At 37.6% G+C, this 72,089-nt stretch overlaps 4 protein-coding genes, 1 long non-coding RNA gene, 1 other non-coding gene and 1 pseudogene across 12 annotated transcripts in view; 4 read left to right on the forward strand and 3 right to left on the reverse strand.

The window, feature by feature from the left end:
* LOC121244344 (calmodulin-binding transcription activator 3-like) overlaps positions 1-12,944 on the forward strand; it is a 20,828-nt gene extending 7,884 nt beyond the window's left edge. For 4 of the 5 annotated variants that reach the window (XM_041142386.1, XM_041142378.1, XM_041142409.1 and 1 more), the window contains 8 exons: positions 243-525; positions 938-1,227; positions 8,743-9,156; positions 9,289-9,989; positions 10,733-11,309; positions 11,803-12,111; positions 12,216-12,333; positions 12,447-12,944. In XM_041142386.1, coding sequence (XP_040998320.1) covers positions 243-525; positions 938-1,227; positions 8,743-9,156; positions 9,289-9,989; positions 10,733-11,309; positions 11,803-12,111; positions 12,216-12,333; positions 12,447-12,454 — 2,700 coding nt within the window. In that variant the 3' untranslated portion in view covers positions 12,455-12,944. The remainder of the gene's footprint in view (positions 1-242; positions 526-937; positions 1,228-8,742; positions 9,157-9,288; positions 9,990-10,732; positions 11,310-11,802; positions 12,112-12,215; positions 12,334-12,446) is intronic. The other variant, XM_041142394.1, reaches the window with a different exon arrangement.
* Positions 12,945-23,577: 10,633 nt separating this feature from the next.
* LOC121247361 (uncharacterized mitochondrial protein AtMg00240-like) lies at positions 23,578-24,081 on the forward strand. Its single transcript, XM_041145724.1, has one exon. It carries the CDS (start codon positions 23,578-23,580, stop codon positions 24,079-24,081), a length of 504 nt encoding a protein of 167 aa, XP_041001658.1.
* Positions 24,082-26,444: 2,363 nt separating this feature from the next.
* Positions 26,445-27,683, reverse strand: LOC121244375. The gene is made up of 2 exons (XR_005936409.1): positions 27,356-27,683; positions 26,445-27,016 (listed from the first exon to the last, which is right to left on the reverse strand). It is a non-coding gene; the product is annotated as an uncharacterized LOC121244375 (long non-coding RNA).
* Positions 27,684-29,232: 1,549 nt separating this feature from the next.
* On the reverse strand, positions 29,233-31,871 carry LOC121244368. The gene is made up of 2 exons (XM_041142421.1): positions 30,928-31,871; positions 29,233-29,495 (listed from the first exon to the last, which is right to left on the reverse strand). Exons 1-2 carry the CDS (start codon positions 31,712-31,714, stop codon positions 29,395-29,397), a joined length of 888 nt encoding a protein of 295 aa, XP_040998355.1. The 5' UTR covers positions 31,715-31,871; the 3' UTR covers positions 29,233-29,394.
* Positions 31,872-49,806: 17,935 nt separating this feature from the next.
* Positions 49,807-49,879, forward strand: TRNAA-UGC. The gene has a single exon. It is a non-coding gene; the product is annotated as a tRNA-Ala (tRNA).
* A 4,370-nt stretch (positions 49,880-54,249) lies between these two features.
* LOC121247097 (dnaJ homolog subfamily C member 17-like) lies at positions 54,250-56,862 on the forward strand. Of its 3 annotated transcripts, none has more exons than XM_041145432.1 (4): positions 54,250-54,524; positions 54,655-55,367; positions 55,469-55,651; positions 56,340-56,862. In XM_041145432.1, the coding sequence occupies exons 2-4, from the start codon at positions 54,684-54,686 to the stop codon at positions 56,358-56,360; spliced, it is 888 nt and encodes a 295-aa protein (XP_041001366.1). In that variant the 5' UTR covers positions 54,250-54,524; positions 54,655-54,683; the 3' UTR covers positions 56,361-56,862. The 3 variants fall into 3 exon arrangements, with proteins under 3 accessions (XP_041001366.1, XP_041001365.1, XP_041001367.1); XM_041145431.1 differs by having other exon boundaries at positions 54,251-54,427; XM_041145433.1 differs by having other exon boundaries at positions 54,426-54,554.
* A 13,775-nt stretch (positions 56,863-70,637) lies between these two features.
* LOC121246967 overlaps positions 70,638-72,089 on the reverse strand; it is a 2,557-nt pseudogene continuing 1,105 nt past the window's right edge.

Raw genomic sequence — 72,089 nt, forward strand, 5'->3', positions numbered from 1 at the left:
AAATTTTGGCTCACACCCAATGGGTTTTAAAATTGACAAGATCACTCTTCACCTCCTTCTGTATGGAAAGGAGGTGGTATTTAAGTTAGCCTTTTGTAAATGAATGTTGGTCATGTCAAGACTTGTAGCTATCTATGATCCTATCCATGATCTAAATTGAATGTACATTAGTTGACTTTATTTAAGGTATTTTATTTTACTCCTTTATGTGGCTTAGGTATTGTGTTATGCCTGTTATGTAGGGGTACAAGTCAGGCATCTCTCGCTTAATAGCAGATCCAGGATCACAAGCTGGAAGCCCTCAAAGTAGTCCTGTACCATGGTCTGCACAGGCAAATTCACCTGCTCCTACAGTTCAGACGTCCTATGCATCAAGTGCAAACAGAGTCGATAGAAATGGACTAACATTGTCATCAGAATTTGAGGATGTGGATTCTGGGAGTGATCCACGAGCATCTTCTCTAACTCAACCTCTTTTTGGTTCTTTCTTGCATAAAACCTCTTTGCTTGAACATAAAATTGCAGGTAAAATTATTAATTTGGTTGAAGTTGCTTATAAAAAATGTGGCTGGATTGTTATTACAACGTAATGCAAGGATTTATTTTTTTGAAGTTTTCTTCTGTATGGACTTTTGAACTTAGTAGGAGAATCTTTTAATTGGAGATCTCAATTATAAGATTATGTTATTGTGCTCTGTTATCTGGCGCTTTGAATTATCAATTTATTTTTTGTATTAATGATGGGCCAACCTATTCTGCTGTGTGTAGTCATTGAACAGGAGTCTCTGCCTTTTGAATATTTCTCTTTGGCCCTCTAGATATTTTTTAGGGTGTCTATATCTTTAACTGCATATTCATTTTAATAATTGATTTAATCTTTTGGATAATATGTTTTGGGAGTTCTCAAGATGTGACCAGGTGGCTGTGCTGCCTTCAGGATTTCCGGAATTGTTGAGGAATCCCCCTGCTTCATGGGTGGCTGGAACTAAATATCATCAAGGTTCTGGATTATCTAACTGGGCTGAAACCAACAGCTCGAGCAACTCGAATGGCGTGCATGACCAGAAGCTTTTCACTGAACATCCTAGGGGAGCTGACTTTCTAACACATAAGTTAACAGATGCTAGATTGGATACTAATAGCTCTGTCCAGGATGTAACTAAGGGAGATAGATTGATCGCTGAAGGCAACCAGACATATATGGGAGCTTCTCTCAAGATAGTTCAGGTTTGTGGTCTTTCCCATTTGCTCTTGATTGACTTCATTTTTGTTAGAGGACATGTTTGTAATTACTATAAGTGTGTGAGGGTATAAGTGTCAATTGTATGTAGTGTATATATACATTTGTACATCAATGAAAGTAAGGGAAATCTTTCCAACATGTCTCTACATGGTATCAGAGCGTAGTGTACGTTGCATTGATCGTGTACGGTGGTTCACGCCCAAATCGATACGGTGGTTCCATTTGAAGTGGTTTCCGGCCACTCTCTGGTGTCTTCTCCGGTATTGAGCACTAGAGGTGGACTCGCCGGCCTTGTCTGTGGTTACCGGCATCGTCTTCGCCGCCGGAATCGATACGGTGGTTCCCTTTGTCATCGGGACCGAAAGTGTTTGAAGTGGTTTTCAGCCACTCTCCGGTGTCTTCTCCGGTATTGGGCACCAGGAGTGTACTCGCCGGCCTTGTCTGTGGGTACCGGCATCGTCGTCGCCGCCGGAAAGGGCCTCCGTCGCCGGCAAAAGGTTGAAGTCCGGAGTGTTTGGTTGCCCCGATAAGCTATCAAATCCTTGAGTTTGAATAGCCAAAGCCTGGAGTAAGAGTATATTTCTATCCGGAATGACACCTGTTTGGTAACACCTATACGGTATTCTTATCCTCGTTTAGGATAGCTTATCTTGTTTCAGCTCAATTTTAAACCGGTACCGGTTTAGATCCGAAATACAGCCGATACATCCCGAAATAACCCGGTTCAGACACGAAACATACCGGTTCAAGCCGATATAGACTCGAAACATACCGGTTCAGAACCGAAACAGTCCGGTTCAGACCAGTTCAGGCCAATACAGGACCGAAATTGTGGTATTTGAGTTGTTTTTCGGGTACTTGGGCTAAGTATCTACATTTCCAAATTGCGTTTCTCGGATTTTTTAAGTTGAATTGTGATTTTTCTCATATATTGTGTGGAGTTTCAATCTCCAAGTTCAGTTGTGATATTGTGTGGAGTTTCTCAAATATGACAATTAAATTTGAGTCACAGTTATATGATGTGATTACCTCTTATGTTGCTCCTAGTGGGCATGGAGGCCAAGGTGGTAGAAGTGCATGTGGGGGACGTGATGCCAAAAGTAATTGCACTCGAGGTCGAGAGCCTCGTAAGTGCACCCATTGTGGTCGCACTAACCATTCGGTGGACTATTGTTGGGATCTACATAGTAGACCATCTGGGTCTGCTAATCAGGCCATTTGTCAAGATACTACATCACAGTTAACTAGCTCCAAATCAGGTATGATTAGTATATCGAAGGATGAGTATGAGCGGTTTTTGGGTCACACACGAGCTTCATCCACCACAGCTACTCTTACCCACTCAGGTATAGCATCCGCATGTCTTGCCTCATCCATTCAAGATCCGTGGATCATTGATTCAGGAGCTAATGAGCATCTGACTGGTCTGTCATCTGTCTTATCTAAGTTAGACACTGTGACATCTCCAGAAAGTGTTACTCTCGCTAATGGTTCTCTTGTTAAAGTTACAGGCATTGGATCTACTAAGCTCACTAACTCTATATCCTTGTCATTTGTTCTATATGCTCCTAGTTGTCCCTTTAGTTTATTGTCCATCAGTAAAATTACTCAAAGTCTTCAATGTTCAGTAACATTTTATCCCTCTTCATGTGTCTTTCAGGATCTCAAGATGGGAAACAAGATTGGTACGGGGCATGAAGCTGGTGGCTTGTATTATCTTGATGTTAAACGGTCACCCACTGGAGCCCTTACATCCACATCATCTGCTTATGAATGACATTGTCTTCTTGGTCATCCCTCTCTTTCCCTTTTAAAGCGTCAGGTCAGGAATCTAGGAAATGTGTCTCCCTTTCCTTGTGAAGCATGTCAAATTAGTAAACATCATCGTGTGTCGTTTATACCTCGAGTTAATAAACGAGCCTCGAGTCCTTTTGAATTGGTTCACTCTGATATATGGGGACAAATCAACATTGAATCAAACACATTTCAGTATTTTGTTACATTTATTGATGACTACTCTCGTGTGACATGGGTGTTTCTGATGAAGGCAAGATCTGAACTCCTTTCCATATTCAAAGTGTTTTGGAAAGAAATTAAAACTCAATTTAACAAAAAGGTTCAGATTTTGCGTTCTGATAATGCTAGAGAATATCTATCTAGTGCCTTTGCTACTTAAGTAGCAAAGGAATTGTTCATCAAACTTCGTGTTTGTATACACCCCAACAGAATGGGGTGGCTGAACGCAAAAATCGTCATTTGTTAGATGTAACTCGAGCACTTTTACTGCACATGCATGTTTCTAAACGTTTTTGGAGTGATGGTGTTCTTACTGCTTCTCACCTTATTAACCATATGCCTTCATCAGTTCTCGATAGTTCCTCTCTTTTCTCCATCTTGTTTCCTTCATCTCCACCATTTACCCTTCCTCCAAAAATTTTTGGGTGTGTTTGCTATGTTCATAACCTTGGCCCAGGTTTTGATAAGTTTGATCCACGTTCTACCAAGTGTTTTTTTGTTGGTTATTCCCGAACTCAAAAAGGATATTGTTGTTATAGTTCTGTTCTTAGACGCTACTTCACGAGTGCTGATGTTACCTTTTTTGAGTTCATACCCTATTTCTCTGACACAGCTTCGAGTGTTGAGTGTGATCCTCTACCATTACCTACTCTTACACTTTCTCCTCCTGTCGTCGATCCTCCACCTCCACCCCTTCCCCCAGTTCGTTTACAGGTTTACTCGCGTCGCTCACGGCCACCAGCTTCCATGCCTTCACCAACCGTGTCTCCATCTTCGGATCCTGAGTTACCTAGTATTTCAGACTCTTCACCTATTGCTCTCCGTAAAGGTACTCGATCTTGTGTTACTCAACATCCGATTGGTCAATTTGTCTCATATCATGCCTTATCTCCTTCATTCTCATGTTTTACCTCTCAACTTTCAAAACTTTTTATTCCTAAGGCAGTTCAGGATGCTTTATCTGATTCGGGATGGAGGATAGCTATGAAAGATGAAATGGATGCCCTTCACCATAATGAGACATGAGATCTTGTTCCACTACCACTTGGTAAGAAACCTGTTGGCTGTAAATGGGTATATACAATCAAATTTTATCCTGATGGTTCTGTGGAACGTCTAAAAGCCCGCTTGGTTACTAAGGGTTACACTCAAACATATGGCATTGATTATGAGGAGACTTTCTCCCCTGTTGCCAAAATCTCATCTGTTCGAGTGTTGATCTCTCTTGCTGCTAATTTAGACTGGCCCTTATTTCAGCTGGATGTTAAGAATGCATTTCTGCATGGCGACTTGCATGAAGAAGTTTATATGGAGTAACCACCTGGGTTTGTTGCTCAGGGGGAGTATCGAGGTACTGTATGCAAGTTAAAAAAGACATTATATGGTTTGAAACAATCTCCTCGAGCATGGTTTGGGAAATTTTCTGATGTTGTATTGGCATTTGGTCTCCATAGATGCCAAACAGATCATTCGGTATTTCACCTACATAGTGATGCAGGTCACATTTTGTTGGTTGTATATGTGGACGACATTGTAATTACTGGGAGTGACTATTGGAATTGCTAGGCTAAAACAATGTTTACATGATCAGTTTTAGACAAAAGACTTGGGCAAGCTGAGATATTTCCTTGGAATTGAAGTTAGTAGATCTAAAAGAGGGTATCAACCTATCTCAGAGGAAATATATACTTGATCTTCTGGAAGAAACCGGCATGCTGGGTGCATGACCTATTAACACTCCTATGGATCCAAATCGTAAATTCTTGAAAGAGGAAGGTGAGTTGTTTGGTGATCCAGGTAGGTACCAAAGACTTGTTGGGAAATTGAATTATCTCACTATCACTAGACCAGACATCTCTTATGAAGTCAGTGTACTGAGTCAATTTTTACAAACGCCTAGGGTCTCACATTGGGATGTTGTAATTCATATGCTTCGTTATCTTAAGCGAGCACCTGGCCTTGGATTACTGTATTGACCAAATGGACATCTTAGGGTTGAAGTCTTTTTAGATGCTGATTGGGCAGGATCTCCTTCAGATAGAAGATCTACTACTGGATATTGTACTTTTGTAGGAGGTAACTTGGTTACATGGAAGAGTAAGAAACAAACAGTAGTAGCTCGGTCTAGTGCAATGGCTCACACTACTAGTGAGTTGGCATGGTTGCAACACTTCCTTCAAGAGATTGGGTTTCCAGCTCCTACCGCTCTTCAGTTATTTTGTGATAATCAAGCTGCAGTGCATATTGCCTCTAATCCTGTGTTCTATGAGAGGACTAAACATATAGAGATTGATTGTCACTTCATTCGAGATAAGATACTAAGTGGGGACATTGCTACACCTTTTGTGAAGTCTGCAGATCAATTCAGATGTGTTTACTAAGTCTTTGTGTTGGAGTTGGTTAAAACTAATTTGTTTCAAGCTAGGTTTATATGATATATATGGCCCAGCTTGAGGGGGAGTGTTAGAGGACATGTTTGTAATTAGTATAAGTGTGTGAGGGTATAAGTGTCAATTGTATGTAGTGTATATATACATTTGTACATTAATGAAAGTAAGGGAAATCTTTCCAACATGTCTCTACAATTTTTATACCAAATATCTTAAATAAGAGGTCAAAAACTATGTGCATATAATTTTCTTGATATTGATTTGCAGCACTAGAATTATGTGGGACTTCATTAACCCCTAGTGGTTGGCTCAAGTGGTTAGGGCCTTGGTCTCGGCATTATGCTCCCTCTAGTTCTTACGTTCAAAACCCTTGGGTGCAAATAATTTTTAGAGGCCATCGGGCTAGGGTCCCTCGAATTACTCAAGGAGCACTTGCGGGAAACTGCTTGTCGTGAGGCTGTGCACTCTTAGGATTAGTCGAGACTTTGTTCTCGGACACCCAGTGCTAATAAAAATAACATTTTGTGACTTAGTGACGGACCTTATTATTTTAATAATTAGACCCAATGGGGTGGGGTCATTGGTTGAATAATCCTGCTGGGGTGAATGAGTTGTATTTATCTACTGAAAAAGAAAGGAAAATTTCAGAAATTGATGTACATATATAATGATGAAAACTTAAAAAACAAAGTCATACAAACATATATAGAATAAAAAAATTAAAAATATAAAAACTCAAGGTGTATTGGAGGAAAAGGAATTATCGTAAAATTGAGGATTGTGAATGGATGTTGGAGGAGCTCAAAATCTTCTTTTTCAATGCTCCCTTTGGATTGCTTCTATAGACTTTAGGGTGTCTCTTATATACATTATGTGTAGTTGGGTTGTGTCTTTTGCATTTTTTAATGAAGTTTTATTACTTCAAAAAAATTGACAAGCAAAAAAAGGGCAAAAACTTAAAAATTAAACAAACCAAAATAAAACATATAAATAAAAAACGAAGGTGTTGTCCCCCCCTCCCATCCCATTGCCCTCTCCAACCTCATTGAGCAGGTGAAGTGGTAGGGATCACCTCCTCCTGTAACGCCCCAATAGAAGGCCCAAACTACATGGTCTATACTCTAAAAGGACTAGTCAATGATGCAATTGGAGCCCCATTGGAACCTTATAAAGAGCAAGAACTTCTCATTCCCAAGCAATGTGGGATCCCATACTAGGGGTGCTATCAGCATGGTGCGAGGCGGGGTGGACCCACCCCCGCACCCCGCCTCCTCTGCTCAACCCAATGATCCATTGGGTTTATAAATTATTTTTGGGTCTAAAATTTTTTTTAGACCCAAATTATAATAATTTAAATTATAAATTAAAATTTATATATTCAAAAAGAATATAAACTCATTAGAGTTGTATTTTGGATTGCCTTGTATTAACTTAAATTCAACTTCAAGTTTTTAACAAATTGTATATATTTGTATACAATATATTTATATAAATATTAAAAATATAATTTTTTATATTAAATAGGGGAGGGGTGCGGAGCGGGGCCCTGTTGGGGTCAGGCTGCCCCCACTAAGGGTCTTCCATGCTTGGCGGGGCAGATGGGGGGCGGGCCACCGCTGCCCACCCCTATCTCATACACCACCTACCCTTATCTTTATCATACGGGGTATCACAATCTACTCCGGTTAAATCCCGACTTCCTTGTTAAGCTAGTCAATTGTAGGTGGCATGGGTCAAGTCCCACATTTCTGGTGGGATAGGCTCTGATACCATTTGTATTGCTCTAATGGAAGGCCCAAATCACATGACCTATACTCCAAAATGACTAATCAATGATACAATTGAAGTCTCATTGGAACATTATAATGAGCAAGAACTTCTCATTCCAAAGCAACGTGAGATCCCATACACTTCCTACCCTTATCCTTATCATATGGGGTATCAAAATACATTTGTAATGCCTCAATGGAAGGCCCAAACCACATGGCTTATACTCCAAAAGGACTAGTCATGATACAATTGAAGCCCTATTGGAACATTATAAAGAGTAAGAACTTCTCCTTCCCACGCAATGTGGGATCTTATACACCACCTACCCTTAACTGGGTATCACACTTCTGGATCCCAACGTGGTAGGGAGGGTCCCACCCACAACCTCTTTTTTTCTACTCAAGCTGAACCAGAGCCGAATATCCGGCTCATTGATTCAAACGCAAATCTGCTCTCTCTTTCTCTCTTATCCATACCCACTGTGAGTTCTGCCCTCCCTAAACCCAACAAAGATTATTTGTTTCTTTTGAGTTTGAAACCCTCCTAACTTGGTCTGACTCTTGTCGTTGTTTTCCTGATTTTGATAAATTTGATTTGAACAAGGGAAGGCACAATGTCTTGAGTGCCCCCCTGCCGGTGGGGGGGATCCTCACCCACTTCATTTTTTATTTATGCTTTTCGTTATATATTTATAATTTTTATGTTCTTTATATATATAATTTATCTTTTCCTTATTTTATGTCTTTTCTTTTATTGATTTTTTAAAGTTTTTTTTATACTTTTATGTTTTATATTTATATTTTGCATTTTTGTATATGTTTGGACTCTAACTTTTGATTCTTTCTTTTTCTTTTTTTGGTCTTTTATGTTATTTTTCACCTCTAGTAGTTTTGTACCTGGCATGCCAAGCGTGATGCTGACAACTTCTTGGTTTTGGACAGAAACCTGATGAGTCAAAACATAGGAATCAATTAGTTTTTTCGTCCTTATAAACACAGTGATCGCTTTTAAGAAGACCAAAACTGTGGCTATTTTTATTTTTCCCAGAAGAAAAGGAGAGAGGCAGAGAGAACCACCACGGCAGTGTTGAGGCTTAAAGACGAACATGTTTGTTACAAAGTTCTGTGCTTGTATGCATTGAATTGATGCATAAGCATCTGTTTTTTTATGTTATGGAGTTTATTTTTACTATTGTGCTGTCTTTCTAGTGTCTCAATTCAAACCTAATATTGTGTCAGTTGTCTGTTTTGGATTTTGTTTTATTGACTTTAGATGGATGTTTACCATTATAGTTCCCCAAGTGAGATTTACCTCTTGTTGCAGGTGCAACGTGAGCCTGGTTTCGTTTCAGATCATCCTCAATTTCAAAGTTGTTCAGATCCACATATAGAAGTCAAGTCTACCTTTCATGCTGAAAAGAAATCCAAAGATGGTGTAAATAACGATGAAGCTGGTGAGCTGAAGAAACTTGACAGCTTTGGGAGATGGATGGATAAAGAAATTGGTGGAGATTGTGATGATTCCTTGATGGCTTCGGACTCTGGGAACTACTGGAATACACTTGATGCTGATAATGATGACAAGGAAGTATCCAGCTTATCACATCATATGCATTTAGATACTGATATGCTGGGCCCTTCCCTTTCCCAAGAACAGCTATTTACTATCCTTGATTTTTCACCAGATTGGACTTATTCTGGGGATACAACAGAGGATACTACAAAGGATTCATCAAAGGTGTGCATACTTTGGTTTGGGATGTTATTATTCCTGCATATTCTAAAAGTCACGTAGGCATGCTTGCTGCCTTTAGTCAATGCTAGAGAATTGGAAATATAAATCATGCTTTTTTATTCTTCTTTTGTTCAGGTTTTAATCGTTGGTACATTTTTGGTAAGCAAGGAGATATCTAGCAAGATTAAGTGGGGATGTATGTTTGGTGAGATTGAGGTTTCTGCTGAAGTTCTGACTGATACTGTCATCAGATGTCATACACCTCAACATGCTCCTGGGCGTGTTCCATTCTATATCACCCGCAGTGATAGGTTAGCCTGCAGTGAGGTGAGGGAGTTTGAGTATCGTGAAAAGCCATCTGGAATTGGGTTTCATATGGCAGTGAAAAGTGCTTCAGAAGATGAAGTACGTTTTCAGATGCGCCTGGTGAAACTTTTAAATCTAGGCAGGGTGAGGAATAGATTTGAATGCTCAAATCAGGATTGTGATAAATGTAAGCTTAAGAATACAATATATTCGATGAAAAGTGAAAGTGGAAATGATTTGGGAAGGGTTGAAGAGACTTCTATGACCTTCAATAGCAATTACATGATCCCTAGAGATAGATTGATACAATGTCTGTTGAAGGATAGTCTTTGTGAGTGGCTAATTTGGAAAGTACATGAAGGAGGTAAAGGACCACATGTCTTGGACTATGAAGGCCAAGGAGTTATACATTTGGCAGCTGCGCTTGGTTATGAATGGGCCATGGGGCCCATAGTTTCTGTTGGTGTCAGTCCCAATTTCAGAGATGCGCATGGAAGAACTGGGCTTCACTGGGCTTCGTATTTTGGGAGGTCAGATTGCTTTCTTAGATTCTCTTCTGAGTATTTAATATACTGTCAACTCCCGATGAATAGAGTTTTGATTTCAAATGCTGGCATATGGTTTATTTCCTTTCTTCATCCAGCTATCTATTATATCAAATGAATAATTGATCTAATTATCAATATCGAATTTGAAGTTTAAATTTATCAATGAAGTCATCCATTGTTGTCTAATGCCTCAGATTTTGTTATTAAAGCCTTCAAAAATCAGTACTTAAAGTGGATCTTCAAATGCTGCATATGGTTTATTTCCTTTCTTCATCCAGCTGTCTATTATATCAAATGAATAATTGATCTAATTGATAACATCGAATTTAAAGTTGAAATTTATCAATATTGAATTTGATGTTTTTAAAGCCTTTGAAAATCAGTACTGAAAGTGGGTTGCCGAGCCATTTTATTTTTGGGTTATTGGCTCGATCCCCTTCTGGATCCAATCTTTCATACATACAATATGTATTCTCATCACCGATAAAAAAAAAAAAAAAAAAAGGATATTGTTTTCAAAACTGAATTGAATTGAGAAAATCGTGAATAAAATGTATATAAGCGAGGGAAACTCCCTTATATTTTTACCCTTCCAATATATGAAGCTTGGTTTTGAGGTTTTTTAGCATGACTGTAGGATTGTTTATGTTTAAGTTGAATCTTTTATTTAATACTTGTCTATTTATTAGTAGCGATTAAGTTACTGTTCTTTCTCCTCTCTACAGAGAGGAAGCAGTCATTGCACTTCTTAGATTGGGTGCTGCACCAGGCGCTGTTGAGGACCCAACACCAGAATCTCCTGGAGGAAAAACAGCTGCTGATCTGGCATCTAGCAGAGGACATAAAGGGATTGCTGGATACCTGGCAGAAGCAGATCTAACCAGTCACCTTTCTTCACTGACTGTCAATGAAAACGTAATGGGCACTGTTGCTGCAAGTATTGCAGCTGAAAAGGCTATTGAAAATGCCGCACAAGTTGTCCCATTGGATGTGGCAGTAAAGGAGAACCTCTCTCTGAGAGAATCTCTTGCTGCTGTTAGGAAGTCAGCTCATGCAGCCGCTCTAATACAAGCTGCATTCCGTGCTCGTTCATTCAATCATAGACAATCATCTAAGAACTTCAATGATATTTCTGAAGCCACACTTGACCTAGTTGCACTTGGCTCTTTGAACAAGGTCCGGAAATTGGGCCACTTTGAGGAATATTTGCATTCTGCAGCTGTCAAGATCCAGCAAAGATATCGTGGTTGGAAGGGAAGAAAAGAGTTCTTGAAGATACGCACCCGCATAGTGAAAATTCAGGTACTCCTGTATACATGTTTTCTTATGTTTTTTGCATCAAATTATCTTTGTTTCTAACCAGAGTCCTTGAAGGAGATTTATTTTTTTAATTTATTTAGGTGTGTCTATTTTATACAGTCTACTTGAGATTGAATAAAATTATTTTACTATTTTATACTCCCTGTCTATTTTATAAAATTATTTTACTTATTTTACTAAGAAGAGAGAGCTTGCCAGCTGCTAGGGTTTTGTCACATATCCTATTTCATTCCTATTTGTGTTCACTGGTTAGAATGTTTTTGCCTGATCCATGTGATTTGGGCACATTTCACATGCGGGTAAAAGACATGTTGCATTTGCACTGTCTCTGTAATTCCTTTTCATAAAAGAAAAGAGTGTTCATTGGTTGCAATATGTGCTTTCTATAAACTTTCACAACATCATCCCCCCCCCCCCCCCCCCCCCCCCCCCCCCCAAAAAAAAAAATTTCATTTATTCTGCTTAATGGTCATAGGCTCATGTGAGGGGACATCAGGTTCGAAAGCAGTATAAAAGGGTTGTTTGGTCTGTTAGTATCGTTGAAAAGGCAATACTGCGTTGGAGGCGGAAAGGATCTGGTTTGCGTGGATTTCGAGTGGATAAAGTGATGGGAGATGTGGCATCAGAAACTGAGAAAACTGACGAGTATGAATTCTTGCGAATTGGCCGGAAACAAAAATTTGCTGGAGTTGAAAAGGCTCTAGCAAGAGTCAGGTCCATGGTTCGTTATCCAGAAGCACGTGATCAGTATATGAGGCTAGTTACCAAGTTTGGTAATCTAAAGGTATTTTTGCATTCTCTTAATTGCTTCTTCAATATTAGCTGTCATAAAATGACTCTGCTTGCTAGTTATCATCAATCTCTTAAGGTTCTGGTTGCTGCAACCAGATTCAGATTCAATTTCTTAAAAAGGAAAAAGAAAAGGTTATGATGGTTGCAGCAACAACTACTAGGTGTGACATGTTTTTCTTCTCACAGGAAGGTTCTTGGATATATTTCCTCTCATGTATGACATATTTCTTAAGTTAGTTTCTTCATTAATTAATCAGATTTTAACGTAATGGATTATTTTATAAATTTGTTATGGGTGTTGAATTCTACGTCTTTGTAACTGAACAGATGGGTGATGAAGGGAGCAGTGTAATGCTTCAAGCTGAAACTTCACAAAAGAGCAGAACAGAGGAAGATTTGCCTGCATTCTCAAAGGAGCCTGCACGTACATCAGATCAGTGATCTACTTCTCTGTGCCCAATAGCGGGTAGAATTAAACTGTCTGAGCAGGTACTGGTCATACTATTTTTTACCTGTGAGTAGTGTCTTAACATATTTTACTCAGTACTCTGGTGGAGAAAGAGGAGTGCAAGGTGGAAGGTTGTAAATATATTTTTCCCCTTTATCTCTCTTTTCCTTTTTTCTCTCCCTTGCAACTGGCGGTAAAATTTTACCTGGAATAGGGTTTAGGAAGCGGACGACTCTGGGAATAGTTGAAATTGATGCATATGTTATGCAAGGTCGAAAATGGTATTGTTGCTGATTTGTACTCCTACTTTTGCCGGTATATATGTAGTTGAACCACTATTATGTGATCAAATTTGATTTAATTCTTTGATAGTGCCATCTTTGCTTTGGTGATGAATATTAGCTTGAGTTTTTTTAGCTTATGACTAATTCTTGCTGGCATTCTTGCACATGCCTTCATATCATCAATGTTCTTCATCTTTAGATTTTACTGTAGTCATACTTATTGATGTGATATTTTTTAAGTGGTTATATATTGAAGTGATAAACATACAATGCCCAATCAGAATGTCGTATCAAGTGTGGCTGGAGATGACAAAGTCTATGATGAAAAGCATTGCTAAATATCTATATATATATATATATAAGGAAAATGCTAGTTAGTCCCCTCAAGTGTACCGCTCAAAGTTACCGCTAGTGTATTTTGTTTTTTTAATGTTTAAATAAGTTACTATTAGTGCATTTGTGTATTTTTTTTAATATTTAAAAAACACAAAAATAAAAAATAAAACAAAAACCAAAATGGACTAGGGGTACACTTGAGGGGTCTAAGTGAGGAGGTTCACCACCACCACCACCACCACCCTATATATAAAGCAAAAAGAAACTATGGCAATATATTTTTCTATTTTATCTTATTTATTTTACTATTTTTGGTTTTTTTAATATATTATGTTGACGTAGCATGTTTAAAAGTGCTAAGCCATAATTTGGACGAGAATTATGGGTTGAGAAAGGGAAACAAAAAGTCTATTGGGGGGTCAAATCTGTGTTTGAAACCGGGTCATCTTTCAGGAAATTCCTCGACGTCGATGACTCTTTGAGAGGGGGGATGCACAAAACTCGTCGCTAGAGCACGCTGAGCAGGTGGGTGGCACCCCAGCAGACTCTATGTCAGTGATAACGATGGTGGTAAACGTAATGGCCATAAAAAGCACACCCGATGCAAGAAATTCATCGGAGCCAACAATATACTGGACAAGGAAATCTTGGCACCAAAGGTGGCCAGTATATTAGCCAATGAGGGGACAACTCTGATGCCAGAGCTAAGAAGAATAGATGTTGGACTGGTTTCTGATACAGAATTTATCACCCGAACTGCCCAAACCTATGGGAACACTTATGCGTCGACCCAGAATGCGCCTTTTGTGGAAATGGAAGGCGTTTTGAGCTTGGGAGAGGTTCAAACTGAGAGGTAGGGCTCTGTTAAGGACGTATCACAAGGGAAACCGAGTTTACAAATAATACGCTAGTTGTGTTTGAACTGGTTTGGGTAGAGGAAGAGCATTGGCCAGTGTTGGGTCCTGTCTTAGACAACTTGGAGACAACTTGGATGCAGTACGGACAAACCGCTTTGTCAGTGAAGAGGGTCATTGGGATGAACCAACTCTCTTCCGTACATCCAAGTTATAACAGTAGTATCCAAGTCTCCGGTTGGGTAATCTACAAGGTAAAGGAGATTCAAAATTGTGTGGGGATCTTGTGTGACGGCTTCGATGACCAATTCATAGCTCTCCTTGCAGCTAATGAGGCTGGACAGACTCATTCTAGCTCACCTAGGGAGCTCACTTCAACTAAGAAGAGAGCTATAGATTTAAAATTGCTTGATTGGACAGTAAATGATGGAGCAAGAGAGAGGAGCTCGAACAGTGGTAGATCGAAGGGAAGCACAATGGGCTTGTTTTATTAAGCTGAAAATTATTTCATGGAATGTAAAAGGGTTAAATGAGAAAGAAAAATGTCTCAAAGTTAGAAATCAGCTTCGTAAATGGAGAGTAGATATAGTATGTTTGCAAGAAATGAAGCTGGAATATATCCCCTTTCTCATTATTAGGAGCCTGTGGGGTTCTAGTCAAGTAGGGGTGGCATTACTTGCCATCAAATGGAGCATCAGGTGGTATCCTAGTGATGTGGGACAAAAGAGTGGTGGATAAAATGGAGGATTGTTTGGCGGACTTTATGGTTGCTTGCTCATTTAAGAATGTTGTAGATGGATACTAGTGGGCTTTCGTAGAAGTTTATGGACTTAATCCAGATCGTACATGAAGTTTATTATGGGAGGCTGGAATAAGCAGCATATGGGACTTACCTAGGTGTATTGGCGGCGATTTCAACGTCACTTGATTCTCGAGTGAACGATTGGGTGGTTCCAGCTTTACCCCAACAATGGTTGCCTTCTCTAACTTCATATTTGAACAAAATTTATTGGGCATCACTCTTGCAGGTGGTTCCTTCATTTGGTCAAGCAACCGATAACACCCCTTTTGATCAATGATCAATAGATTTCTAATATCGCTAGAATGGGAAGCACACTATCAAAAGAGATTCCCCAGGTTGTCTTCTGATCACTTTTCTATCCTTCTTGATTGTGGAGGTCTTCATGGAGGCCTAAGATACTTCAAGTTTGAAAACATGTAGTTGAAGTCAAAAGGATTTCTCAATATAGTCTGACAATGGTGGTCTTTTTACCAATTTCATGGAAACTCAAGCTATATCCTGGCTATCAAATTGAAACGCCTGAAGAAAGATTTGAAGATGTGGAATAAACAAGTGTTTGGTGATGTGGAGGGCCTAAAAAAAAAAACTTTCTTCGAGGAACTCAAGGTATTGGAGGGCATAGAAGAGAGGAGGGAACTATCTAAAGTAGAGAGGGCTCGTAAAATCCAAGTGGCTGTGGACATTGAAAGGGTTTCTTTATTGGAAGAAATATATTAAAGACAAAAATGGCGAGCATTATGGTTGAAAGAAAGGAATAGATGCACCAAGTTCTTCCACTGGATGGGTAACTCACATAGGAGAAACAATGCTATAGAGATGTTGGTGATTGATGGGGTGGCTTCCTCCCACCAAGGTGAAATCACAAATCACATTGTTAGTTACTATGAGAATGTATTCTCGAAACAATTTTCTTGGAGACTGAGATTAGATGTGTTTGCTTTTGACATTCTTGGTGCACAGGAAATGGAACAACTCAAAAGGTCGTTTGAGGAGTTAGAGGTCAGGCAAGTACTAAAACGCATGGCAGGTGACAAAGCTCCAGGTCTGGATGGTTTCTTTATGGTTTTTTTTCTAAGCATGTTGGGAAGTGCTTAAAGACGACATCATTGGGGGTTTTCATGAATTTCATGAAAATGGAAGGTTTGAAAAAAGCTTAAATGAAACCTTTATAGTGCTCATACTGAAAAAGCCTAGTGTTGTAGTGGTAAAAGATTATCATCCTATTAGCTTGGTGAGCTGGATGTACAAAATTCTCTCCAAAGTATTGGCAAATTGATTGAGCAAGGTGTTGGAGAGGTTAATATCGAAGCCTCGGAATTTCATTGTCAAAGTCAAAGGTAGGCAAGTCCATGATCATGTCAACAAGAGATTCTTACTTTACATACTTGAGAGTGTGGCTTGTTTTTCTATATTGGTGAATGGCACACCAACGGCCAAAAGGGTTCTTTAAAAGTTCACGGGGATTGAGACAAACGTGATCCCTCTTGCTTCTCTACTCTCTGTTTTTGTAATGGAAGCTTTTAATATGATGATTTTAGGTGTCGTGGAGGGTGGGTTCATAAATGGATTCTTAGTGGGGGAGGCTAGTAATTACTAGACTGCTTAACATATCTCATCTATTATTCATCGATGATACCTTAATCTTTTGTGGGGCTAGCCATGAATAAATTCGAGCTTTGAGGGCTCTCCTATTATGCTTTAAAGTTGTATCAGGGTTGAAAGTGAACTTAGCCAAATCTTAAGTAGTGTGTGTTGGGGGGGGGGGGGATGTTTCTAATGTGGAGAGTATAGCTTCTATTTTGGGATGCAAGATATCGCAACTGCCCATGAAATATCTTGGCCTCTCGGGTGCTAGATTCAAGTCAAAATTTATTTGGGATGTTGTTCTGAAAAAAAATGGAGATGAAATTAGCTAGTTGGAAGAAGATATATTTATCAAAAGTGGTAGGGTCACCCTAATCAAAAGCACTCTCTCTAATTTGCCAACTTACTTTCTCTTATTATTTCTGCTCCTTGTCAAGGTGGTTCATCGCATAGAGAAACTCCAATGTGACTTCTTATGGGGCGGAATAAATGATGAGTTTAAATTTCACTTGGTGAAATGGGCCACAGTATGCTCTCCCATTAAGGAAGGAAGATTGGGTATTTGGAACTTGACATCTTTCAACAAAGCCTTGCTTGGCAAATGGTTATGGAGATATCACTATGAATTTTTGGGGGAGGGGGGGTCTTTTGGAGAACTGTCATTGAATTGAAACATAAGAGAACCATGAGAGGATGGTGTTGTAATGAGATGAGTGTGCCTTATGGAGTGGGGCTGTGGACGTATATAAGAGAGGATGAAATGCATATGCAAGAAATATCTTCTTTCCTGTGGTTAATGGATCCAAGGTTAAGTTTTGGCATGATATATAGTGCGGCGATATGGCACTCAAGGAAACTTATCCACAAGTTTGTGTTCTAGCATGGATGAAAAAAGCCTCGATTACGGACCTACAAATCATCTTCAATGGGATTCCCCAATGGAATGTTACATTCCTTAAATAAGCACAAGATTGGAAAATTGGGTTTTTTATTTTTATTTTATTTTTTATGTTCTTTGACATTGTGTATTCCACCCGTTTGTTAGGAGAGTGGAAGACAAGATTTTTTGGTGCCCCTCTAAGAAAGGGATATTCATAATTCGCTCTTTCTACCAAGCAATGTCCACACACAACTTAAATCCATTTCCATGGAAGAGCATTTGAAAGACAAAAACACCACCTCTAAAGATAACATTTTTGGTATGGACGACTTTTTTGGGGTAGATCCTCACTCTAGATAACTTGAGGAAACTTCAATCATAGTCATGTATTTGTGTTGTATGTGCAAGAAGAGCGGAGAACAGTGTTTTGGATTTCGTACCGTACCGGCTGGTACGGTTGATATTTTTCGTACCGGCCAAAATACTGGCCGTACCAGCCTCAATTTCGGCCTGTACCGGCCTATATTTTTTTCATTTTTTTAAACTACAAGCTTATTTTTTAACCCCCAATTCAAACTAGAGACTATTTTATAATTTATATATATGTATTTATATATAATTTATTTATATATAGACTATTATTTTGGAATATAATTTTTATATATTTTTATATATATAATTTATTTATATATTGACTATCCCAAAACGCTATCTTGAAATGGTACCGGTATGGAAATATTTCATTCCAGTGTCTTGACCGGTACGGCGTTCGATATGGTATTCAAAACATTGGCGGAGAGTCCGTTGACCATCTACAACTTCATTATGAGATTGCCATGACTTTGTGGAATGAAGTCTTCACTCGGTTCAGACTAACTTGAGTGATGCCGAGAAGGGTAAGCGGTCTCCTCGCTTCTTGAAGAGGCATTCGGGGCAACTCTCAAATTGCATCCATATGGAATATGATCCCAATATGCCTATGGTGGTGCATTTGGGGGGAAAATGAATGAAAGAAGCTTTGAAAATCAAGAGCAAACAATGAATGAGCTTAGAAACTTATTTTTTAAGAGAAATGATATTTGCAGTCATGAGTGTGCAATTACCGCGCAATCCTTTTGAAAAAAATGAATAAATACTGGACCCACATGAAAAAAAAATTAATAGTGGACTTGACTATTTTTCAAAAGGATTGCGTGGTGCTTGTGCACTCCACGACTGTATCTAGCATTACTTATTTTTTAATACGTTACTCCATTGGTTGATTGTGATTGATTTTCATGGCATGATTTTTCATAAATTTCTTGTATCACTAAACCAATACGCTGAGGCGTTACTCTTGTATATGTCCATATACTTGGGCTCTTGTGTACTCTTTTGATCAATAAAACTTTGTTTACTAATACAAAATTTAAGTTTTTCAATCATTTATTGCCACATTAGAAGATGGTGTAAGGATGATGATAAAAGGAATGGTATATAGCCCTTTCTCTTGTTACTCTAGGGAGACCTTAGACACCATAGGAATTTTCTGAGCCCATAAGCTTTGCTATTTGGATGATTGATCGACTGCCGCTAAATCAGCGATACATAGCAATCTCATCATGCATTCGAGAGAGAAACTTTTCAGACAGAATGTATCAGCCTTTGAGTAAAGTCAGCATCACTCACTCCCATTTTCCATGAGTTGTTGCATGCATTGCTAGTTCAAACAAGTTGTCTTAATTATTAGCAAAATCTACAGATTCAAGTTTACAAGGAAAAATAACAAAACAACTCGTAAAGTATCCAAACAGCAACTTCTGATTCAGTGCAGAGAGCAATTCATGGACCGCCCCCTCGAATTTGCTCTGCAGTCATCTGGGCAGCAATTATATATGCTTCCTTCCTTCCTATTTGTTTTTGATATGCATGCATGCATGCAAGTATGCAACTGCAACAGCAACAACAAGACATAGACAGACATCGAAACCTAAAAAGCAAAAGGTGCGAGACCATGATGTCACAAAGACAATTAATTTACTGAGCAAAACTACGTCAGCTTTGGTGGCTAATAGATAGTATTAATTGAAGAAATCAATTGCGGCTTTGTTTCATAGAAACCACATACCACTCAAAAGTACCCCCAAGGCCAGTGCGAAGCATGTCCAGTGATGCATAACTATTTTTTGGTTTTGGATGGATAAAACAACAGGTGTCAGCATGAAACGTACCAACTCTCTTGCACTTTTTCTCATGTCTTTACAGGAGATGCAGCATGGAAACATCTTACTTTTACACAAAGACGAAGATAATTTGGTTGCCAATATATATTGAAGTTAGAAGAGGAATATTGTCAAACACATTCAAGACCACCAGATTGATGAGTCATGAAGAAATTATATTCATTTGATGAGCTGTAAATACACATTGTTTATTTTATATTTCATTTACCAATTCTATGTAACTATAAATAGCCATTGTATATGACAGTTCAATACACAGATTCATTCTTTCAATCACTCTGCATGTCTCTGTTATGTGCCTATGCATTCTGTTATTTGCATTCCGTCTGTATGTGTACGAGTCAGTTGCATCATCTCCTTCCTTGCTTCTGCATCATTCTTAATATGGTACCAGAGCAATGACTGAAGATTCTGACGCCAACATGACATCCCAAGCTCAAAATAACCCTCAAAATCCCGCTAGCCCATTTTTTATTCAACCATGCGAAGGTGCTTCTTCTTCCTTAGTCCCTAATCTGTTGACTACCGAAAGCAATGTCACATGGGCGAGAACAATGCGCCGAGCTCTCAACATAAAAAAAAAGCTTGGATTCATCCATCACTAAGCAACCAAACACTTCTGCTCCTCTCTATGCTCCATGGGAGCACTGCAATGACATGATTATAGCATGGATACAACATTCGGTTAGCTCAGACCTTAGATCGAGCATTGTGCATGCCGATACAGCTGAAAGTGTTTGGAATGATCTTAAGGAATGTTTCTCCATACAAAATGCCCCTCAGATCTTTCAACTCGCCAAATCTATTTCCTCCTCCACGCAAGACTCTGATTCCATCAGCCAATACCACAACAAACTCAAGACCTTTTGGGATGAGCTTGAAATTTATGAGCCCATGCCCACCTGCACTTGTGGTGCGGTCAAAACCTTGCTGGATTATACCCACACTTATAAGGTGATGCAATTTCTTATTGGTTTAGATGATTCTTACGACTTTGTTCGAGCACAAATTTTACTTCAGGATCCTCTTCCACCTCTCAATCAGGTTCTATCACTTGTCCAACAAGAGGAGAGGCGACGACAGCTGCACTCTGTCCCAACTCCACTTGCCATGGCCATGAAGACCTCAAAAATGCGAAACTCACGCTGTAAATGACTTTTCTGCTCCCACTGCAATATTCCTGGACATTCGTTGGAGTGTTGTTTCAAGGCGAATCCAAATTTACCAGTCTGCTCCCATTGTCACATACCTGGACGCACGCGGAAAAAATGCTACTTGTTGAATGGGTTTCCTCTAGGGCATAAAAACAGTTCAAAATACAAATCCAATGCTAATCAATCCTCTCTTGTGCAGGAAGAAATTAACCATGGTCCATCTCTCACTCCAGAGCAGTACTCGCAGCTCATTGCCTTGCTAAATCCTACTCGCAGCAATGCCAACACTCCTACTGCAAACTACGTCAATACCAACTCAACTCCCGTGTCTGGTATTTCTTCCTCTCTTTATACACACACACTAGCTTGCACCACAACCACTCAAACACCTTGGATCATAGACACCGGTGCTACAGATCACATGATATGTAGCCCCAAATTCTTCACACACAATATCACTCCAACATCTCGTATCATCAAGCTGCCAAACGGATCCACTACAACTGCTTCTCATGTTGGTGATGTCCATTTAACGCCTCATTTAATCCTTTGTCATGTTTTCTGTGTTCCTACTTTCACCTTTGATTTGATTTTTGTCAAATCCTTAACCCAACATTCTAATTGTTATCTAATTGTTTTCTCCAATTTTTGTTATATTCAGGGCCTTTCATCTTGAATGACGATTTGAGTGGGGACGGTGTGTAACGACTTGTACCACCTGATACTGTCTAAACCAGAGCCTTCCCTCTTGCAATCACTTTTTCACAGCTTATTTCCTTCAATATCTATCAATCAAACCTCTACTTCAAAATTTACTCAGTTTATGTTATGGCATTATAGGCTTGGACATAGTTCCATGACTAAGCATATCTTACATGATGTTAATTTTAATTTCAAATGCTCAGATCATTCTCAACTTCCTTGTGCTGTTTGTCCACTAGCAAAACAACACAAAATTTCTTTTCCCGAATCAGAATCCAAAGCCACCAGACCTTTTGATATTGTTTTGGTAGACATTTGGGGGCCCAACTCAACACAAGCTTACAATGGCGCAAAATATTTCACCCTTGTTGATAAATTCACAAGATGCACTTGGATTTACCTTCTTAAAAACAAAGTTGAAGCTCAAACCTCCATAATCAATTTTTTTGCACTCATTGAGACCCAATTTAGCAGCCATATTAAAATTCTTCGATCTAATAATGGCGCCAAATTTTATATGCCACATTTCTACAATTCCAAAGGCGTCATCCACCAATTAACATGCATCGCCACACCTCAACAAAACACCCTTGCCGAACGTAAGCACCAACACATCCTCAATGTGGCACGTGCACTCAAATTTCAATCCGGTTTACCCCTACAATATTGGTATGATTTTATCATAACTACAGTCTACCTAATCAATAGAACACCAACACCAATCCTTCAAAATAAAACCCCATTTGAAGTCCTCTATCAAACCAAGCCTTCTTACTCACACCTTAAAGTATTTGGGTGCTTGTGCTTTGCATCTACCCTATCACATTCCCGAACTAAATTTGACCCTCGCGCTAAAAAATGCCTCTTCCTTGGATACCCATACGGTGTCAAAGGATATAAATTGCTTGACCTCACAACCGAAAAACTTTTTATCTCTCGAGACGTCATCTTCGATGAAGAAATTTTTTCACTAAAAAATCAAACACTTTTTCCCACCGAAACCACTTCACCAACACACACCAACGCTCCCTCCACTGACACCTCTTTTATTCCTCTCAATTTTCTCAATTCACCCACTCATACCAACGAACATGTGGCCTCCTCTCCCACTATCCAGAATAACGGAAACGTGGCCTCATTTCCCACCACCCAGAATAACGAAAACATAGCCTCATTTCCCAGTACCCAAATTGACGAATCCAACCCCACCAACAATTCACTCTCGTTACCTCCTACCCCAGCCATGTCTAACCACCAAATTGATGAGCCAACCTCAACACTCCTTCAATCTCGCTGAACAACATGTACTCGCAAAGCCCCTGCTTACCTCCGTAATTATCATTGCCAACAAACTTCCACACCTGATGTCCACCATTCGGCATCCATGATGACGCGTCCTGAATTACATGCTCTCTCGGGTAATGTTCTTTTTCCCATCTCGTCTATTTTGTCTTATGCCTCCCTCTCACCTTCATTTTGTGCCTTTACCACCTCTATTTCCATTCATTCCGAACCCACCTCATACAGCCAAGCCATCCAACAACCCATTTGGCATGAGGCAATGAACCAAGAGTTCATTGCACTTGAGCTCAATGTGACCTGGACCATCGTTGATCTCCCTCCAGGCAAGACACCGATTGACTGCAAGTGGATTTACAAGTACAAATTTCAGGCCGACGGCAAAGGGATTCACCCACCGTGAAGGGATTCACCCAACGTGAAGGTATTGACTTTCACAATACATTCTCCCCTGTTGCCAAACTAGTTTCAATTCGTTGCTACTAGCAGTTGCTGCCATCAAAGGTTGGGATCTTCAACAACTCGATGTCAACAACGTCTTCCTCTATGGCGATTTCGATGAAGAAATTCACATGTGACCACCTCCTGGTCACTATGCAGCTAAATCCAAACAAGTTTGCCGTTTATAGAAAAGCTTGTATGGCCTTCGCCAAGCTTCTCACCAATGGAATACAAAGCTGACCTCAACATTAGCTGAATTCGGCTTCACCCAATCAAAGGCGGATTAGAGCTTATTTACCAAATGCATAGATGATTCATTTCTTGCCCTCTTCGTGTACGTTGATGATATTATTCTCATGAGTTCAAATTCCAGCTCAAGCCTTGCTGCCATACACTTCTTGTAAACTAAATTTTGCATCAAACAGTTGGGTCCATTACGTTACTTTCTCGGAATGGAGATTGGACGTTCCAAAGCAGGGATTCAAATCTGCCAGCGCAAATATGCACTGGATGTGCTCTCAAAGACAGGCCTCCTTGCAGCAAAACCCTCCCCATTGCCAATGGAACCGAACAGCAAACTTAGGAAAGATAAAGGTAATCTTTTCCATGATCCTACACTCTATCCGAAATTAGTTGGCAAATTGCTTTATTTAACCAACACACGACCGGATTTGAGTTATAGTGTCAACTTGTTAAGTCAATTTATGGAAAATCCACGTGTTAAGCATTATGATGCTATGATCAAAATTCTTAAATACATTAAAGGAACCCCTAGCCAGGGTATTTTTCTTCCTGCTAGTTTGAATATGGAACTTGTAGCATATGCCGATGCCAATTGGGCAAATTGCCCAGACATGCAACGGTCCACCACCGAATTTTGTGTATTCATTGGGACCTCCAGGTCTTCCGCTGAATCAGAATATAAAGCAATGGCTGCCGGCTGCCGTCGTATGTGAACTCACTTGGATTCGCTACTTACTCATTGATCTGCGCCTCACCATTGGCACTCCATCTACACTCTATTGCGACAATAAAGTTGCTCTGCATATTGCCGCAAACCCCGTCTTTCATTAACGCACGAAGCACATCGAACTTGACTGCCATGTAGTTCGTGATAAGATCTCCGAAGGTCAAGTAAAAATTGCTCATGTTTTCTCCTCCTACCAGTTAGTAGATTTGCTTACCAAGTCATTACACTCTCCTACATTCAATCGATTATTGCTCAAGATAGAAGTCATCAATATTTACTCTCCATCTTGCGGGGGCTATTGAAGTTACAAGAGAAATATTGTCAAACACATACAAGACCACCAGATTGATGAGTCATGAAGAAATTATATTCATTTAATGAGCTGTAAATACACATTGTTTATTTTATATTTCATTTACCAATTCTATGTAACTATAAATAACCATTGTATATGACAGTTCAATACACGGATTCATTCTTTCAATCACTCTCCACGTCTTTGTTGTGTGCCTATGCATCTTGTTATTTGCATTCTGTCTGCATGTGTACGAGTCAGTTGCATCATCTCCTTCCTTACTTCTACATCTTCCTCTTACTTTTGCATCATTCTTAATAATATGGGGATGTCTCTGTTTCTTAAAGTTGAACAAACAACAAAAGTTCTACCATGCAAAAGAGAATGCAAACAAATAAGATCAGGCTATTGATACTTGACACTTCAAAATGCTAGTAATCTAACATGACTTGCTGTTGTATTAATCGTCATATCCAATCTCACTCCAAGTAAATCTCGGATGACCTCATATGTCATGCTTTCTGTTGCAGCCTTAGCTAGAGCCTTGTATTCAGCACGCATGCCTTGAATTCAGCCTTCTATCCAATCTCACTCTAGCATGGCATAGACAGAGTTTTTCTATATATCAGTTCTTCTAGGTACAGGCAAAATGGCCCACGAATCGTGTACCTAGTGCTGAGGTGGATTGTTTTACCAGATGCCCTTTTGAAAAAGAGAAAAAAAAGAGAGAGAGAGAGAGAGAAGAAAACACGATCGAAAGAGAGGAAGAACCATCGGCTTCACTGCTTCATCTCCCCTTCTCGTCTGGCTCTTCTCCCCTCTACGTGTGAATCCACTCTTACAAAAAAAATGTAATGGAGCACTAAGTGACCCACCCACTGTAGTCTGTCTCTTCTCCCCTCTACGAGCCAATATTTGGAAAAAAAAAAAAAACAATTACGCGACCCACCTCTGCCTGCGCGCGACCCACCTCCACCACTCAAGGGATCTCCTCTCCGCGCGACCCACCTCAGCTGCAGATTGGCCAGTGGGATTTGTTGGATCGATGATTGCCCAGAAGTCCTAAATCTCTGTCAAGGTCAGTCCTCTGCTTACAAACTCATCGTAGCTTAAACTTCCATCATTTAGCAGACATACATTTAGGATATTTTTCTATGCATTTAGCAATACATACATTGAAGCTGTAGAAGTCGTGGTCGAGGTGCGTCCACTGATTGCTTGAGACCAAAGTTTCTCAACCCAGAATATACAATCTAGTAAAATTTCTTATTGTACTGAATAATGAATAGTTACATCAAATCTACAAGCTACACCTCATCAGTTGAGAATGTACTTCAAATGACAAAAGAAAATAAGCTTTTTGCTATCAAGAACCTCTGAGTGACATATTATCAAACATCAGTTTTGCAGTTCTCTGAGAAGCACCCAGATTTAATCAAATCTTACAAATATCTATATCCAGAGTTCTTTAAATTAATCTAGTTTTTTTTTATCTATTGTTAGCCGCTCCAAAACACTACCCAAGTGTTGGACTTTAGTGGAACCCAGTTTGGCTTTGAGACCCAAGAAAGTGTAATTGATCTTGTTTACCTTGGTCACTCTATCTAAAGTGTTAGATTTTGTTACATGTGGATGAGTTTTTAACTGTTATATCATGTTCGCAGATGCAACTTAGGTGGATGGAAGCCAGTCGGATAGCTTGTCTGGGACACAACCGTGGCTATAAGTCAATATACTTGGGAAAATCTGATTGATGACTGAAACTACTAGCTGCAGTATAAATTTGATGTGGAAGCTTGTAAAATATTTGGACTAATTTGCATGTATTGGCATATATTGGCAACATGTATGGCAGGTGAACTACTTTGTATTGAGTGCATGAACAAAGAGTAGTGTTATTTTCATCAGTGTATTGAGTGGGTGACTCAATTATCTTGTACACGAAATTACCTACTGAACTCGTGGACGAAATTACCAACTGAATGATATATGAAATGATGCTACAGGTCGTATTTTGCTGCTATGTGTCTCAAGATTGTGCTCATGGCCCGTTATTCATGCACTCTGCTTGGTTCTTTTTGTAAATAAATAATTAGGATGTACAACTCAAGTGTAACCTCAATACCTTCTTTCATCAACTGGATTAAATTACAATTTCCACAAACACATTTAATAGTTCACAACACATCGCTAATATGTGAACTTCTACATACACACAGAGTTTCCAGCTACATCCATAATTCTATTACAACATCAAATGACTAACAAAATTAGAGAGACAAAACCTCACAGGGTTACAGCATACTAATGGCACTATGGTGACTACATACACACGGATCTAGTCTAGACATTCTTGGAGCTTTTGTCCAACTACATCAACCATATATCAAGCTACCTTGATCAGTGGGCATTCACTGTGATCGTATCAAGTACAATAAAATTAAAATATAAATCACCCAATAGATACGAAGAAGTGTGCGTACACGCCGGATGCCTGCTTGTTGCTTTTGAATATCAAGTTGGTCGTTGTGGACTCCCAACTCCCTCTTTACAATCTCTGTTCTGCTCAACACAATGACAAACATCTCTGTTCTGTTTGAGTACATGACCACCAATTACACATGATCTGAACACAATTAAAACACAACATTACAAATTTAAATAAATGAGCTTGACAATATGCACAGAAAACACAAAGAAGTAGCCTGGAGTTTTGTAACATCTAAAACCACTAAGACAAACCAATTGGTGAAAAAGAAAATCTATCAAAACATGCAAGTTTGGAAGTAGGGAGCTTTTCTCCTATTCAACCACATAATTCAATTTCCTATCCTGTTAGTACATATAGTACTTTTTCTTTTAAAAAAAAATTCTTTACATGCAAATTGCACAGGTCTACAAGTAGTTAGAATTAATGATGTACCAATATTAGTGTTTAGCACAAGTAATACAATTGCAAAGTTACCTTCGAAAAAGAAAGCCATCACCTGTTCTTAAGGACATAAGCTTGCTGGTATAAATATCTATGCAGACTATGAGCTAAAATTGAAGTTAATAGACCAACTCAATAGATAACTACAAGTATCGTGAGCAAAATAGGGCCAATGTGTTGGGTTTATATCGTATATGAGCCAACCTTTACCAAACCCATTTATTTAAATGAATCAGATCCCTCAACCTTAATCTCCTGGTTTATCTTCTTGAGTTGGTGTTGAGTTCAGAAATTGTAATACCTCTATCTAATTTTGTGCAGCACAAAGTAGATAAACCTTAATTACAACAAAATCAAAAAATAAATAGTGATGATCTGTATGAAATTAGTAATTTCATGACATGAAAAGTATCCTCTATTGAAACGGCTTTATATTCTATATATATAATTGTACAAGAAGTACGCGTATATATATATATATATATATATATTTATATATATGATCTTTGAGATGCTTAAAAGTCCAAAATCTATAAGTACTCGGTCCAGCTTCTTAACGTAATTAGTTGCATTATTCTGATCAATCTTCAAAAAGACAAAGGAGAGATTTGATTGTAGTGTGACTACCCAGCAAGAATCGCAACAATTAGAATAGTTTTTCATATAGTGCGCATACAAATTACAGTGCATACTTATCTGGTTCAGGGCATGGAGGATAGTAGTTCATCCTCATAGACTGAACTCCATCACTAAACAGCTCCCACATTTCCTCAGATCAAGCAAAAAATACAAAAAGCAAATAGAGAGAAGCAGAGAGAGAGAGATACCTGTACGTTGAATTGCGTTGACGGAGAAGAGGGATTTGTAGGGATTAGGGCTCAGAACCAAAAATGGAATTTGATTAGGGTTAGGATTTGGAACCAAAAAGGGCAGAGGACATCTGCTTAGGGTTAGGGTTCATAACAATCTCAAAGAAAAAAATGGAATTTGACGAAGGAGAGACTGAGAATCGACAATGCTGAAGTGAAGAGAAATAGAGAATGGAAAGAGAGAAAAGAGAGAGCCTTACTGTTTCGGTGAGAATGGATGAGCCTTTAGGTTTCTGTGATGGGCGAGACAGCACGGAGAAGGTGGGATGCGAGAATGGCGGAGAAGGTGGGATGAAGGAGAAGGTGAGATGGGCGAAACGGTGCATTGCGTTTTTTCTCTTCATATTCCAATTCGATCCAAATTTCTTTCCCGCCCCAGACGACTAAAATGAAACACACCGTCTCATTAAATTCATCCATGTCAGCACTTCCGTGCACATCAGTGCGCATGACTGCCTGCCTTAAGACTTTTCCTATATATATATATAGGTATGGTGGTTGAGTGCACTGTATATGGCTAATGGAAGGAGGGTGAGAACGTGCGCGTGCGCGTGCGCGTGCGCACGAAAGATGGGAAACTGCTTAAATGAAAAGTCACTTAAATATTGATATATCAATTAGATATATGTATTCTCTTTGACAGGTGACCTTTTACAGGTACAAATAAAAGAATTAGAAATTCTGACGATCCATTTAGAAGAGAGATAATAAAGATAAACAATTTTCATATAGTAGTACTACAGATCAATGCTTTCGTGAATCCCTAATTTTATGTCATACAGTTGGTCAATTTGGGTCCCCTAGTGTAATGTCTTAATGAAAGGTGCAAATCACATGTCTTATATTTTAAAATAACTAGTCAATGATGCAATTGAAGCTACATTCCTATTGAAACTTTATAAAGAATAAGAACTTTTCGTTCTTAAGCAATGTGGGATCTTATACACCATCTACCTTTATGCTTATCATATGAATATCACATCTAGTCTGTCATTCTAATAAATTAAGTAGGAATTGTAGGCAGAATTAGTCACAGTGAGCAATGCAAAACCCAAGCAAAGTCATAGATTCTCAATAGTTAAAGTCTACAGATTAAGCTTAGAAAAAGAACAAAAGAAAAAGAAAAAGAAAAAGACTAAAGTTTTAAGATTTCACACATTTTTTGCTCCCAACCAAAAAGATTAACACATGATAATATGATTATCATAAACTCATGCAAAGAAATGTGCCCAGAATCAGCACAAATGCTTGGAATAGAATCATCGGAGCATGGCTCTGTCCTTCAGCTGTGATACTGCCTCCAGCTGTAACACAAACAATAACGGGGAGAGATTAGCTCATCACATGGCCGGCTCAAGGCGTAGGCAACCAAGGCCACCGCCTAGCCCCCTAACCTTGACGCCCCCACAATAAAAAGAAAAAGAAAATATATTATGACCCTCAAAAAAGAAATTAAAGGAAAAAAATAAATTTAAAAGTTTTGCCTACAAATAAAATCAAACTCAAATGGTAAATTTTAGTAAAAAAAAACAAGTAAATATAAAAGTTTTACTAAAAATTATCTTACTCAAAATGTACGTACAAAATTATCAAATAAGGGTAAAACTGGAATAGAATTGGCAAAAATAATGATATATTACTCTTGAATATTTTCTAAAATATGATGTGTATTTTGATATTAATGGCCTTGATTTGTTTTCAAAATTAAGCATTAAAAGAAATATTATGGATTAGGGATAATACTCCATTTACAGAAAAATCAGATCATTTTTCAAATTGTTATATTGCTTATAGATATTATTAAGCAAAACAATAATATGTAGCTGTTTTGCATCTAAAAAATTCTCATTATTTTATATTTCAATATTATTATTACTTTTAAATTAAAACCTCATTTACTTAAATGACGCCTAAGGCCACAAAACATACTGAGCCGCCCTGCTCATATTAAAAAAATATTATCTATTATATGAAAAATATTAATTACAGTCGTGAGCGTATATACGTTGTACAACCATTTTGAAAATCGAATAGCATTGACATTTTTATCATACAGTTTTGACATGTTATAATTGTAGCGATCAAACCCTTTAAGAAATTGTTTCAAGAACAAAAGCCGAATTTAGTAATTAATGAATAATGTCACATCAATGTACTATGATTAAGAGTATAATAAATGTACATATGGTTTATAGCATAATAAACCAGCTGATAGATATGTATAAAACCTGCATAAAGATTGTAGAACGAGAAAACTTAAAAAAAAAAAAATTAAAAAAAAAAAAAAAAAAAAAAAAAGAAGAAGAAGAAGTACTTAAACTTGGGATATGCAAAAAGTTGAAGGGATGCTTTACGACATGGATAATGCTACAGCTTCCTCTGGGACTACTGCTGAAACTCTGTAGTGTATTTTTATCTATTTTTTTTAAAAGTTATTTTTTATATAAATTTTTTAATATTTTTTTAATATTTTTAAAAAATAAAATAAATTAAAAATATTATTAAACACACTTCTTTAATTAGAAAGTAAAAAAAAAATTAAAAAATACTTCCTTAATCATAAAATTTTATTTCAGGATAAGAAAATATTTTTCAATAATATTATGATTTTTTTTATTTTTTTAAAATATTTAAAATTATTAAAAATTCTATATAAAAAAAGAGTTAAAAAAAAAACACATAAAAACGCTAAAGCTCCAGCGGTAGCTCCCGGCTCCGCTCTTGCATTATTCTTACCACATTCTCTGGTAGAATTCCCAGAAGTTGAGCAAAGGCAGACCAAACCCTCAGTCTCGGTATCAAAACCACAAGTGCCACCGGACTGGGAGCAGCGTCCACATCCAGTGTCTGCAACAGTGAAGGAAAGCTTGATCCCGTACACCCAATCCAAAGGCCCTATTCCCTTCAAATTATCAGTGTTGATCACCGTTGTATAATGCGTGCAGTCCAATATATTCATGCTCATGTACTTCACTGTATCGTACCCAGTAAAACAACATGGCGGAGAGCTGTTCGTTAGCAGATGGAACACCCGGAAAGCATTGCAGGCGCCGTAGAGTTCGTCGCAGGAGTGGCCGGAGAAGTTGAAGCAGAGATTCTTGTAATGGTTAAGCACGGGAGAGTCGATGGAGCAATTGAGGAGGGCAAAGATGGTGTCCTGCGCCGGAGGTATTATGACGGACTGAATATCGGTCATAACAAAGTCGTGGTGGGGCTGCAGAATGGAGCAAGTAGACATTGCTGGGTCGTAGATCACCATTGTGTTCTTGTCGTAGTCAATGGACTGGACTTTGTAGATGCCGGAAGGCGTGGAGAAGAACAAGTCGTTGGTGCAGTTGAACATGCGCCTGAACTGCGGAGCTCCGCACCCATCGTCGAGGCCGAAGGGATATTTTATTGGGATGTTACCGCAGGAGGTGCGGCAGAGGGAGAGACTAGTGAGAGTAGGAAGGGCTTGCAGTAGGAATATTGTTAAGATTATGAGCTTGAAAATGGTGGGTAGAGCTGCTGTAGAGTACTGCATTTTTCTGTTATTTACCTAATCCTCATAATATATTGGGTCTTTTTCATTTCAAACAAGAGGCAGCAAAACGCTTTAACTCTCGAGTATTGAAAAAGAAGATGGAAAAATGGGTGTTTGGGTCCTGAGTTTCTACAGAAAAGCTGGTTATACACATTGATCGACAAACAGCACTCCGAAATTCACTCCATAATTGAAGACACTTTTTTGACCGTTGGGTACAGGCTGGCGTTGGGATCCACAACTTTGAAAATTTGAGAAAAAGCGATGTTCTGAAGTACTATTGATTTGATCTCATCGCGGCTTGGGGTTCCTGCTTCTGCATGGGTATACTCATATATATTCTTTTATCTCCCGCTCTTTAATTAATTTGTTCCCATAATTACAAGCACTTTTACCCCTTTTTAAGACCACTTTCAATAGATTCTTTCTTTAAAATACATTATTAAATTTTTTTTTATTTTATATAATAACTTTACAATATATCATATATCAATTTATCTTTTTTTTCATATCATTTAAATATTATATTTTTTAACTTTTTTTATTCATTTCAAATATTTTCTCTAAACTATTAATCATATCCTCATATATTTTAATATTTGTAATATCTCCCCATATATAATGACATATATATAATTATGTTCTTTGTTAAATTAATCTAAATTTATAAACTAAACTAAAATATAAATTAATTCAAAAAATAAAAAGAAAAAATTATATAATGAAATTAATCCAAATTAGAGGGTCCTTTCTTTCCGAGCAAATGAGAGTATATATATTTGATATTTTTGTATAATCTGTTATATATATATATATATATATATATTTGATATTAAAATTAATGTTGCATATGAGAGTATAGGAGGCACGCAAGAAAACACGCAAAATGGAGGAGTAGAGTGCATGGGAAACGTTGGGTGGAAGACGAGCAGATAAGAGAGAAATGATTAAAAAATTATTTACAACTGTGAATAGTTAGTTACCGCTAAATGTAGTGGTAACAGTATTGTAGCCAATTGGAAATTACAGAATAAAGCTACTTTTAGATTATTTTCTTCAAATTATACAGATGGCCCTGTCCCCACTTGGGCTTCTAGAAGCCCCACCTTACTGAAGTACTTCTGCTTAAAAACCCTGTCTGTCAAAGAATTTGGATTTTATAAAATTCTCCATCCTTGCTTGGAAAGTAATGCTAAATTAAAACTCCTCAAATCTCGAAAGCCTAGGCCTCCCATGTCTTTGCTATAGCTGAGTTGTTTCCAGTTGACCCATTGGATTTGGGAAGTATCTTCATTGAATCCCCATCAGAATTTCCTGAGTAGTTGATTTAGGTTGCTAGTTATGGAAGCTAGTAGCATAAACATACCTATAGCATAGGTAGGTATGGCTTGGAGGACAGCTTTGAGGAGGACTTCTTTCCCTGCTGCAGAGAGAAATTTATTTTTCTAGTTTGTAACTTGACTCCATGTCCTATCAATAAGAGAATGAAATGATGCCACCTTTGCTCTGCCCACCAATGCAGGTAGTCCCAAGTACCTTTCAAAAGTGCCAGAAGATTTAACACCTGCAAGCTCCAAAATTTGTTGTTGTACTCCCTAGCCAGTGTTTTTACTAAAGAAAATAGAAGACTTGTCTTTGTTCAAGACCTGTCCCGAGGCCTTCTCATATATGTCAAGTATGTTGAGCACATAACTGAGTTCCTCAGCTTTAGCTTGGTAGAAAAGCAGTCTATCATCTGCGAAGAAAAGATGATTCACTGATACTAGACCTCTTCCAATAGGGACTAGAGTCAACCCACCACAGGCTTCAGCTTGGTTTAGAAGGGCAGTGAGAGCTTCTGCACATAAAATGAAAAGGTAAGGGGACAAAGGGTCCCCTTGCCTAAATCCCCTTGAAGGCAAGAAGGACTTTTGAGGCTCCCCATTCACAAGTATTGAGTAAGATACAGAATTGAGACAGGTCTGGATTAAGTTAATCCAATGTAGAGGGAAACCCATCTTGGTCATGATAGCTTCAACAAACTTCCATTCCACCCTATCGTATGCCTTACTCATATCTAATTTAATAGCCATAAAGCCTCTTTTGCCTTTCATTCTTGAATTCATGAAATGTAGGATCTCGTAGGCTACCAGTGTGTTATCAGAAATAAGTCTTCCAGGTATAAAGGCACTTTGGTTAAGGGAAATAAGCTTGGGCAGTATGACCTTTAGCCTGTTGGCAAGGGTTTTGGAGACTATTTTGTAAACAACATTACACAAGCTAATATGTCTATAGTCAGTTACTCTCTTGGGGTTTTTTACTTTGGGTATGAGGGTAATGAATGTCCCATTAACCTCATTGAGAGAACCCCCTTGGTTTAGGACTTTGAGTGCAAAGTTACACACTTGCTCACCCACCACCTCCCAATGCTTTTGGTAAAACTGAGCTGGGAATCCATCAGGGCCAGGGGACCCTAATGGATTCATCTGAAAGATGCCATATGTTATATGTTCTTTATTGAAAGGGTTCATTAACCAAGCTTGCATCTCCATATCTAGTTTTTTTCCCAGAGCATGCATACAGTTTTCAATATTAGAAGGATGCGTGGAAGCAAATAGTGAAGAGAAGTAACCTGTGAAGACACCTCCAATCTCTGCCTGCTCAGATACAATCCTTCCTTGTGAGGCCTCGACACTTTTGATAGTATTGGTCTTCCTTCTTTGACTTGCCTGCATATGAAAATAGTGGATGTTCCTATCTCCATGCTTGAGCCAATGTTGTTTTGCCCTTTGGCGCCACTTTAAGTCATTTTCTGTCATGGAAGACACCGCATCCTCCTGAACCCCTTTCATGGTAGCTAAATGATTGGCTGAGCCAGTTTCTTGGAGGTGACCAATTCTTTGTAGCCCCTGTGTGATGGCTATTTGCTGCTGCTTTTTTGTTTTTTGCTTCCAAGCCAACAACTCCTGTTGGCAGGCATCAAGTTGTTTCCTCAATACACTAGCCTCACAGCCTATTCCATTGTCCTTCTTCCTGCCTCACTTATAGCCTTGTGGCATTCTTCCTTTAGCTCCCATGCCATCTCATATCTGAAGCACATTCTTCTTCTTCTTCTCTTATAACTCGTTCTGCATGTTTCAATGAGAAGAGGGGAATGGTCGGATTTTATAGCAGGGAGGGCAGTACACGTGCCATGATTGAAGAGATCATTCCATTCCTTATTGCCGAGTGCTCTATCTATTTTTTCCTTTGTGAATTCCCATCCAAACCTATTATTTGACCATGTAAAGCTTAGCCCCTGAGAGTGAATGTCATTTAGGCCACAGAAGTCTACTGCTTGCCTAAACTCCTCAATTTGTTTATAGGGTCTGCTTGCTCCTCCTATTTTCTCCTTTTGGTGAAAGATGTCATTGAAATCTCCAGAGCACAGTCAGGCAATGGGGCTGGAAGGTTTTAGGGTCTGCTTCTACAAGTATAGTTGAACATATATATATATATATGATTACCATATAAATTAATTGTATAGAGGTAGTATATACTTTATAACATATGGTTAATGATGTTAGAGTCGGAGTTAGTCAGAAAATTCATCTGCCTCTAACTTCGACTATGATCGAATTTAACATTAAAAATTCAACTTTGACTCTGTTTTGTCAAAGCTTTGACTCTGATGGTATGGAGTCGAACCCTCAGTCAGTGGATCAGATTTTTGCACAACCTTACTCTGCATTCCCAATGACTTATCTAAATTTTAATCTAAAATAACTAGCCAAAACCTATTTTTTCTATTTTGATTAAACAAATTTTATAATATATCATACATCAGATTATATATTACTTTTTCATAGTATTTAAGTATTATTTCATTCTTTCTTTATTCTTTATTAATTTTAAAATATCTTATTTAACTAATGTTAAATTTATAATATTCTTAAAATTTTCAATACTTCTCATATATTAATGTGATTAGGGGTGCTACCCTCCCCCAAGCCCACGCATGGCGAGGGTTGGGATTTTTCCCCCAGGCTCCGCTCCCCATCCACGCGGGGGCTGGGTACCCCGTTCGTTAACAAGGGTGTAGGGGTGGACCTCCAACCGTCCGCCCCCGCCCCTCCAATCTCCACAACAATTCACAGCACAATCAAGCAATTCACAAAACTACATGCACAATCAAATCCTCTACAGCACACAATTCACAATCTCATCATTCTTTAATCCCATCCTCAAATCTCCATCCACAAATAATAAAAATAAATAAATAATTGGGGGCGATTTATGAAGAGATTTGGGAGTGAGCCCTACTTACATTCGCGAGGCACTGAGGCTTACAGGAGACGGCGATGACAATCTGTGACAGTGACTCTAGATGACGGTGGTGACTGGTGAGGTGAACTGGAGAGAACTGAGAATCATAGAGAGAGAGAGGAGAAGAGGAATCATGAGGAAGAAGAGAAGCAAGGGTCGGGGGTCTTCGACTGGGTATTAACCCATAATCAAAATGCTATCATTTTGATTATGGGCATGGGTATTAAAAAAAAATACCCATTCACCACCGTCATCTAATATATATAAAGGCCCCACTGCCCACCCCTAAATGTGATGGCAATATCTTCCTATTGCCAAAGTGACATCAATAACACAACAAGAAGTTAAAAAGAAAATAAAAACAAAAAAACTCATTATCCTATTTTGTGTATTTTTTTAATCATTTTCACATGTTTTGAAAATTTTTTATCATGAACATTTTTTATTGGCATTGGTCAAATATACTTTATGTGATCCATCAGCCAGAAAGATATTACATAAAAGTAATCTTACAAACCGACATGGTTTTATATAATCCGTCAGATATACTTTACAATCTAACGAACCGCATCAATTTGTAGAATTACTATTGTCTAATCTCTTTGTAGTTAGAATATTTCTTTTTTATTTATTATTATTAAAATAAAATACTCTAATAATGTTATAGCTTTTCATGTTTTACAAATAAAACAATAAATGTTTGAAATATATATTAAAAAAAGTGTAAATGCCGCAAATTGTGCAGTTTGGATAGTGAGATGAGATAAGATAGTTTTAGATGAAAGTTGAATAAAATATTGTTAGAATACTATTCTTTAATATTATTATTGTTTTGAGAATTAAAAAAGTTGAATTGTTTATTATATTTTGTATGGAAATTTGAAAAAATTGTAATGATGAGATGAGATGAGATGGGTTGAGAGTATTTCTATATCCAAACGAGGCCAGTCTTCTTCTTCTTCAATTTCTCTTCTTCTTGTTTTTACTACGTTCTCTTTTTTTGATACATATGACATGACCTTTATGCATTCATGATCTCATGCATCTCTCTCTTTGTTTGTATCAGACCCAGGTGGTCGAGACGGGCGAACAAAAAGAAATAGTTGGCATGATTTATCAAGACTTATACTTATGGCAAAAAATCCTCCAAGAATGCCAAAACCATCACCAACAATGATGAACTCATCAAACCTGTGGACATATGTTGTTGTAGAATTTTTATTTTGAACTATAAAAAATTTGAATATAATTATGATTCTGGTATTCTAGTTGGGTTCCTAGAATATAGATCTTTCGTTTGTTTTACTTTTCGGAAAGATAGTTTCATTGTAGTTAGCAAATTTATATTTATGTATTACTTTTTGGAGGATGATCCATTTAAGCCTTGCTTTTTTCTTTTTTCTTTTTTTTTTTTCATTTTTTGTTGGGAACAGAGCTGCAGAAGGAAGAGGCCAACATAATACATGATTAATAGTTTAGAAAGAGTTTTTTTTATTTATATTAGTTTAGAAAGAGTTGAAATAAATAAAACTGTTTCTATTTGTAAGTGCCTATTTTGTGCATTTTTAAATTTTATGGATGGTAAATTGTAAATTTAAACTGCTCGATTACCAACAATTGTAAGTGTTGATAACACAATCTCTAAAACACTAGTTATCCCACTTGTAGATGTCGGTAAAATGACACTCAATTACCGACATTTGTAAGCGCTGATAATATAGTCTACAAACGCTGTGACCAAAGAAGTTTACTGGCGCATGTAGATGCCAGTAAAATAAAACTACATTTTCGGCATTTTGAAGTGCTGGTAAAACAGTCTAAAACGCTAAGAGAAAACAAATTTATCAGCGCTTGTAGACGTCGGTAAAACAAAACTGTTGGTGGGTGTCTATTTTAGTATCGACAAAGTAGCTACCCATCACAATTTTTGAATTTTGAAGGCAAATTACAAATTTAGAAATCTCAATTACTAGAATTTGTAAGCACTGATAACACATTCTCCAAAAAGCCAATACCAAAATAATTTACTAGCAATAAAATAAAAAATGATTACCAACATTTGAAAGCGCCAGTAACACAGTCCCCGAAGTGCCTGTTAGATAAGTTATAAGTTATATTTTGAAGGATTAGGGTTAGATAAGTTATATATGTATGTGGGTCTTTTTGCTTATTGTTAAGGGTGTTTGTGTCTTTTTATTTTCGTTATGGGTCTGTTAATGCGTCCGTATTGGGTTAGGCTCCTTAGGGGTTGACTGGGTTCAATTAGTCAGTTTATTTTCAATTGGGTCATGGGCCACGTTTGATCGTGCGATCCATTTTAGTTATTGCAGTTATCTGTATTTCTATTTAAGTCCAAATCATATATGAATGACAGCCATCTACGCATTACTTTCACGTTTATGTGTTGGGAGGGATTGGCTCCTCAAAAGGCCAAGTAAATTACATTTCCTTATTAGCTTAGCGTTAACAGTGGTATCCAGAGTCTCGTTCTAGCACCATGGCAGAGGGAACACGCCACGCTCAATTGAATGAAGCAGTTGCTACTTTAAAGGCCGAATCCGCGCAGGCGAGGGAGGAGCAGGACAGGTAGAAGCTATTGTTGGAGGGCATCTTGCAGCTGCTCAACAGCTTAGCATCCAGCTATGATCACTTGGTGGTTAATGCTGCAAAACAAAACTCATAAGGGTGTTCATCAGGTAATCCTATTAAAGTTAATGGTAACCCTTTATTTAAGGCTGGTGGGGGAATCCAAGCGAGAACCTTTTATTTGGACTTCCCAAAATTTGATGGATCCGATCCTGTTGAATTCCTTAAGGCCGAGCAGTTTTTCTCCTACTGGAACACTCCAGATGATTAAAAGATTCAAATTGCTTTTTTTCATATGGAGGGTAAAGCCTTAACTTGATATTGCTGGCTTGTGGAGTCGAGTACAGTGAACACACGGGAAGAACTTGTGGGGGCACTTAAAACTAAATTTAGGCCTACGGCTTATGAGGACCCAGTAGGAATGTTTACAAAACTCCGCCAAACCAATTCTATTGAGGAGTACCAGAGTTCGTTTGAAATTATGTCTAAAAGAATTAAGGGTATTACAGAAGAGTTTAGGGTGAGTACTTTTATAAGTGAGTTAAGAGATGATTTGAAAATTCCAATTGCTATATTTAAACTAACTACTTTATCAGCTGCTTTTGGATTAGCAAGGTTACAAGAGGAGTAAGTGGGGAAGAGAAGCCACGGCTACCAACCCAAATACCAGAATCCACAACTTATAAACCACTGTCAACAACCAAAGCTACCTCCAGCCCCACCCATTCTTAGATTGCCTGCACCCCCACCTAAACCAGAATTTAAAAACCAAAATAACAGCTTTAGACCACCATTTAACCCAACTCGAAAACCAACCATGCCTATTGAAATAATCTCTCTAGCCCAAATGCAAGAAATGAGGGAAAAAGGGTTAGGAAGAAGTGACAGGGTGTAGTTTGGCTATTATACTGCCTGAGGAAGGAAATGAAGAGGAAGTTGATGAACTGCTAAACATCTCTTTACATGTTTTAGCAGGTTTTGTGTCTCCTAAGTCTATGAGAGTGATGGGAAGAATGGGGTGTCAAAAAGTGTTGGTTTTAGTAGACACAGGCAGTACACATAGTTTCATTGACCCAACTATAACAACAAAGACGAGACTTAGCCTTCATTGACACATAGTTTCATTGACCCAATTGAGGGAAGTGCACGGTTAGTTCAGGTAGCCAATGGGGCTAGCCTTCCTTGCCGAGGTTTATGTCAGGCTGTACCACTCCAATTACAGGATCTATATACTAAGCCTAATTTGTATTTACTGACTTTGGGGGTTGTGAAGTTGTGCTAGGTATGGTTTGGTTGAGAATCCTAGGCACTGTTTTATGGAACTTCATAGATCTGGTCATGAAATTTCATTTTCAAGGAACTGACTTTACTCTATGTGGAATACAGAGGCCTGAGAGGGAGGTTGAAGAGACTGAGCATATTAAGGATATGGTCAAGGGTACTACTGCAAAAGGCATTTGGTTGCATTTAATGGATGATATTTATGATGGCAGGGAAGTTGATATATCAAAAGAAGTACAGGTGGTCTTAACAGAGTTCAAAAAGGTATTTGATGAGCCTAGTGGTCTACCTCCACCTTGGAGTCATGACCATAAAATTCAACTACTGGAGGGTGCACATCCCACTTGTGTTAGACCCTACAGGTATCCTTACTACCAGAAGGAAGAGATAGAAAGATTAGTAGCAGATATGCTAAAAAGTGGGATTATTCGAAGCAGTCAAAGCCCCTACTCATCACCAATGCTACTTGTGAGAAAAAGCTTATGGAGGATGGCGTATGTGTGTGGATTATATAGAACTCTTAACAAAGATACAGTTAAAGATAAGTATCTCGTTCCCAACATAGATGAGCTATTAGATGAACTCCATGGAGCTCTTATTTTTTCAAAATTGAATCTGCAGTCAGGGTACCACCAAATTAGGATGAGTCCTAATCATGTGCCCAAAATTGCTTTTAAGACCCATGAGGGCCACTATAAGTTCTTGGTCATGCCATTTGGCATGACCAATGCCCCCTTAACTTTTCAGGACTTGATGAATAAAGTGTTCAGGCCTTATTTAAGAAAGTTCGTACTGGTTTTCTTTGAAGATGCAGCAACATTTGCAGCATTTGAGAGTGGTTTTGCAGGTCCTACAAGCACACTAGTTTTTTGCTAAGGGCTGTAAATATGTGTTTGGCAGTAAAGAGATAAAGTATCTTGGGCACTTAATTTCTCAAGAAGGGGTTAGAGCCGACCCACAGAAGATTGTTGCTATGCAAAAGTAGCCTCTTCCAAAGAACCCTAAGGCTCTCAGAGGGTTTCTTGGACTAACATGTTACTATAGAAGGTTCATGCAAGGGTATGGGACCATTGTAGCTCCCCTGACCTCACTACTAAAGAAAAATTCATTTGGATGGATAGAGAAGGTGCATGAGGCATTTGAAAGGCTTAAAGAGGCTATGATGAACCCCCCCTCCCCCCAGTTCTAAAATTACCAGATTTCTCTAAAAGTTTCATTATAGAATGCAATGCCTCAGGTTATGGGTTAGGAGCTGTGTTGATATAGGAGGGATGGCCCATTGCTTACCTAAGTCAGGCACTCAAAGGTAAAAATCTAAACTTATCTACTTATGAGAAAGAATTACTTGCTATGGTGATGGTAGTTAGGAAATGGAGGCATTATGTCCTGGGGCAAACTTTCAAAGTTAGAACATATCAATAGGCCCTCAAGCATCTGCTACAACAAAGAGTTGGCACTTCTGCCCAGCAGAAGTGGATTTCTAAATTGTTGAGGTTTGAATTTGTTGTTGAATACAAAAGTGGCAGGTCAAAGGTGGTTGTTGATGCACTATCCTGATTACCAGAACCAGAAAACCAAAACCAACCCACAGAAAAACTAAGTACAATCCCTTCCACCAACAAAAACTCCACCACCACTGAACCCATAAACCCATCCACAGAAAATCCCACTCCCTTCCCTTCCACCAACAATAACCAGATAGACCCCAAAATAGTGCATGCAATCAGTATGATACAAAGCAAATGGATTGAGGAATTAAAGAAGTCTTACCCCCATGATCCCTTGTTGCAAAGGCTAATTAGCTCCTACCATCAGGGTACCCTGGACTTTTCCCAGTACCAGCTTTGAAATGAGCTACCCTATTACAAGAGTAGACTCCATCTCAGAACACTAGTGCATTTTTCCAGCAGCAATTTCACAGCAGTCCATTAGGAGGCCACATAGAAGTGCATAAAACAAGTTGAGGGATAAAAAGGGAGTTTTATTGGCCTAACATGCGCAGTGATGTAAGGAGTTTCATCAGAGAATGTTACACGTGCCAAAGAAATAAGGTTAAAACCCTCCACCCAGCGGGGTTGTTTCAGCCTCTTCCAATACCTATGCAGAACTGGGAGGATATAAGCATGGACTTCATAGAGGAGTTACCTCCTTCAGGAGGTAAGACTGTGGTAATAGTTGTGGTGGACAAATTAAGCAAGTATGCCCATTTCATATCCATCACTCACCCTTACACAGCCTTAACTATAGCTAAGGTGTTTATGGAAAATATTGTCAGGCTACATGGTATACCCCAAAACATAGTGAGTGACAAAGACCATGTCTTTACTAGTATTTTCTGGAATGAGCTTTTTCGAATCTATGGAACCGAGCTCTTAATGAGCAAACTGAAGTTACTAACAAAATTTTAGAGTGCTATCTAAGATGTTTTTGCAGTGACGGGCCCAGGGATTGGACTAAGTGGCTAGCCCTAGCATAATATGTGTACAACACATCTAAGCACATTTCTACCCAGATGACCCCATTCGAGACTGTTTATGGATAGCCTCCCCCAAGATTGTTACCATAGGGTCAACCTGAGTGCAAGCAGTAGAGGAGGAATTGAAGAACTGCAATATCATAGCCACTCTGGTTCGAGAAAACCTACAGGAAGTAAAGAACCAAATGAAACACTATGCTGATTTGAAGAGAACAGAAAAGAAGTTCAAGGTGGGGGATTGGGTGTATTTAAGATTGAGGCCTTACCAACAGATGAAAGTGGCAGCTGGCCTAACCTCAAGCTCTCACCGAGGTATTATGGTCCCTTCAAGGTCCTCCACAAGGTAGGGGAAGTGGCGTATCGTCTGGACCTTCCAAAAGAAACCTAGATCTACCCCATTTTCCATGTATCGTGCCTCAAAAAGCAGCTAGGAGCCAAAGTACAACCTCTGCCTCACCTTCCTCAACTCACTCCCGAAGGAGCCCTAAGCCCTAAATCAGACAGAGTCCTCCAGAAGAGGTTACTAAAGAAGGGACGACAAGCAGGCGTTGAAGTGCTCATACAGTGGAAGGGGACAATAGAGGAAGAGGCTACATGGGAAGATCTTGCCGTGATAAGGCAACGATACCCGGATCTTATGGGCAAGATTCTTTGAAGAAGGGGATTGTGTTAGGTGTGCCGTGGAAATCACAGGAGACAAAAATGGGGATTAGGGTTAGATAAGTTATATATGTATGTCAGTCTTTTTACTTATTATTAAGGGTGTTTGTGTCTTTTTATTTCCGTTATGGGTCTGTTAATGCGTCCATAATGGGTTGGGCTCCTTAGGGATTGACTGGGTCCAATTAGTCAGTTTATTTTTAGTTGGATCATGGGCTACGTTTGATCGTGCGATCCATTTCAGTTGTTGCAGTTATCTGTATTTCTATTTAAGTCCAGATCATATATGAATGAAAGGCATCTACATATTACATTCACATTTGTTGTTGAGAAGGATTGGCTCCTCAAAAGACCAAGTAAATTACATTTCCTTATTAGCTTAGCCTTAATAGCACCAAGCGTAAAAAAATGTTACCGACGCTTGTAGATGCCGGTAAAAAATTGGTGATTTTATCGGGACGAACCGGTCTGTTACCAACATTTGGAAACGTTGTCAATATAGTGTGCAAAACGCCTGTAACCAAAAAATGGAGGTAGCGTTTACATAAACGCCAGAAAATAACATTCCTGACCCCTAATTGTTGGCACTTGAGTTGTGTAAGTAAACAAACGCCGACAAAATCATTTTTTTATAGTTATATTGATATTATATTTCACATCCCTAAGACTCATGAATATGGGTCTTAGTGTTGTTATGTCATGGATTATTTCTTCCAAACATTGTACTACCATGAATTATTCGCTCATACTATTGGCATATATCTTCGACGAAAAAATATATCAAGTTTAATCCAAAAATAAAAAATAGTACGGAGTAGGGGTGATACCCGCCCCCTACGGGGAGGGGCCACCCCTCCCCCGCCCCCCGCCCCAGCATATGCGGGGGCGGGGAATTTCTCCCCAGACCCCGGCCCCGCATGGCGGGGGCGGGGTCCCCCGTCCGTTGGGCCGGGGTGCGGGGGTGGACCCCCACCCGTCCGCACCCCCCGCCCCCATACTTGGCCTTCGGCCCAGTACATTTTTCTGGGCCCTAATTGGCCCAGAATCGGTTTTTGGGCCACTTTGGGCCCAGAATTCGTTTTTGGGCCATTTGAGCCCATTATTTAGATTAAAAAGTATATAGATTTAAAAATAGGAAAAAAAAAATATATATATATAAGGGATATATAGAATCATACATTGAACTATTACGTTATTAACTAATTAAGTAGTAATCATCACTAAGGCAGTAAGGCACTATGCTAAAATATTTTGTTCACAATTATACAAATTAAGAGAACTAATAAACTATTACACTATTACAAACTCCTCTAAAAGAAATAAATATTACAAATTATACAATTAACTATTGTAGCAACATTACAATTAATTATAAATTAATAAAATCATAATTTTTCAATTTGATCAATTTGATTTTGGGGTGGAGCCGTAGCGGTGAGTTCACTGAGTGGTGAGTTATGTCGATTGCTGTGAGACTGAAAATCAAGATCATAAAAGTCAATAAGTTATAAAACCTGAAATATTAATAAGTTAAAAATAAAACAAATTAGAATTAAAAAGTTATAAAGATGAAACAAAATTTTAAATGCAAAAAACAATTATGGAAGAAATTGTGCAAACCATGACAATGGTGGGTCCAATACAAAGTCATACTGCATCGGAGGTAGCCGTAGACGTCGTCTCATGTATCACTATAAGTATTAAATTTGAAATCAAATTAATGAATACCAATTAAATGAAAATAAATAAATTAAAATAAGAAATTATAAAATGAAATTAAAATAAATACCAGATCCAAACTGATCATCACTATCCTCCTCGACGTCGGCCTTCTCATACTCAAGAACATCCGGAACATGAATTGGAGTTCCCTTGATCCAATTCTGCGTGCAAATCAAAGCCTCCACAGTGGCAGGAGCTAATGAACTCCGAAATGAATCTAATACACGTCCTCCCGTGCTAAAGGCCGACTCTGAGGCTACTGTGCTAACAGGGATGGCCAAAAGTGTGCGGGCTATCTCTCCAAGGATGGGATACTTCACGGCATTCACCTTCCACCAACTTAATATATCAAAATCTCGTGAAAATGGTAGAATCTCTGCTGCTAAGTATCTGTCTATCTCTAGCTGAGCCTCTATAGAACTCCGAAGGAAGGGGGTCTGCTCATACCTCTCACCCCACTCCAATCTACGTCTTTTCCCAACCTCGACTTCAGGAAACTGTGAGCTTGAGGCTGAGGGGGTAGGTGTAGGTGCCGCAATATTACCACCCCGCAGGGTGGAAAACTCATCAAATAATCTAGTAAGGGTTTCCCGAACCCTTGCTGCAATAAGCTCTGCCCATACTTGCCCGTACGCAAGGCCCAATCCAAATATCATGCCATCCAACTTATACCTCGGGTCAAAGACGACAGCTACATATAACAAAATATTAGCCTTCGTTAAATCTCCCCAATACTTGTCGTACTTTGTCCTCATAATCAATGACATCTCCCGCATCCTAATGTGACCACCCGCGACCATGTCATCTAATTCTTCTTTTACCCTACATATTTGCTGACATACAATATTGGATGTAGGGTACAAAGTTCCAGATAGCCTCATGGTGACATCATAAAAAAGCCTCAAAAACTCTACAAAATTAGTTACAATTTCCCAATCATCCTCTACGGGTTTCCCCAATCCCCCATGATCATCAAAATATTTAACATATTGGATGTCTTCGTCACCCAATAATGTAAATGCCAGCTTATATTCTTGGGCCGCCTCCAACATCAGAAATGTTGAGTTCCATCGTGTAGGCATATCAGTACAAAGGCCCCTCTTAGATGTTAGGCCCGCAGATCTCGCAGCAACCTTGAATTTGTCCAACCTCGAAGGAGAAGATCTCACCCATCTCACAGCAGTCCTAACCCGAGCAATCGAGTCATGAAGATCTCTCAAACCATCAGTGACAATCAGATTCAGAATATGTGCCGCACACCTCACATGCAGACACTCACCACCCATGAGTGTCTTATTTGCCTCTCTAAGATAGGTCTTTAGATGTCCCAATGCAACATCGTTAGACGAGGCATTATCGACTGTGACTGTAACCACTTGGGTCAACCCCCACTCCTTTATTGCGGCCTCCAATGCCTTTCCAATTGTCTCACCCTTATGATCGGTGATTTTACAAAATTTTATAATTTTCTTTTGCAATGTCCAATGACAATCAATAAAATGCACAGTCAAAGACATAATTAAAATTTTGGATTGATGTCTAAGTGTCCGTGGTGAGACAAACAAATTGATCCGCCAATTGACCCCTCAACTTCTCCTTTTCAATGTAATAATGTTTTTTTACATCCTTTGCCACCGTGTGGCGAGAAGGAATGTTAAACCTTGATTCCAAGTAGCGAGAATACGCTTGGAACCATTTCCCATCAACAATTTGAAAAGGTAGCTCGTCCATTATGACCATACGAGCTAGGTGTCTTCTACACTCATCGGGATCATACTTAGTATACCCCTTCAAAGTTGCACCCCCACTAGTCTCATCCACCATTTTTTTAAGTCCAATTTCTAGCCTAGATTGGCTTTTGTCTTGTAATGATCTTAATATTGGACTTTTTTTGCATTGCTCTTCTAAGTGCACCTTTAATTGTGAGGTGCCATGTTTCCTATAGTGACATCCATAAATTTTTCCACAATAGTTACACTTGGCTTGGGGGTTACTTGAGTCACCACCCTCTAGTTTGGTGAAATGACTCCAAACTATTGAAACAGGTTTCTTGTTGGGCTTGGGGGCGGGGCAAGGTGCCGTAGGGCTAGGGGTAGGAGTTTGACTAGGAGGGGTAGGTGTAGGTGTAGGTGTAGGGGTAGGGGTAGGGGTAGGGGTGCCCTCGGCCTGGAAAGGAGAGCTCGCACTAGAATCTGCTGGCATATCCATGAACTCAAGCAAACAACAAATCTGAAATTATAGAAAACATAGCAAATATATAATGAACATAAAAAAAAATTAGAATAAAAAATTAGACCATATAATTCATCAAACAATTGTAAAAAATTTAAAGTCATAAATTTTAGGCATTAAAAAGACACATTAATTATTCAAGTTATAAAAAGACTTATAGTGGTTTTAGTTATTTTTATTGTACTATTTTAATTATTTCTCTGAACTCAAAACAGACAAATTTGAACCAACATATTAAGAAAAATGATCACATCCGAGCATATTAAATTAAATAAAGAAATTAAATACAATACAATAAAAATGAAACGTCTAGAAATCAACTCAAAATAAAGGATGAGATGTTGATATGAATGGATAATAATGATTATGGTCGCTTTACAAAAGGATGGATGTCCAATTGTCCATATCGATAATGGGCATGCACCATAATTATTGTGTTAGTATGAATGTTCCAAATTTGTTGAGGGCTTTGTCTTGTCACCCTAAATGCTTTCTTTTTACTAAAACAACATGTTTATGCAAATTCTCTTTTGTGTTCAAATGAATTTGACATTCATAATATATATATATATATATATATATATATATATATTTATAACTTGAAAGACTATAAGGCATAAGCATAGCAACTATATAAATTATAATGAACATAAAAAAAAAAAAAAAAGTAGAATAAAAAAAAGTACCACTTGACATTCATAATTTCATATATATATATTTCATCTTAATTCATTATATTGAATTTCGAAATACCCTAGTGCATTCTTTTTTTTTTTTTTTTTTTGTTCAATTTGGTAGGGAACATCAAATTCTATTTTTAAACCCCTAAATTAATTTTTTAAACCCCTAGTGCATAGCAATTTTAAAGATTAAACCCCTAAATTAATTTAGGGGTTTCAAAGATTAAAACCCCTAAATTAATTTAGGGTTTCGGATTGGGCTCTTTAGGGTATTTCGAAACCCTAAATTAATTTAGGGGTTTCAAAGATTAAAACCCCTAAATTAATTTAGGGTTTCGGATTGGGCTCTTTAGGGTATTTCGAAACCCTAAATTAATTTAGGGGTTTCAAAGATTAAAACCCCTAAATTAATTTAGGGTTTCGGATTGGAGCCCTAGACACAATAATATTGAAATTCAGTGATTTACACACATTATATAATGCAAAAAAAAAAAAAAATCACAGCACACAATTCACGGGTCACGGGAGCCATTCAAAATTTCAAAGATCAAACCACATGCACAATCTAAACTCCACAGCACACAATTCACAAAATCTCATCCTCCATCTCCGACAAACCCCATCCTTCCTCCAATCTCCATTAAATATGTATATAAAAAAAAAATTGAAGTGTCGAATTTGGGTTTCTTACCTTCGGAGATGAAGAGAGAGGAACCGGGTGCGAGTCTGAGTCGTGCGATGGGGATGGCGATGCAGATAGATGGACCGGGCGGCGGCTCACGGCTGCGAGAAGTAACTCAGAGAGAGAGAGAGGCGAGAGCGAGGCTGCGAGAGTGAGAACTGAGAAGTAGGGGGGGCTGCGTAAGGGTTTCGGTTTTAATTTTAAACCCAGGCATGAAACGACGTCTGGGTTTTTTTTTTTTTTAAATATATGTAAATAACGTATAATATATAATATAATTATATATAATTATAATTATATATATAATAATATCCGGCGGGGCGGGGGCGGGGTATATCCGGGGCAGGGGTCACCCCAGCCCGCCCCCGCCCCCGGATGTTGCCCCAGATGCGGGCGGGTGGCCCCGCCGCCCGCATCTGACGGGCGGGGTGATCCGCCCCGCCTAACGGAGGCGGGGAGAAAGCGGGTCGGGGCAGCTGGGCCCCGCTGCCCACCCCTAGTACGGAGAAAGAAAAACAAAATCAATGTTCGGCTTCAATATCCCTAACCCACTAAAGAAAATGTCATCAAAGACACACCCACAAGCTCCTGTACTACACTTTGTTTATGAGAAATGATTTGTGCAAATCTCAAATAAACAAGTCTCATACAAACCTTTATAAAAAAAAAAAAAAAAAAAAAAAAAAAAAAAAAAAAAAACTACCTTGAAAAATTATAAAAATATATTATTATTATTATTATTTAGTGGGATCTATTTTTTTATATAAAATTTACATATGACTTATCTATTTAAGATTTGTACCTAATATTTTGTTCTATAAACTCCAAAACTAGCATGGGTGGGCTATCTTACCAAGTTTCGTAGTGCAGGCTGGCATGAAAACTGATTCCATGTAAACATGCCTTAGGGGTGGACCCACGAGGCCACCTTAGCGCAATTGGGCCGCCCAGACCCCAAGCTTGGCATCCCCTTGGGCGGCCATTGGCCCATTGGTGTCCACACCCACGAGAGCCATGCCTCGTGAGTGTGTTTTTTTTTTAGTATGTTTTAATTATTTATAAATTTTAAACCCTTGTAATCTTATTATAAATATTATCTGTTTTTATCTATTTTGTAATAACTTATGCCAACGTAGCAAGTTAATTGTGTATTTTTTATTTATTGAAGATATTACTCTATATTAATATGACCATGGATCAATATGAAACCTTTTCAACCACAAGTACCAATTTGGAATAAATTTAACTCTAGTGACCTAAACGGTAATTTTACCTAAAACTTTTAGCAATCTAAGTTTAATTGATTTCTTATACGAAACATGATATTCATAAACCTTTTAACCATATGTCCTCCTTTATTATTCATTTACTTGATACCAAATAATTAGGAAATAAGTGAAAATAACACAAGAGAGAGAGAGATTGATTTTAAAGAAATGATGGATTAGTTGTTTAAAAGTTTCACTCTCAAGATGGTTCAACGATCTATGGGGATGTAGCTCAAATGGTAGAGCGCTCGCTTTGCATGCGAGAGGCACGGGGTTCGATCCCCCGCATCTCCATTTTGTAGATTTTATTTTCCTAGTTCTCCTAGTTAATTCTCTCATCTTTTCAACTTTACACCATCATATCTGGATCATATTTCAAAACCTTTGAGTTCTAAGGAAAAAAAAAAGAGAGAGAGAGAGAAAAGGTTCAAACCGGTAGTGTGTTCTTTTCAATTTTTCACCCTCCAATAAAATTTTAACACATAAGAGACTTGTGTGACTTACGGTGAGTGTGCATTGAGCGAAGTCTTATTTGACTTTTCCTTCTCCTCGAGCTCTCCCCTCTCCTCTCCCTTTTTCCTCTCTCTCTCTTCTCTCTCTCCCTCTCAAAACTGTAACTCAAAAATGGTTGTTTGTAAAAATCAGTAAAACATCGTAACGTGACCAACAAACCTCAAGGGACATAGCACCCATAAGAGAATTAAGAAAATGGCCTCAACAATATCGATACTGTTATAAGTATCCAAAACGATGGACAATAAATAAATAATCTCTAAACAAATGAGTGCATCTCCATTTTGTAGATTTTATTTTCCTCGTTCTCCTAGTTAATTTTCTCATCTTTTCAACTTTACACCATCATATTCGGATCATATTTCAAAACCTTTGAATTCTAAGGAAAAAAAAAAAGAGAGAGAGAAAAGGTTCAAACCTGTCGGGGCGGGGGGGGGGGGGGGGGAAAGATAAAAGGTTCAAACCGGTAGTGTGTTCTTTTCAATTTTACACTCTCCAATAAAATTTTAACACATAAGAGACTTGTGTGACTTACGGTGAGTGTGCATTGAGGGAAGTCTTATTTGACTTTTCCTTCTCCTCGAGCTCTCCCCTCTCCTCTCCCTTTTTCCTCTCTCTCTTCTCTCTCTCCCTCTCAAAACTGTAACTAAAAAATGGTTGTTTGTAAAAATCAGTAAAACATCGTAAGCTGACCAACAAACCTCAAGGGACATAGCACCCATAAGAGAATTAAGAAAATGGCCTCAACAATATCAATACTGTTATAAGTATACAAAACGATGGACAATAAATAAATAATCTCTAAACAAATGAGTGCATCTCCATGGCCATAAAAATCTCACCAAAGCCATAACATGAGAAAACACAGATCATTATGCATCTAAATATTTTTTGGGGGAGAGCGACATAGTGAGAGATGGGGGCTTCGATGGAGATGTTCGAATGAGAGAGATAGGATTTTAGTGAGAGAGAGAGTGGGGGAGAAAGGCTCAAGGGGTGGGGGAGGAGGGGCAGAGAGAGGAGAACTGAGATCGGGGGAGGAGATTAAATTAATGCAGATTCACTACATGCAATTCTTTTTTTATTTTTGTTAGAATCTTTATGTGTCTTCTGATTATTGGTAGGTGTAAAATGTCGAAAGTCACTCGACCGGGTGCTAGTCTCTTTAAAAAAAAAAAATCAATCAATTGTCTCAATCCTTGTCCAAATTCACCTCCTTCAAAATTTTTATAACCATATTATAGTGATATGTTTATTTGAGGTTGCTATTCATTAAAACTTTCATTTAATTTAATCTTTTTTATTTAATTATCAGGCGTCGTTTGGATAATGAGTTGAGATGTGATGGATTGAAATAAAAGTAAAAAGTTGAATAAAATATTGTTAGAATTTTATTTATTATTATTATTATTATTATTATTTTGGGAATTGAAAAAATTGAATTGTTTATTATATTTTGTGTGAAAATTTGTAAAAATTATAATGATGAGATGTGATGAAATACTTCCATTATTCAAACGGGGCCTTAGTCTTATTTGGACAAACTTTTCATTTTACTCTTACTTGGGGAAAAAAAAAAAAAAAAAAGTTCCATTTGGTGCTTTGCTTCAATGATAGCCCATTTCTTTGACAATCTAAGACCAAGGGTTTGCAATGCCTTTTTCCCCTCTTTTTTCGTTGTCCTAGGTTTGGACTACACAACATGCATTACAGGCCTTTAAAAGATCTTGATATTTTATAATGAGAAGTATTACAAATATAAAAAGATCATAAAAGTAAATTTATAAATTGATGTAATTTTATATGATTCTTTAAATTTAATTTACAATAAAAATAACTTTACAATCTAATATATCGCATCTCACCACGTCATTTGTGGATTTATTTTTATGTAATTCTTTTGCGATTACAAGCATAACAACCAAATCAAACTGAATTATATGTCTTTTTGAGATTTTGTGCTTTGAAATATAATGACTGTTTAGGGATAAAAACTGACGAACTTCCTCTTTATTGGAGACATGTTTAGAAATTAGAATTCAACATATATTTCTTTTATCATTTTGGAAACGATAATACTGTACTTTATCTTATATTTTGTCTTTCTTAATCACATCTATTGATGTGACAAATTTATATATGAAATAATATAAAATGACCCGTCAAATTAAAGATAGTAAGATTTGAAAACCTTGTGAAAAATATCTTATTAGTGATACTAGCACTTTCATCAAAACTTAAAAAAAATATAAAAACAACATAAAAATATTGGCAAAACCTCTTATATTTTAAGTGAAACTTGTCAATTTCACAAATTTTAAAAAAGTGCCTCTCGAATTTTTTTTTTTTATTATTATTAATTTTCAATATGCCAACCACTCTGACAAATTCAATAGTTAAAACACTCAAAAAGATTTCTAGAAAATTTTCAGGATTTTCTATGCAATGCAAAAGGTTTTGCTGGTTAAAAATATGGTATAAATATAGCTAATATACAACTAGTGCTTTAACTATTGCTTTAACTTTTTGTCTACCTTGAAGAAAAAATAGGCATCAATACCTGACCCTCTATTAACTGAGGTAATTGTAGTCTACACAACAATCAACTTTGTCCTTAAATTCGATATGAGAAAGGTGTTCTTAGAAGGAGACTCAAAAACAATTGTTGATGATCTCAAGTTGAATAAGCAGAAAGGGAGTTATTTTGGGACGCTTATTCCTGATACTCAAGAGAAAATGAATAACTTTGAAGTATGCACAGTTTCTTATGTTCACCGAGAGGGTAATTCTGTAGCTCATGGTCTAGGAAAAGATGCATTATATGATGTATCTGACTGTATTGTAGAATTGGAGGAAACTCCAATAATATCTCAATCCATATAACATGAAATGGTATATGTTGATGTCGTGTTTCGCAACCTGAGCAGTACCGAGATAACCAAGCTCACGACACCTGCAACTAAGAGGGAGAAGAGGCTCCGATGACGTCCAGGGTCACTCCGATGTCAAAGTCAGTGAATAATCTTCTAGTGACAAGAAAAGCTCAGAAGATTAGAGAGAATAATAAATAGTTTTGAGATAGTCTTCCCGTAGAAGGGATGGCTGTTATTTATACTTGATTCAGGTTCCACTACCGAGGGAGGTCGTGGCGTATCAGGTTATATTTGAGTTAGACCAACTACTACTCCTCTCCTGCTGCAATAGTGTGTCAGTCCATGGTTTAGGCAGCCGAGGAAGATCGTGGCTTGTCAGGTCGTGCTTGTTTAGACCTGTTACCACCTTTTTGCCAGGGTTGGGTGTCAGATTGTGACCTAGCCATCCTGCGTACTCGGGTGGCATGTCGTTATGTGCCGGGCCATCTGACACATGCATTGAATGCGACATACCTTGAGTCTGACGAGACCATGATTGGGCACGTCCAATCGTCCACATATAGTAGGGCGTTCTGCATAGCCCCATACGGTAGGGCTCGGTAGGTTATCGAGTCCCGAGACGCTCTCCTTGGCATATCTGAGCTCGATGCCAAAAGGCCTTCCCGAATAGGTTTGTTGTTATGGGCTCGGCATGTGGTCTTCTAGCCTAGGCTCTTAGCCCACGGCAGGGTTTCATCTAAGGGCCTAGGGTTTCGTAACTTGACCTATTTGGCCGTAGGCCCTTCTGGGATGGGTCTCTCCCTCACAGTATCAATGAAGGAAGAGGTTTATCAAAAAAAGGAAGTTTTGCTAACTATTGCTTTAACTTTAGTGCATTTTGAATTTAGAAAAAATTAATGTTTTACCATGGAGTTATAAAACGGTTGTGAAGATATTGGTTTTCTTCTTGTTTTTTGAGTTTATTTAGGACTAATTTGGATAGAAAAACGATCTCATCTCATCATTATAATTTTTTTAAATTTTTACACAATATAATAAATAATTCAACTTTTTCAAATTTTAAAATAATAATAATATTAAAAAATAATATTTTATCCAACCCTTTTGGTCTAATTTCACTATACAAATTAACTTTTACATTTTGTTTGACATTGATAAATTTAAATTTTAAAAAAAAACATTTTTCCAAAAATATTGTGGGAAAATATGAAAATAATTGTGTAGGTACGATTATCCGTATCCCAATATGATTGGACGGTCACCGCAATTTCATGACACTGAGCGTCACACGGGAGTAAAACGCTTCCTACAAGTACGAAATTAGGAATCGAATCGCCTTCTTCCCTTGAGGTTTGCTACGCACCAAAATTCTTGCAGAAAACCCCCCTCGTCTCTTGAATTTCTCCTTGTTGAGTTCAAGCGCGGCCGGCGGCCCGATTCAGCTCGTCATTTTCTGGTAATTTGATTAGCTACTCAAGTTTCGCTTTTTCCTTTTTCATATGCACCGGGCATGACAGCGATTTTGGTGCTCATGAGGCAATAGGAGCATATCGGTCCGTAAATACAATCTTGAAAATTACACGGTCATCGCTATTATAATTTATTTTTTAATGATTTGAATTTCCTCCTAAAACTGTTTGGTGAAAGTCCTGAACGAAACTTTGTAATCCTTTTTGCTTGCAGAACTGCGTAGTCTGCTGCGTCGTAAAAATATGGATGTTGACGTAGATCATTACTTTATTCTTGGGCTACCCTCAGGTGAGGAAGGCGCCAAGCTTAGCGTGGATGAAATTAAAAGGGGATACAGATCAAAGGCTTTGGAATTGCACCCGGATAAGAGGCCAGGTGATAAACAAGCCCTAAACAATTTTCAAAGGCTCCAGTCATCCTATGAGATTCTCAAGGATGAAAAGGCCAGGAAGTTGTTCGATGATCTTCTACGGGTTAAGCGCGAGCAGCAACGTCGACAGTCGGAGCGGGATTCCAAACGGGATTCTAAGCGGCAGAAGATGGTTTCTGACCTTGAGGAAAGGGAACGGGCCGCTTTTGCTCCCGACCCTTCTACAAAAGAGCGAGAAGAAGAGGATAGAATTGCTAAGAAGTTGAAGGAAGAGATTGCTAGAATACGGGCAATGCATGCAAATAAAGGGGCAAATATGACATCGGCTACAAGTAGAGAATCAGCAGGAGTGAGGAAGGAGGGTACAGGTACTGCTGGGGCCAGGATGGATAAGGAGAAGGTGCTTAAAATTTCATGGGAGAAGATTGGTGAAGATTACACGGCGGAGGGTTTGAAAGAGTTGTTTTCGAAGTTTGGTGCGGTGGAAGATATTGTTATTAAGAGTTCCAAGAAAAAAGGTTCAGCACTTGTTGTGATGGCCAATAAAGAAGCGGCGGTGAGTTTAATATGGTACTATATTTATCCTTTTTAGCTGGAGTGTTTCTTCTTTTTTTTGGTTCTTTTGTAAGCACCAGTGTTTGGTTTCCTTTTTGCTAGGTTGCTGCTACAGCAAGTGTGTGTGGTCATCTTTCTAATCCATTGTTAATTTTACCTCTGCAACCACCAATGGTGGTAGAGACTCCAAGTGCTCCAAGATCTGCGGAACCTGATGGACTAAGTAATTTGGTTGGGGCTGGTTATACTGCATTCGAAGATTCTGTCTTAACAAAACTCCAAAAGGTTTGGTCTTTGCTGTCGACCTTGACGATTTGATATTTCATATTTTCTTTAAACCCCAACGAAAGCTATAATTAGCTGGATGGACTTCTCAAATATAATTTCTTTATTAGATTACGAATAGATTGAATTTTTGGATTGAAAGATTCTTTTATTGAGGTCAAAACTTGTTTGTTTCTCTTTATATATATATATATACTTAAGCACAGATTATATTGTTTGCATCTACTTGTATCAGTAATAGCATTTATTGTAGTCCAGTTTCATCTCTTCTTCCTACAGTGGGGTTCTTTTGCTGAAGACCATTGCCATGTTTCTACTTGACTTACCATAGGACATATGTAACCTGCTATTATAGTTTGCAGTAAACAATTGCAAAGACGAACAGCAATAATCTAATCCGCCTACTGAAACATGCAAGTTCTTTGCTACTTCTCTCATCTAATACCTGCTTTACTGGCATGATATTGTGATGTACATAACATGCTTTTCTCGACCTGTATATAATTATACCTGTAATGGCACCTGATACTAATCATCAGGATATATTATTTGGTAGGACACATAATTTAATTTCTTTAATATTTTAGCAGTGGTGTGTGAAGATGCTGTGAAAAGTGTTGGATCTTTTAAGCGCCATTCCATTTCATCCTTCATTTTTCTTCTTCTTACTTCGTTAGCTTTGGAGCAGGCTGCAAAAAACCAAAAATGACATGCAAGGCATTGAAGGAAGAAGATCCTGTGGCAGATGAGGGAATGCATCTCATAGAGTTGATGTCATTGCGTCACTACCTGTGATTGAAAGTTCAAGACACAGCATCCAGAAGATGCCATAGACTCATGCCATCAATCAGCTATCGAACATCGAACCTTGGAGTCATTACACATTTCAAGGTCCAGAAACCATCCCTTCTATTATCCTAAAAGAACTATCACCCCTGGAAACAGCAGAAGCCAACATATCTCATCGATCACATATTTACCAGTTCCCAACTTACCGTATACAATTGAAACTCATTTTTCATCAATGTTACTCGTCATTCTAATCCATTGGTGGTTGAAATTAGGTATTGGAAAAGGGTATTTACTGTGATTAAGCAGAGTTGCTCTTTATGGGATTTGGGTTGGACAATGTGGCTTCTTCTGTGTATTGATATTCTCCTCCCTTTACTCATTTTTTTAACTTTGTAATGTTATGGATAACCATATTTTGTGTAATTTTAAGATTGAAACTTGTTCTCCCAATGTCTCTCTCACACGTTTAGATGGTCTGAACTTCCTTTTCTTTTTCCTTTTTTTTTTAACCCTTGTTGGATGCCTTGATTCTATGGTTATTGGCTGTGCCTTCAATTATGTGAACATTTTAATTCCTTTTAAGACCAGAATAACCTAAGCCTCAAACCTCAACTCTCAAATAACTGAAATTATATTTGGAAAATAATTGGAATGGATTGTTTCTTATGTTTGTGGATTTTAGGTCTTGTTTGAATACAGAAATACTCTCATCTCATCATTATAACTTTTTCAAATATTTATACAAAATATAATAAATAATTCAAATTAATCAAATCTTAAAACAATAATAATATTAAAAAATAATATTTTAATAATATTTTATTCAATTAATCTAAATTATCTCATCTAAAATTTTTAATTACAATCTCTCTAGAGCATATAATTAAAAATTAATAAATGAAGCCAAAATAATTGATTCGAGCCCATATTTTATCTGTTGATTGAGGTTGACAGGTTTTTATATAAAACTCGGAAGATTTTGCACAACTGAGTGTTAAAAGTTAGAATGGTTGATGATGCATTATAGTTAGACCGTTTATATAGAGTGTCACTTGCGTTATCAGTCAATAAGGTTATTATTGGAGGCTGTCGCTATAGCTAAGTTATGTTCCCTGAGATTGGATTGTGGACAGGTACAATTTTGGATTGTGTTTCTGGCTGTCAGGTTGGGTAGTTTGGGTGGGATTGAATTTTAAGGTGGCCGGTTCAAAATGGTGGTGGTTCTGGGAATGAATTTTTGTGTAAGGAAGCTTTTTCCTCTTGAATTGTTGTAAGGCCATACGCGGAGAGGAGGTTGTGTGGGTTAAGCATGTGAACTGTCAACCTTATATTATCACGCAGAGCACTCAAAAACCAGGTTAGTTTGTACCGTTCTAAGAGCCTTCTCAATCTGTTTGATAAGGTCAACTTTATATTCCTCAACAGATCCTACTTGTCGGAGCCTAGATAATTGCTCCATGGGATCATCATAGCTACTTGACCCAAATCTAAGCAATAAAACTTCAACAAATTCATCCCAAGATGTTAACACACCCGACCAGTGTTTTAAATTTCATACCGTACCGGCTGGTACGGTCGAAATTTTTCGTACCGGCCTCAATTTCAGCCTATGGTTTTTTTTTTTTTTTCGTTTTTTCAAACTACAAGCATATTTTTTAACCCTCAATTCAGACTAGACTATTTATAATTTATATATATATGTATTTATATATAATTTATTTATATATACTATTATTTTGGAATATAATTTATATATATATATTTTTATATATAATTTATTTATATATCGACTATCCCGAAACGTTATCCCGAAATGCTATCTTGAAACGGTATCGGTATCGAAATATTTTGTTCCAGTGTCTTGACCGGTACGACATCCGCTACGGTGTTCAAAACATTGCACCCGACTCATCAAGATTTTGGAACCATATGAGAGCCTTGCCCTCTATATGGAAAGAAGCACGTCTCAAACAATGTTGAAGTAACGGATTATGAAATGAAAAAAATTGGTTCACCTTGTAAAGCCAAATCCAATCTTATAGCTCTCAGGTGCACTTCTCCTGTATGCAACACCATATGATCATTCTGATTTGAACCTCCTGCCTCATTTGAGTTTGTTGATTTATGGTGATTCACGTTTTGCAGGTCTGTAGCCATAGCAGTAAACTGATGCATCATGGCCTCCATTTGCCGCTGTACAGCTTGCATTTCTACTCCAATAATAGTAAACTGAGATTCAGTTTGCTTCATATGAGTTTTAGTCGATTCCTTGAAGGAGTTAAATCCTTCTTGGAGCTGTGTGAAACGTGTATCTTCTGCCATTGTAAGAAGAGGACCGAGGGCTCTAAATACCACTTGTAACAGATTAATCGTAATGGATGAATGTAATAAGGAAGTTGAATGAGAAATAATACTGAAAATGAGAATCCGTATATTGATAGAGATGAAAGTGAGGTCTACTTCGAGGGAGGCTTCTCCAAATTCAGAGAGTACAGAATATTCTGGATTATTTGCATAACTAACTCTCTCAAAGTGACAGACCTAAATAGTATTGAAAGCAGAAAATGCCTAAACTGCCCTTTAACATTTTATAGGCTAATACATCAAAAAGAAAAGCAAACAATGGCCCAGTAGGTGAAGTTCCAGCCCACATTCCCTGTAAAACTGAAGCCCGAGACCATTCCTTCCGTCTCGCCCATGAAGCCCATAATCACACTTAAACATTCTAGGGTTCGGTCGATCTCTTCTTCCCCAATTCCTCACATTTCTTCATACACTTCGTACGCCCCTCCCCAGCTGCGCATCTCCTCTTCACTTCCCTCCCCCAGCCCGTCATGTAACACAAAATCTAAAAGGAGATCTTTCACAAAAATATTCATTCGAAACTATTTTCAATGGACACCACTTTAACAAACATTTTTTAACAAGAAAATTGCAAAAAATCTCACCCACTAATTTTTTCAAATCTTAAAATAAAAATAATATTAAAAAACTATATTCTAATAATATTTTAACTTTATAATATTTTTATTTAACTTTTTCTCTTTCATTTCTCAAAACCTTATAAAACATTATAACTCAAACAATTTTATTACTATTTACAGATTTCTAATCTCATCTAATTTTTCAAGCATCCCCAAAATCTACTTTACAATAAAAATAATTTTATACTCTGACGTATCATATCAACTACGTCAATTTATAAGTTTACTTTTATAAAATCTCACTAATGTATATCTAATTTTGGATACAGAAACCATCTCATCTCATTTCATCGTTACAACTTCTCAAATTTTCATGCAAAATATAATAAACAATTTAACATTTTCAAATTTCAAAACAATAATAATATTAAAAAATAATATTCTAACAATATTTTATTCAACTCATCTAAAATCATCTCATCTTATCTCACTATTCAAACGACTCCTTGCGTTTGGATAGTGAGGTATTCTCAGATATTCTGTGAATAGTACTGAAAAAGTAATTATATAATATTGAATATTAGTTAATAGTAGTGAAAAGTAATAATAAAATAATAAATAGTAGTGAGGTATTATGAGAATACCAGTACCCAAACTAGGCCTGTTCAATTTGGATTAAGAAACAGTCTCAACCCATCTCATCTTATCTCATTTCATCATTATAGCTTTTAGAAATTTTCATATAAAATATAATAAATAATTCAACTTTTTTAAATATCAAAACCATAATAATATTAAAAAATAATATTCTAATAATATTTTATTCAACTTTTAACTTTCATCTCATATCAACTCGCTATCCAAACCTAACGTCTCCGGTCATTTGTTCTAATTTTAATTTAACAAGTAGTTATGATGACCTCATGGAGTAATTAACTAGGCTCCGACAAGTAGGATCTGTTGAGGAATATAAGGCTCAGTTTGAGGCCATATCAAACATATTGAAAGGGCTCTCAGAACAGTACAAACTAAGCTGTTTTTTGAGTGGTCTGCATGATGATATAAGGTTGACAATTCGCATGTTTAACCCACACAACCTCCTCTCCGCATATGGCCTTGCAAAAATTCAAGAGGAAAAAGCTTCCTTACACAAGAAATTCATTCCCATAACCGATAACCACCACCATTTTGAACCATCCACCTTAAAATTCAATCACACCCAAACCACCTAATGTTACAACCAAAAACACAATCCAAAACCTATTGTACCTGTCCATAAGATTAGCCCAACCCAAATGAGAGAGAAGTGTGAAAAAGGCCTATGCTATAATTGTGACTCCAAATGGCACCCAAGCCATAGGTGCCAAAGTCCTAAACTCTATCTCATTGAGGAGGTGTTGGAGGATGACACCTTAGTAGAAGAACCACAAGACATTTTGACATCACAACCTGACTATTCAGATCTGCCCAGACCCGAAAGGGAGCCTGAAATATCACTCCATGCCATTATTGGCTCTCTTAATCCCAAGACCATGAGGATTAAAGGGAGAATTGGTTGCCAAGGTGTAACCGGTTCTAATTGATTCAAGAAGTACACATAACTTCCTAGATACTACCATTATCTCGCGTCTCCTATTGTCAGTTTTATCAAATGAAAAAGTTAAAGTTAAAGTGGCAAATGGAGATCAGCTTGAGAGCGAAGGGAAGGTGGTGGGGGTCAATATTATCATCCGAGGAAAGGTGTTCTAGGTCAACATGTATTTGCTGGACTTAGCTGGATGTGACATAGTTTTAGGGGTCCAATGGCTGCAAGCATTGGGACCCATCCTTTGGAATTTCAAGGAATTGGCCATGCAATTCCAACACAATGGCAAGACTGTAATTCTTAAGGGGTTGAATGCTCATCACTTGCTTGAGGAGGGGTCAATGCAGAGAACTAATCATATGGAGACTAAAGGACTGTTATTGCAGCTGATTGAAGAGTCCTCGACAAACCCAACTCATTCTCTCCTTGAACCAATTTAGCACCTACTCAACAATTACCAAGACATCTTCTCCACCCGAAAAGGCCTACCCTCTAACCGTACACATGACCATTCTATCACCCTACAACTAGGAACAAAACCAATCTCAGTGAGGCCATACTGCTACCCCTATTTTTAAAAGGAAGAAATTGAAAAGATTATGAAGGAACTCATGGAATCAAGGGTTATACGACCATCTCAAAGCCTCTACTCATCCCCATGCCTTGTGGTGAGAAAGGCTGATGGGACTCGGTGATTATGTGTGGATTACAAGACATTGAATAGTGTTACTATTAAGGATAAATATCATATTCCGATGGTGGATGAGTGGATGAACTCCATGGAGCTAAGATTTTTTCTAAGTTTGATTTGAAGTCGGGCTACCATCAAATCAGGGTGCGTCCAGAGGATGTTCCTAAAACTTCTTTTAGGATACATGAAGGCCACTACGAATTTCTAGTTATGCCTTTTGGCTTAACTAACATGCCCTCAACATTTCAAAACCTAATGAACCAGGTTTTTAAGCCCTATCTCCGTTGCTTTATTTTGGTATTTTTTGATAATATACTAATTTATAGTAGTTATGTTGAGATGCACTTATCCCACTTGAAAGTCACTTTTGAATTACTAAGACAGAACCAACTCTTTGCCAAATTAAGTAAGTGTTGTTTTGGGCAAGAAGAAATTGCCTATTTGGGCCATCTCATTTCAGGCCAAGGCATTAGAATTGACCCAGATAAACTGAAAGCCATGAAGAATTGGCCTGTTCCAAGGTTTATCAAGGCCTTGAGAGGGTTTTTGGGGCTAACGGGTTTTTACCGTAGATTTGTGAGGGGCTATGGGGCAGTGGCAACAAAGCTAACTGAACTATTGAAGAAAGACAGTTTTAAGTGTTGTGAGACAACCCAAGTTGCTTTTGACCAGCTCAAACAGGCCGTGATTTAGCCACCAATTTTGGTCTTACCTAATTTTCAATTACCCTTTGTAATTGAATGTGATGCCTCTGGGAAAGTAATTGGGGTTGTGCTAATACAAGAGGGGAGACCGCTTTTTTCAGTCAAGCTCTTAAGGGCCGAGCACTAGCTATGTCAATTTACGAAAAAGGAACTAATGGCGCTAGTTTCAGCTATATAGAAATGGCGGCCATACTTGTTGGGACACTCTTTCATAGTAGAAACAGACCACCAAAGTCTGAAATTTTTGCTAGATCAAAGAGTGGGCACTCCAATGCAGCAAAAATGGATATTGAAGCTCATGAGGTATGATTTTTTGGTGGAACACAAAGAGGGCAGAGAGAATGTGGTGGCGGATGCCTTATCTAGGCAGGAGCTAGAAAATGAAGTGACTGTGACTCTAATTACACTTCCTAGATGGGATTGGCTCACTGAAATTAAAAGCCTCTATGACTTTGATACAGAAGTAACATCATTGTTTCAAAAACACTAAGAAAGCAGATTACCACCTCACTATGTGGTCAAAGATGGGGTCTTATTCTATAAAAACAGAATCTATATTCCAACCAACTCAGACCTCATTGACAAAATCCTACACTTGGTGCATAGCATCCCCATAAGGGCCATTTGGGATTTGATAAAACACTGTATAGACTCACTAAAGATTTCTTTTGGCCTGGTTTAAAAAGAGAAGTAAAGTTCTTTCTAAGGAGCTGCGACACGTGTCAGATAGTGAAGGTGGATAACATATTACCTAGTGGACTCCTACAACCTCTTCCAATACCATCCAGCCATTGGACAGACATCTCCATGGATTTCGTAGAGGGCCTACCCATTTCTCAAGGTTTTAATGCTTTGTGGGTAGTAGTGGACAGATTTACAAAGTATGCCCACTTCATACCCATCTCACATCCCTACGCAGCTAAGGTGGTAGCTCAGCTGTTTGTAAAGCATATCTTTAAGCTACATGGAATGCCCCATTCCATTATCTCAGATAGAGACCCCACATTCACAAGCAAATTTTGGAAGGAATTGTTCTTATTGCAGAGTGTGCAACTGGCTTTTAGTACTGCCTACCATCCTCAAACAGATGGTAAAACAGAGGCAGTGAATAAGTGGGTTGGGAACTACCTAAGGAGCTATGTCAATGACAATCCTAAGGATCGATCTAGTTGGGTTGCCTTGGCTGAATGGTGTTATAACTTAACCCAACATGCCTCAACTAAAATTACCCCATTTGAGGCACTTTATGGCTACATACCACCTAAACTGACTAGTTACCTACCAAACACAGCAAGAGTAGTGGAGGTCGAGATTACCTTACAATAGAGAGATCAAATTTGGCACCTGTTAAAATAAAACTTTGTTAGGGCTCAAGAAAGGATGAAGAAGTATGCGGATAAAAAGAGGAAAGAACAACACTCCCGGGCAGGGGACTGGGTCTATTTACGACTACAGCCATATCGACAGTCTTCGATTCATCACAAACAAAGCTTTAAACTAGCCCCTCGTTACTGTGTGTAACACCCCGTATTTCAGTGTATTTTTACTGAAGGATTATTTTTTATTGTTCAAAAATTTATCCTCTTATTTTAAAATTGGTTGGATTTTTAGTAAGTTTATTTCTATGATTTTAATTTGGTGAAAATTATTTTTATGTGCTTTCCAAATATTTATTTATTGTTATGCATTTAAATTGCTTTTAATATTTAAATTAATTACTGTGGGATTTAATTATTTCAATTTGACTTTACCATTAAGTTTAAATTATTTTATTTAACTTGTGGTTTTAAAATCATTTCCGTTGGATCATTTTTGTGACCCAAGTTATGAGGATTGGACCTCATTTCTTTTCCCTCCATTTTTCTTCCTCTCCTTTTCTTTTCTTTTCTTTCTTTTCTTTTTTTTCTTCTTCCTTATTTCTCCCCTCCCCCGTGCGCGCAACTCCCTCTCCCTCCCTCTCTCTCCGTCCGTTCTTCCTCTTCCCCAGCCCGCCGCCGTCGCGCCGCCGTGCGCGACACCGCCCGGCCGACCAGCTCCCCCTCCCTCCGGCGACCTCACCTCCCAAATCTCAGCCCCTACCTCGCCGCCGGTAGCCCACACGCCCCCCACGAAGCCGCGGGCCACCTTCACGCCAGCGCCGCCTTGAGCCGGCGGTGGCCTTCACCGCCCAGCCCGCTAGCTTCCCCAGCCACCGGCGACCTCACCCGACCAACCTCACCTCCATCCGTGCCGCCGTTAACCACCAGTAGCCCTTCGATGCCGCGGCACTCTTTCCGCTGTTGCGCCGCCGTCGCACCGCCATTGACCACCATCTTCCTACCACTTCATCCCCGACCTCTTGGCAACCCATTGGACCCAACCCCACCTCCGATCCGTCACCGGTGAAGCTCCACCAACTACATTTCCGATTTGGGCATTTTGGTCTTCTACCGCCCATTCCGCCGCCTCCCACGGCAAACCACCACCACCATTGGCTTCACCGACCTCTCTAGGCCCTACCCTACCATTTTTGGGTCTTCGTTTGTCCTCGTTGAAAAGTGGGTATCTGTGACCCACGGCCACAGTGTATTTTACACTGTGGTGTTGCTCAGAAATCACCACTTGCAACTTCGTGATCCTCCGAAAATTGTTATATTGCACTGTAAGTATTTTCTTTAAAGAACTTTCGTGATTTAAATATATTTTTGCACTAACACATATTATCTGTGAATTGGTTTGTTTTGCCGGACTGAGTCCGAGGAGTTTCGGGGGTCGGATGGATTGTGGACGGAGTTGTGTGTTTGTTTGCATTGTGAATTGTGGTTGTTGGTTGTTGGTTATGGCTTGTTCATATACATCGCATATTGCATGCATGATCATGTTTGTAAAGAAAACTGGGTTTTCGCATGATTGCATACATGTTCATGTGTTTATTGGAACTGGATTTTCATGTGAGTAAAAGGAAAAGAGACTGTAGGGATGGTGGTAAGCAGGGATGGTGGTTGTGTCCCGCCTGTGATTCCCGCCTACAGTGCTCTGTTAAGTATTCATTGTGTGTAAAGGAACTGTAGGGATGGTGGTAAGCAGGGATGGTGGTAGAGTCCCGCCTGTGATTCCCGCCTACGGTGCACGCGATAGGGATGGTGGTAAGCAGGGATGGTGGTTGTGTCCCGCCTGTGATTCCCGCCTACGGTGCACGCGGTAGGGATGGTGGTAAGCAGGGACGGTGGTAGAGTCCCGCCTGCGATTCCCGCCTACAGTGTCCGATAAATGGATTGTTTGTGTGAATCATTTTATGAGAAAATGTTTTACGGATATTTTGGGCCAAAATGAGATTTTTGGCATGTGTTGGAAATAATCATTTTTCTGGAAAAAAATAATATTTTATGGCTAAATGTATTTTGCTATATTGTTGGTTGCATTAATGTATTTCTATCCCGAGAGTTGTTTGGTTTATACTTACCTGTGGTACCATTTTATGGTATCGCAGATTTGATGCAGATGATGATGACGAGCCTTAGCTTGGCTCCCTTGGAGGAGTGATCTGGGATTGCTACTGTTTAGTGAGTTATGTTTTTATCAATTTATGTATTTACCTTTTGTATTATATTTGGGATGACTGTATATTTTTTAAAGATAAATTGTGTTGAATATTTGTATTTAAATTTCTGGTACTTAGTTGACTTATTTATATTATCCGCTGCGACTTTTATTGTACACCTTTGCATGTTGCACACACACTTGAGCACATTTCGTTGGGATGCGTGACCGTGTTGTCACCATCCTGGCGTCTCGATCCCTGTGTATTTATATAAGGGGGATTGGGGGTGTCACACTGTGGCCCTTTCCAGATCCAGGAAAAAATCGGTGAAGTGGCTTACAAACTCCAGCTACCTAGCACAGCACAGATACACAACATTTTTCATGTGTCCTAACTAAAGCAAACCATAGCTCAGAATGTAAACCCATTGCCTACCCTACCACCAGTTAATTCAAAGGGTATTTTGAAAGAGGAAATCATTTCAAAAAGGATGAGGAAAGTAAAGAACCTGCCTTTAGTCGAGGTATTGGTTCGCTGGCAAGGGCAACCCTTGGAGGAAGTTTCCTAGGAACCATACCGACAGCTACGCGAGGACTTCCCTCACCTTGTGGGCAAAGTTCTCTAAAGGAGGGGGATTTGTTACACGACGGGCTAGGGGTAGGGAAGTGAAAAGGAGATGCGCAGCTGCGGAGGGGCGCACGAAGTGTTTGAAGAAATGTGAGGAATTGGGAAAGAAGAGATCGACCGAACCCTAGAATGTTTAAGTGTGATTATGGGCTTTAGATTATGAGCTTCATGGGCAAAACGGAAGGAATGGTCTCGAGCTTCAGTTTTACAGGGAACATGGGCTGGAAGCTTCACCTGCTGGGCCATTGTTATTTGCTTTTCTTTCGAATGTATTAGCTATAGCCCATGAAATGTTAAAGGGCAGTTTAGTCATTTCTTACTTTTAGTACTATTTAGGTCTGTCACTCTGATAGAGTTATTTATGCAAATAATCCAAAATATTCTATACTCAATTTGGAGGAGCCTCCCTCGAAGGAAGCTGCCTCACTTTCATCTCTATCAATATACATATTTGCATTTTCAGTATCATTTCTCATTCATCTTCCTTATTACATTCATCCACTACAATTAATCTGTGACATTTTGTGAAAAATGTTTTGAGTTTTTTGTATTTTTTTACTTCTAAAAACTGTAAAAAAATTATCAATAGGAGTTTTTTAGAGATAAGTTATGTTGTGGGAGATGATAAAATCTTTGAAAGGTAAAGATGTTCGACTGACAGTAAAGAAAATCCAAATAATAGCGAATTCTGCTTGGCTCAATCCTTATATAGGTCTGCATTAAGATTTGAGGGGGTGCCCCCACACGGTATGGGTAGCACTCCTAATGGAAGGTGCTAGCGGGCCAGGCATACCACTGGTGTTTTTTATTTATTTTCTTTTCAATATTTTTTTAACATTTATAGTTATTAAGTAAAAATTTTAAAAATATATAATTTTATTAATAGTCTCTATCTTAATTACTAAATAAAAAAATAAAAAAAATTCAAGATTAAAATGTTCAAATGGTAACTTTTAGCAGTAATATTAATGAGGCAAAGTTGCCACTGCCTGTGTTGATCTGTCGCCGGCAACTCGGCTTAGATTCCGGTTGCTACCTTATGTTACCGCTTTCCCTAACCAGTGATTTGTAAGAGGGACCATGGACCTCTCCAAAAATCATCTCCAGACAATATGTGATAGTGCACCCGCCACTTTTACCGCTTTCAGCAGAAGTTCCACCGTCTCAAGCGGTAGTTCTATCATTCGCTTTTTTGCTGACATATTTCCATTTTTCTAAAAGACGGCGTCCTCTCGTAAGACATGGGTAGAAATCAAGAAATTGGTTCCAAATAAACCCGTTCAACAGTTTGCACTGCTTTCTATTGCTTTTTGGGGCGATTGTTAGGAAACTCCACCCCCTCCTCATATATCTCTTTTTTAGTTTAATGATATCAATTTACCTATATATATTAACGAGGCAAAGTAGTATTTTTTATTAAGGGCTCGTTTGAACACTGAGATGAGATGAGATCAAATAGTTTTAGATGAAGTGAATAAAATATTGTTAAAAGATTATTTTTTAATAATCTTATTATTTTGATATTTAAAAAGTTAAATTGTTTATTATATTTTGCATGAGAATTTAAAAAAAATATAATAATAATATGAGATAAGATAAGATAAAATGACTTGATAGTATTTCTATCTACAAACGGGGACTAAAGATCAATATTTTTAATCTCGTATTGTACCGGCCGATACGGCCAGTATTTATCATACTAGTTAAGATAAGATAAAATGGCTTGATAGTATTTTTATAAATATGAGAATTTAAATATTTCTTTTTAATATAATAATTGATATAACATCGACGTGATATTCAAAACATTACTAAAAAATTCGGATAAAAAATCCTTGCAGACTGAAACTTTCCAATCACATGCAGATTTTCCATTCGACAACACATTGATAGATTCCTTTCTTATTTTGTCATCTAGTTTAGAGAATTTTCTTATTTTTCTAGTCCTGACCTTTCTGTAATAGTGATGATTACCTTTTTTATTTTTTATTTAATGATGACATAATAAACAAAAATTATAGACTAAGAACTTGTTAACAATTTATTTACTAGTATAGATTAAAATAATATATTTTCTGATTTGATGTTTTTAAATATTTAAAAAATATTATTTTATTAAGAATGATAAACAAAATGAGATTGAGTTATAAGCCTATCACCGCTCCATGATTGGAAGACACAGTACACAGGTCTTCTATTACCACTCTATTCCGCTATCCCAGTATTTGTTGTTGCACTCGTGGTTATTTTTTTATTTTTTATTTTTTTCAAGGGTTGGAAGGTTTCGAATATAAATTTTTTATTTGGACAACGGGTTATATCCTATCGAGCCATCAAATTTACTATTTTGATTGTTTATCTGTAATGAATTTTTTAAAACTACTTATCTCTAATAATGTTTTTAAAATCAGTACTTTCGTAATAATAATATTTTTAAAAAATTATATTTTACGAATGATCAATTTTTCTTAAAAAATTGAAAACAAACACATCAAAACTCACACTCAGATTCAATACTAAATTATTTTAATTTAGGATTACCTTTAATTTAATCCGTTGATTTGAACAATCGAGCTCGTGAAATTCTATATTATTTTCGATTTAAACCTTTAATTAGGGGTGTAATCGGTCCAGTCCGGTCTGATTTTAGATAAAATTTAGGACCAAATCGGTATGTACCGGTTTTGTATTTTTCAAAACCGATTACGTACCGGTTACCGTCTTAAACCGATATCTCCGATTTTACCGGTTTCCGGTTCCGTTTTCCGATTTTTTAAAATGTAAGTTTATCATTAAAAAAAAATCTGTTAAAAAAAAAAAAAAAAAAAAAAAAAAAAACTGCTTCAAAAAATCTGTTCTAAAAATCTGTTTCTATTACAAAATCTACACTACTAAAAAAATCTGTTTTAATAAAAAAATCTGTTTTAGTAAAAAAATCTATTTTAGTAAAAAAATTAGTATTAGTTATAAACTTATATATTAGTATAGCTATATAATATATTAGACTATATATAATATAATTTAATATATATTTTTTATGTTTAAAGCATATGATCAATTAAATTTTCATCTTCAAGATTAAACTTTTATTTTATAAATTACAATAACCTTATCTTATATATAATTATATTAATAACATATAATCAAACAAATTACAATTGTTCATATTTAAGATTAACATTTTATGTTATAATTTATAAATTATAATATGAAATTATTTCATATATGATATATAATTATATATATTATATATAAAAAATTCACATATAATTATATATTATATATGTAACTTATATATAAAATATTAATTTTTATATTTTTATATTTTTTTCTCCAACCGGTCTGATTCGGTTCTGGAAATCGTAGAACTGGAACCTGTCCGGTTCCGGCCGGTTTGCATAATTCAAGAACCGGTTCCGGACCGGACCGGTTCAAAACCTGTCCAACCAGTCCGGTCCGGTCCAGTTTTCCGATTTTTCAATTTAAGTTTACACCCCTACCTTTAATCTATCTGCTGACTTTGGTCCTCTTGAAAAGTAGGTATGGGCACGAGCATCAACTCGCAGCTTTGTGGAAGGCTATCATTCACTTGCTCTATTTTTGTGCAAAAAAAACTGATTGAAGGAAATTATATATATTTTTTGTATTTTTCTTAATGATTAAGAATGTTAAAAGATGTTAAAAAAATACTTAAAAGAAAATGATAAAAAAATAAATACACTATAAGTAGTAAATGTATAGTAAAAGAGTAGTAACCCTATCATTACCTATTCATTAATCTCACATAGTACAAGCCACACTTTTTTTTTTATATTTTTTAAAAAATTGATTTTATTCTTCTTAAAATAATTAAATTATTCTACTCATTATCTATATACCATACATTTTATAAGAGAAAAAAATAACAAAAAAAATGGTGTGTGGTGTGCGATATGTGAAGCGTATGAATTGAATTTATCTCTTCAAGTTTGTGAGCGATTTATTTCTCCTTCCAAAGAAGAAACGACCCCTTTAATTCCCTCTTCTAATTAAAGCCAAAGCTAAGCTTTAATAATAATAATAATCATATACCTCAAATACAAATAAAGCAAACAAAATAAAAACATAAGTCACCACATACATATATATTCATTGCTACAAAACTTAGACTGGAATAGGGATAGCTCTAAGTGGGTGAGCAATATGTGATGTTAAGGAAATCTTATTTTCCATGCTTATATCCTCGATTTTCACTCCATCTTCGAGCTTCCAATCGAAGTTGTGAATAAGAGAACCTAACATCAAGTGCAGCATTCTCGTCACCAAAGGATAACCAGGACATATTCTTCTTCCACCACCAAATGGTAAAAGCTCAAAGTTCCGACCTTTAACATCAATATCGGATCCCAAGAACCTCTCTGGCATAAATGAACTTGCATTTTCCTATAAGCTCGGGTCTCGGCCTATGGCCCATGCATTCACTAGCAATTGTGCACCCTATGGGATAACATAACCGTTGATTTCTACGTCTTCATCGGCTTTTCTGGGTAGTAAAAATGGAATTGCTGGGTGCAATCTAAACGTTTCCTTGACTATGGCTTGTAAGTACGGTAACCGTGCAATATCCGATTCCTCTATTGGGTTGCCTTTCTCAATTACTTGCTTCAGCTCTTCTTTGGCTTTCGACAACGCCTCTGGGTTTTGGAATAGTTCTGCCATTGCCCATTCCACTTTAGTTGCGATTGTCTCGATGCCCGCAACAAATAGGACCTAACCCAAAACACCATCCAAAAAATAAAAATAAAAAATTGAAAAATTTTCTTTTCATATTACGATGGATGAAGGTGTTAGTTTTAGGTATCAATTACATAAACCATCTCGATTTATCTAATCTTATCTCATTTAATAATTATAATATTTTCAAATTATCACGAAAATATAATAAAAAATTCAATTTTTTTAAATTTTAAAATAAAAATAATATTCTAACAATATTTTATCCAACTTTCAACTTTCATAGCTTATCTCATCTGTTTAACTAAACGAGACCTTAGTCGGCCGATACACTTTTGAATAAAATTTAAAACGATAAGATTGGTAATGATAGAATACCGATCAAGTATAAGAGTAATGATATACAATTTTAAATTATGCAAGTTCACATTTTTTTAAAAAAATTACTTCTCACATTTTTTCTAAATAAGTAGGCAAACTTACAAACATTAGAATACTACAAATATTATTAATTTCTTTTTGTATAGCATGATTTATGTCTGAAAAGTTATTATATAACTCAAGGCGGGTATAAAAATTGTTCAATTTAAATTTGAAGTTAACACGCAAAAAAAAAAAAAAAAAAATACAATTCTTGAAAATCCAAGTAAGCAATATGAGGAGAGAGAAAAAAAAAAAGAGGACAGAGAAAAAGAAAGAGTAATAATGAGAGTAATAATATATACATAATATATTGTACAATATATTGCAGAATAATATTATAAAATAAGGATATTTTTGTAACGTGATGTTATTTTATAAGATGTTTTATAAAAATATCTCTAATTTAAAATATAGTTGTGTAAAATATTCTGAAAAATATTATTTTTCTAATAAAAAAAT

The sequence above is a fragment of the Juglans microcarpa x Juglans regia genome, chromosome 1S (genome assembly GCF_004785595.1).
Source record: "Juglans microcarpa x Juglans regia isolate MS1-56 chromosome 1S, Jm3101_v1.0, whole genome shotgun sequence".
Lineage (NCBI taxonomy): Eukaryota > Viridiplantae > Streptophyta > Magnoliopsida > Fagales > Juglandaceae > Juglans > Juglans microcarpa x Juglans regia.

What these genes read in the sequence shown, in the direction of transcription:
- LOC121247097 (XM_041145432.1), top strand. Translation starts at nt 54,684, where the DNA reads ATGGATGTTGACGTAGATCATTACTTTATTCTTGGGCTACCCTCAGGT. An exon ending in TGGCCAATAAAGAAGCGGCG is followed by an intron (nt 55,368 to 55,468) that starts GTGAGTTTAATA and finishes CCTTTTTGCTAG; the next exon opens with GTTGCTGCTACAGCAAGTGT. An exon ending in TCTTAACAAAACTCCAAAAG is followed by an intron (nt 55,652 to 56,339) that starts GTTTGGTCTTTG and finishes GCTTTGGAGCAG; the next exon opens with GCTGCAAAAAACCAAAAATG.
- LOC121244368 (XM_041142421.1), bottom strand. Translation starts at nt 31,714, where the DNA reads ATGCAGTACTCTACAGCAGCTCTACCCACCATTTTCAAGCTCATAATC. An exon ending in GAATTCTACCAGAGAATGTG is followed by an intron (nt 29,496 to 30,927) that starts GTAAGAATAATG and finishes TTTGTGTTACAG; the next exon opens with CTGGAGGCAGTATCACAGCT.
- LOC121247361 (XM_041145724.1), top strand. Translation starts at nt 23,578, where the DNA reads ATGGAGATTGGACGTTCCAAAGCAGGGATTCAAATCTGCCAGCGCAAA.